Source organism: Narcine bancroftii, chromosome 1 (assembly GCF_036971445.1).
Source record: "Narcine bancroftii isolate sNarBan1 chromosome 1, sNarBan1.hap1, whole genome shotgun sequence".
Classification (NCBI taxonomy): domain Eukaryota; kingdom Metazoa; phylum Chordata; class Chondrichthyes; order Torpediniformes; family Narcinidae; genus Narcine; species Narcine bancroftii.
Window position 1 is genome coordinate 275,942,018 of NC_091469.1, and position 59,705 is coordinate 276,001,722.

General features: G+C 37.9%; 1 protein-coding gene across 6 annotated transcripts; it reads right to left on the reverse strand.

Moving 5' to 3' along the window:
- Positions 1 to 2,988: 2,988 nt before the first annotated feature.
- chka (choline kinase alpha) lies at positions 2,989 to 56,454 on the reverse strand. Of its 6 annotated transcripts, none has more exons than XM_069899704.1 (13): positions 56,179 to 56,454; positions 55,831 to 56,026; positions 50,112 to 50,220; positions 35,500 to 35,556; positions 22,323 to 22,436; positions 20,915 to 21,048; positions 18,200 to 18,304; positions 15,797 to 15,855; positions 15,497 to 15,581; positions 9,014 to 9,122; positions 7,448 to 7,554; positions 5,588 to 5,669; positions 2,989 to 5,442 (listed from the first exon to the last, which is right to left on the reverse strand). In XM_069899704.1, exons 2-13 carry the CDS (start codon positions 56,013 to 56,015, stop codon positions 5,383 to 5,385), a joined length of 1,206 nt encoding a protein of 401 aa, XP_069755805.1. In that variant the 5' UTR covers positions 56,016 to 56,026; positions 56,179 to 56,454; the 3' UTR covers positions 2,989 to 5,382. The 6 variants fall into 6 exon arrangements, with proteins under 6 accessions (XP_069755805.1, XP_069755796.1, XP_069755840.1 ...); XM_069899695.1 differs by having other exon boundaries at positions 55,831 to 56,029; XM_069899739.1 differs by lacking the exons at positions 50,112 to 50,220; positions 55,831 to 56,026; positions 56,179 to 56,454 and adding exons at positions 43,762 to 43,899; positions 49,457 to 49,565; positions 49,659 to 49,741.
- Between the last annotated feature and the right edge of the window lie 3,251 nt (positions 56,455 to 59,705).

Here is a 59,705-nt window from a genome sequence, read left to right on the forward strand (position 1 = left end):
TCTGACTAGGTTGGGGGCAGTGCTCTCATATGATGGCCACAACCCTTCCCAATATAGGCACCAAATGAAGATTATACACAAAGATGGGGATTTTTAGAATATTCTTAGAAGATACAGTGGGATGTAGGGAGGAAATACAGAGCTTGGGCTTTTGGCAGCAGCAGGCGTGGCTAATAATATTAAAATGATAAAATTAGAGCCCAGGAAACCAAGTTAGAAGGGTGGGGAAATGAATGAGTCGCTGATAGAGGACAGAGGAGGGGGGATTGTGAGAGCTGAGAGTGAGAGATTAGAGAAAATGGGGAAGCAGGGAGAGAGGGAGAAACAGCGAGAATGGGAAACCAGAGAGGGGGTGCGGGGGAAAGAGTGGGAGAATAAACCAAGAGTGGGAAAAAGAACAAGAACAGGTGAAGGAGGGTGGGACCGGGAGACCAGCATGGGGAGTGGGAAAAAGGGGGTGAGAAAGAGGCCAAGAGTAAGGGTGGGAATAGGAACTGAAAAAGGGAGTGGGAGAGGCATGAGTAGAGATCAATGGAAGGGCTTAAGGGCTGGGGGGGTGGGGAGTTGGGGGTAAGGGATGCAGGTGAGGCTGGGGTGCTGGAGGAGTTTCTAATTTCTCTGTGTGTTCAGTGACCTTGTATAGACCCATCCTGGGTATTCCCTCACAATGAACCTTAGACTGCCTCATGGTCCCATAAACTGATTTGCATTGGAATAATTGCATTATTCCTACAATATCTTATGTTTCTCAATATTATTTATATTATGGAGAAACACAAGAGCTGCAGATGTTGGAATCTTGAGCAAATAAAGAATTGCTGGAGGAACTCGGCAGATCAGACATCACCTACAGGTGGAAATAGTCAATGTTTCAGGTCTAACTCCTTTATCAACACTGAGTTAAGCTTGATAAAGGGTTCGCAATTGTCTTATCATTGATGTTTCTTATTCTAATTTTCCAATTCCATGAGAACATGCCTGGAAATCACAATCTTCCTCTTTTTAATTAACAAATAGAAAAAAAATGTTTGACAAGGCAGTGGTTGAACAATAATTTGATATCTACTCCATCCAGATAAACTTTAAACCTGTATGGTTTATTTGCCAACTCATTTGACTTTGACCTGAAATTTAGAAGGATTTCGTAAGTGATCACATTTCCTTAAGGAAAGGTCAGCACAAGAAATACATTGTGATTGCAAAACATGGCTTAATCCATTTTGATTGATTAATTCTTATGCTGCTCTCTTGCAATCAATTTTTCAGACACTATTAAGTTATAAAGTTAAGTTGTTGTCATACGTTTGCATTTTACAAGTTGTAACCACCAAAACAGAAAAGGAAATGGCTGTCCAATAATTTTTTTTTAATCTTAAAAAGTTGGATTGATAAGAGAACTGTTGGAACATTTTGCAAAAAAGTTAAAATGGCAATATTCAATAGTTAGTAAAACTATAATTTGTGTTTATTGTTGATTGACAGTCTTTCACTTGATTTAACAGAAGTTTCAAAGCTGAAAGAAGCTTTTGTTAACACAAGCACATTTTCTGTGAGCATCTTATTTATGTTCTGTATTTTCTGACTATTTTAAATCCAGGAACTTGCCAACCACTCTTCATCCCAAAAAAGAATAAAGATTTATCAGTTTGTGCCTCCTACAGGCCAATTTCTCTTCTCAATGTTGATGTAAGAATTTTATCTAAAATCTTGGCCAGTAGATTGGAAGATATATTATTTCAGAGGACAAGATAGGTTTTATTAAAAACTTATCCATATTTTAATATATGCCAGTTATTGAATATTTTATATACCCCATCCATCTCTTCCTCTGAATGCATCATCTCTTTAGATGCTGAAAAGGCTTTTGATAGAGTTGAATGGGAATATTTATTTGCAATATTAGAAAGATTTAATTTTGGTCCCACATTTATTTCATGGATTAAGTTACTATACTTACTTCCTGTTACTTCTATTCTTACTAACTCTTTGCAATCTAAACCTTTTAAACTCAATTGAGGGACCAGACAGGGTTGCCCTCTTAGCCTTTTATTGTTTAACTTAATTTTAGAACCCTTGGCCATTGCTTTTAGAGAATCGCAGGATATTTCTGGAATTGTTAGGGGAGGATTGATCCTCTAAGTTTCTCTTTACTCTGATGACCTTTTGCTTTTTGTATCTGATCCTAATTCTTCAATCCCTTCTATATTAACATTATTCCATCAATTTTGTCAGTTTTCTGGATACAAATTAAATTTATAAGACCCTTTACACACTGCCTCAAAAGATGAAGAAAAAACATGTTGTACACCCTCTTTACCACTCTATCCACTGGTCTGACCATTTTCAGAGCATTATGGACTTGCATCCCCAGATCATGTATATCAATGCTTCCAAGGGTATTCATTTACTGTATACTTTCCTGTCATTTGATTAACCAAAATGCAACAACTCAAATTTGTCAAAATATTTCTATTCCTTTGGTCAACCTTCCTCTTTCCACAACACCAATTTCATCAAATAATCTGCAAACTTAATCAGACCATGCGTGCATGTGAATACAGTCTAATTAGATGGCTCTCGCGGAGCTAGCAGAGGTATAATTGTGAATAAATTATTGTGTGTTGTTTGAAGTCCAAATATCTGGTGATTCTATACAAACCCAGATGGAAGATTCATCAGATTTACAAGATTTATAGTCTGATATATAATAAAACCCATCTTTCATGGAAACAATGTGGATTGACATAGCAGATGCATGCAAAATGTTCAATTGCTCAAAGTTGAAAATGCAACAGTGCCCTCTTTTTGAAAGGCTGTACAATTTTAAAGTGGACCTGAAGTCAAAGTTGTGCTGAGTTTGTTAATGCATTATTGGTCTTTTTAAAAAAAAAACACAGAACCCAACGAGTCTGGTTCTGCATTTTCCTCCCTCCACAATGTTTGCTATAACTTTAAATAGAAAAGGAAGGAAAGTACCATCCGGTTGCATCCACTTTAAATTTTATTTTAAGCATTCATTGTTAGCACTGCACCAAATTTAACTAATTGTATTAATAATTTTTCACCACCTTAAAAGATCTTTGGCCATGTTGAGATAGTAAAGTGCATACTCTTCAATTCGTATTTTCTCATGCCATTAAGAAAGGTTTTTTATTAAAAGATTGGACATACATAAACTGCATACAATGACGTTTTACAAAAATACAACTGATTTGGCATTAACACAAACATTACACCACATCACTGCTTTATAAAATTAAAAGCATTCCCATTTTTTTTACAATGATAATAAACAAAATCAATACCCCAATATACACGTTAATTTTTTTATTGCTTCTACTGCAATTCCACCAGTGCAATTACGCTATCTTACTGAAAGGCAGGACCTGGCTAGTAAAGCAGAAGTAACATTGTTGGCTCATCAGAAACAGTATCTCTATGAACTAAGATTTATTCAACACTACCATGTGAAATACTGAAAGAAAGATTTACAGTTCCATTTTAGTTTAAGATGTTTATAGCATTTCAAACATTATTTTAAGAAAAATGCTTGTACAAAACTCAAAATAGGATTTAGAGCTTTACTGAACTGGCTTACATCTGCATCCTGGTAAGATATTCAATTGGTATGAAGAGTTCAAACCCAATTGGTGACCACCGGCTAGTTCAAATACATGTACACATTAGCTTTATTTTAGTATCAACTTGATTTATAACAATTTGCTCTGGATAATTTAAAGAGTAGCTTCAGTGTTTACATACAAGATTAACTTGTAAACCATCCCATTCTTGAAATGTTTACCTTTAGCATTAATTTCAGAGCACATTATACCATGGCCTACAAGAAAGAAAATGGCTCAAGTGTGAGCTTATTTGCTTTCACGTGACCATGTCAACTGAGTATAGATAATAAGTAATAAAGTACTAAAATCATCAAATATTAGTCACTGTTATTTGACCTCATGCATAACAAACTGACAACAGTCGTACTAAAAATTCACAATCTCAGAGTTGGAAACTGAAAAAAAGTGTTCGCACTAATGCAGAATAAATCATCTCGAATGCTAAAATTTGACCTCATGGTTGGAAATTCAACTCAAGAGTATTGAAAAGCTATCATTATAAAATCCTATCTCTTCACCCTTCATGGATTCTTGCCAATCTTAAACTTTGAAAATTGTCAAAGTAATTTAATGTTACAATTAACACAAATTCCATACATTTAGCCCTATTACAAAAATGTCAAAAAATGTGATGTAATTATTGAATATAAAAAAACAGCATCAAGGCATTTTAATCAAAAACCATCATAATATAATATTAGTTTTTTTTAAAAATCAAAGCTGCAACAACTTGAAATCCTAACCATTTTTTTAAAAAAACACATCACCTACATATCTGAAATGAATGTTCCATTACAGAGGTCGAATATAATCCACTACTACTTTTCGTTTGGTACCTTTGAGAGTCCATGATCTCCCTCTCTCAACCCCTGAAACTGGAGTTGAAAACAAATACAGGTAGACTTGCACCAGCTAAAAACTAAAGTTTATCAAACTTGGTTTAGCAGAATTGAAATAACCAAACAACATGAATACTAGCAAACACTGAAAGGCATCCTGGTTCATTAGCAGGCTCAGATCATCTTAGTGAAAGATTATTTTAGAGACTACTGGGAAAACGACAGGTCTATTCCACCAGGTTTTTAAGTTATCCTAGTTGATTATTAATCGGGCCACATGCTCAGGCATCAAGTCAGATGTACTCAAAGTGTTTAGCTCTAATTCTTCCTTCAATACTTGTGTTATCATTTAAAAAAACAAATTTACACCATCTTCTATACAGCAGCTTTGTAGTCCAAATTAGCATCAGATACAATGATTAAACTCTTAATCTATATTGATAAGTACTTCAGCAAATCAACCATTGCTCATTTCTGTGACTTCACCAAAAAAATGATTTACCAAAACAAAAATGTAAAAAAGCTTAAAAATTCGTCTAAAATTTTTCAGTTGGAAGAACATTTTTATGTACATTATACAATATTTAGTTCACTGAATATCTAACAAATAAAGCTACTCCAGTTAAAGGATTAGTTAGTCATTTTGTATTGATTAAACATTACATTATTGTGCTTTCTAAAATTGCTTTCTTAGAAATGCATTATAAATGGAAACTTTTTTGCATTCCATATTATTTTTTAAACTCTGCATATCCATGTTCTAAATTTCCACAACATGAATCCAATCACGTCATCAGATCTGTTGGACATTGTTGTGGTTCCCCCTTCACCACCCCCCCCCCCAATAATCAGCCCAAAAGGGTTAATTACTTCTGCTTTTTTCTTTATTTCACGCATCACCAATTCACTTCATTTTGCAATCAAACACCCAGCTGCCTTTTCTGTTCAAAGTAAGTTTCAAATCTTGCAATAGCATATTCCTGTGGAAGAAAATAACCAATTAAAATCTAATTGCAGAACTTTTGTTGATTTCACTTATCTTGAAGAATATGAATTTTGCAGCATCGCTTATGTAATAAGTGCAAAGTGAATGAAAGCCACAATTCTCAACAATAATATACTCACCAAATATCCAAATTCAATTGTTGAAATCCGAGCTTGAATAATGGACCACAGGCCCCAAAAGAAATGTGATGCAAGTGCATATCTGCAAATGTTAGATAAATGATTCAATTTGTGCTGTATTTCACATAATATAGAAGTACAAAGGTGCAGGAAGAACCATGGCATGCCATTTCATGGTCTCAGATTTAACACGATTACCCTCACGTATCATTTCTTATCACCAAAAAACTACCCACATTAATGATTTCACAAATTTCAACAACATTGTCATATTTAAATATTACATTTATAAAACACGAGGTGAATTACACATATAGCTGACTACAAGCCTATTGTAGACATTGCATTTGTTATGTTTTACTGCATGTTATTGTTGCTTAAAAAAACAGGTCCTGTCCCCTAAAATTCATTGCCCAAGTAATTTATTGATTTCAATACTGAAATAAATATATTTTAGCTACTGGAAAATTTTTTTGATAAGGTGGCAAAACCAGTGGTTGACATAGTAACTAAGGGATCAGAAATCAGCATCTGTGGGAGAGCAAATTACTACAACAATTCCTGTCCCCAAGAGAGCTGGCAATGAGATGTGATAGTAGCACAGAAGACAGTCTGATTTGCACCCCTTGAACAGCAAACTGATTCATAATTAAAAAGAAACAGAAGGCCTGTTGGGAAGAATGGTACTAATGCAACAGACAGGGTGCAATGCTGCCCAATGGCTATTACTAGATCATTAATTCTATATCTGCAGAGAACTGAATCAGTGGACAGTCCTAATTAACTACAAGACCATAACCACTTGCTTGTGTTTATAGAAAGCAATCAAGCATTCCTATTTTTGAGCCCAAAATAATATTACTGAAACATGAGATTTTAGTTTTTGACAAGGGTTACGTCACAGTAGCAAAGGTAGAGAGAGGAGGGTAGAGATGTAGAAGACAAAACCTGAGACAAACTACTGCCAAAGGCTCAATTGGGATTTATAGTTCTGGTCTCTGGCAAAGCAAATACAAGATTTCATTGTGAACCTCATCTAAACATGCTTGTATACCCAGCCTCGGAAGAAAATTGAAAGTGCAAAAATATATTTATGCCCTCATTAGCCTTTCATAGAATTTGAACTCTCCCACTGGAATTGCTGCCCTTTGGGTGGCACAGTTAACGTAACGGTTGGTACAATGCTGTTACAGTGCCAGCGATCAGGGGTAGGGTTCGAATCCTGCCCTGTGTCAGGAGTTTGTACATTCTCCCAATTTTAGTGTGGGTTTTCCCCAGGTCCCCCAGTTTCCTCCCACCATTTAAAAAACATACTGTAGGTTGTAGGTCAATTGGGTGTAAATGGGCTTGCAGGCTGACGAGGCCTATTACTGTGCTCGAGCTCTAAATTTAAAATTAAAACTGATGGAAACTTAAAACATTGGTTTTGAATCGGTTTCTTTTGAATTTTAACACATTTTTCTGACAAACTATCAACTCCGGGAACCACAAGAAACCATGACTCCATTATTTAAGGATTAATCCTAAATAAGTGCTGTAAATCTTAACATTACTTCCCATGCATAGCTTTGTCTGGATGACCAGTTTCCAAGCGATATGACTAAATGGTCTTAGAAAAAGAATAAATTAGGAGAACAGCTCGCTTTCAATATTTCTATATTCCATTCACTAATTTGGCACAACTTTTCAGAAAATGTATGATTTATTTTTTTCCTTCCAATATTGGTATGAAGCACTTGGATCACCACAAAAAAAATGTGGTTTCATCACTGAAGTTCTGTTTCACCATCACAATTCATAAAAAGCAGGTTATGGAGTCAGAGTACAGAATTGTAACCATGAAGAACTTTTCATCATTACCTATTTACTTCTTCCAGCATTTGTTCCTCCATTTTTGCAATCTGTTTTTCATCCAATAAATTGAAATCATTCTGAAACTCTGCATTGTAAATTCTAATGAAATGGAGCTGTCAGAAAATGCAACATTATCAATAACCTCAAAATGATCATAATTAAATCATAGGAAAGGCACTTTAACATGGATTTTTAATTGGGCCGGTACAGGCTTGTGGGCCAAAATGGCTTGTTTCTGTGCTGCGTGTCTATAAATAAATAAATTAATTAATAGAATTTAATTAACTATCATTATAAAACAAAAGAATGTGGGTACAAAATAATGAAGACAAGTTTGAGGCTGATGTGCATCTCAAGATAAATATTTAAGAAATAGCTGAATGTGTGGGATTAATATGGCAGATAGCCATACCATAAATCAGTTATGGTACACATTGGTGTCCTTGATTGATGTGTACAGATTTGACTGATTGTGGGTGGTAGTCATTTAACCTGAAAGCTATAAGGGCAGATGCCACTTAAGGAAAATGGTTTCACTGCTACTTCATAGTTACAGATGTCAAAGGTAAATGTTAGAAAATGGCATTTGTGCAACTCAGTTAACATTAATAGAAGCTGTAGCCTGTTCTGATGAACTCATTCACAGCATTTTAATCAGGTTGCTTTTTAAAAAAAATATAAACTGAAAAGCATTTTAAAAAATTGGAAACCCACTTAAACTTAAATTACCTAAAAGATTCAAGAGGGTGGATGCAAGGAAGGTGTTTCTCCAAGCTTAGAGGTCTAGAATCAGGTGTCAAAATCTAACAAGGGCAAGTGATTTCGGGCAGCTATGAAGAGTGTATTCACTCAGGGTCACGAACCTTGGCATCATCCACCGTGGAAGTTCAGTAATTAAGTTCATTCAAAGCAAATCAGATTTCTGGATGATAAAGGAATTAAAAGGTCATGGGACTAGTGCAAGAAGATGCCAAAGAGATGATGCTGATGAACTGAAGAACAGGCTCAGAAAGGACCAGTAGATCTATTCCTACTCCGATGCCCAATTTCATGAATAGGTTGATGTCTTTCTGTATTGCAGACCACAGGAACTATATGAATGGACCATTGACATGGGTACATAAACATTTGGTGCTCAGGCATCTCCTTCCTGTATTATCTAATACTTCAGGTAAAAAGTAGACACCTGGCAAGTCCTAGAAAATGCAGTGTAATCATTGGGGTGGGTAATCTTACCTATCATGCATGTTAAATATGATAGTCTAAAAATAATAAGCAAGGACTGAGGATTTATGATTATAAGGATTTCGGCCTTATTTTGACTTTCCTTGCGTTATTTTTATAAGGTGGTTTATATAAATGTTTGCATTATGATGCTGTCACAAAACAACAAATTTTGTGACTTGTTCGTGACAAACTGGGAGTCTGATAACACTATCAGTAAATGTAATTCATTATCTGCATTATAATGAATCATGGGAGATCGTAACAAGGAATGAAAGTGCACAATAATTTGAATACTTCTGCAAAGGTTACAAATGAATGCTTGAAATTACAATGCTAAAAACATACCTGCTGCATTTTGGTAGGATATTTTTTGATGTCAGCTTTAAAAAATGGATATTCATCGCTATTATAATCATACATCCATTCACAGAAGTGATTCCCAAAATCAAACCCTCTAAAAATTAAAAAGAAATCTGGTAAATAGAAGGCATTATGCATTCATCATTGAAATCTTAATTAGAAGGACTCCTGTAGTTTAGATTTCTATTTAAACAATAATATTTTGCATTTATATAGCCTCTGTAAAGAAGCTGTCCAAATATACTTCAGTGGCAAGTTTAACAAAAATAAGTCACATGAAAAGATGAAAGAGAGAGAGAAAAAACATGGAGCATTCTCGCCCTATAGTCGACCAATGCAACTGGAAACTGAGGATTGGAGTTACTGATTGAATCTTGGACTGGCTTGGATTGTATTTGCATTAAGAGGCAAGAAAAAGCTGACTAGGAAAATGCAACCTCAGAGACTGGTTTTCAACAGCAATTTAGCAGAAGTGGGGCACAGATGAACAAAATTACAGATGGAAGTACAAAGACCAAATAGGAGAGGAGAGTCAAATCTTAGGTCTGAATCAATTACTGGATCAGCCTTACACGGTAGCCTGGGAGAACAAGGACTAGACAAGGATTATGGCAAGACAAAAAGCAATATCGCTTTTCAGGTTTTCTGAATCAATTAGTAGAAGAACCGACTCGGGACAGTGTAATACTGGATCTCTTGTAAGAGAACGAGCTAGGTCAGGTATCAGACATTAATGTTGGAGATCCAATTGGGTCTAGTGATCATAATTCTGTTAGTTTTAAGGTAGCTTTAGGGAAGAGCAAGGAGGGGCCTAAAGTTGAGGTTCTGGATTGGAGAAGAGCAAATTTCGAAGGAATAAGAAGGGATTTGGGGAGTATTGAGTGGGACAGGATATTTTCAGGCGAGGGTGTAAATGATAAATGGAGGATATTCAAAAAAGAGATTTTGAAGGTACAGAGTAGTTATGTCCCAGTGAGGATCAAAGGAAAGGCTGGAAGTCATAGGGAGGCTTGGTTTTCGAGGAATATTGGAAATTTGGTTAGGAGAAAAAGGGAGGTGTACAAGAGATATAAAGAACAGGGAGCTGACAATTTGAAGGAGGACTACAAGGAGTGTAGAAGGAATCTTAAGAAAGAAATTAGAAAGGCCAAAAAAAGGCACGAAGAGGCTTTGGCAGACAGAGTAAAAATAAATCCAAAGGGTTTCTATAAGTACATTAAAAGTAAAAGATTAGTGAGGGATAAAATTGGACCCCTTGTAGATAGTATGGGCAGGCTGAGTGAGAAGTCAGAGGAAATGGGGAAAATTTTGAATGATTTCTTTGCCTCGGTATTCACTAGAGAAAAAAATATTGAACCAGTTGAGGTAAAAAAAAAATAGTGGGGAGGTAATGAAGCATATAAGGATAACCGAGGAGGTAGTGATGGCTGTGTTGAAAAAGATAAAGGTGGATAAATCTCCAGGACCGGACAAAATATTCCCAAGGACACTCAGGGAGGCTAGTGGACAGATAGTGGGGCCATTAACAGAGATATTGAGGATGTCACTGGTCACGGGGGTAGTGCCAAAGGATTGGAGGGTGGCGCATGTGGTTCCGCTGTTTAAGAAAAAGTCTAAATGTAAACCTGGGAATTATAGGCCCGTGAGTCTGACATCTGTGGTGGGCAAGTTGATGGAAAGTGTTCTGAGGGATGGTGTTTACAAATATTTGGAGGTACAGGGATTGCTAGGGAGTAATCAACATGGTTCTGTCAGGGGTAGATCATGCTTGACAAACCTGATTGAGTTTTTCAAGGGGGTTACAAAAAAGGTTGATGAAGGGAAAGCTGTGGATGTTGTCTATTTAGACTTTAGTAAAGCTTTTGACAAAGTTCCCCACAGGAGGTTAGGAAAAAAGGTGGAGGCATTAGGTATTAATGAGGAGGTAGTGAAATGGATTCAGCAATGGTTGGATGGGAGGTGTCAGAGAGTTGTGGTAGAAAATTGTTTGTCCAATTGGAGGCCGGTGACTAGTGGAGTTCCTCAGGGATCGGTCCTGGGTCCACTATTGTTTGTTATATATAAACGATCTGGAAGTAGGGGTGGAGAATTGGATAAGCAAGTTTGCAGATGATACAAAGATTGGTAGTGTTGTGGACAGTGAGGAAGATTACCGTAGATTAAAAGGTGATTTAGGAAGGCTGGAGGTGTGGGCTGAGAAATGGCTGATGGAATTTAATACAGATAAGTGTGAGGTGTTACATTTTGGAAAGGCAAATCTAAATAGATCATATGCATTAAATGGTAGGCTATTGAGATGTGCAGAGCAACAAAGGGATTTAGGAGTTGTGGTAAATAGTACCCTCAAGGCTGATACTCAGGTAGATGGTGTGGTGAAGAAGGCATTTGGAGTGTTGGCCTTCATAAATCGGAGTATTGAATTCAAGAGTAGGGAGGTTATGATGAAATTGTACAAGGCATTGGTGAGGCCAAATTTGGAGTACTGTGTACAGTTTTGGTCACCAAATTATAGGAAAGATATAAACAAAATAGAGAGAGTGCAGAGAAGGTTCATGAGAATGTTGACAGGATTTCAAGGTTTGAGTTACAGGGAAAGGTTGTGCAGACTGGGGCTTTTTTCTCTGGAGCGTAGAAGATTGAGAGGGGACTTGATAGAGGTGTTTAAGATTTTAAAAGGGACAGACAGAGTAAACATGGATACACTTTTTCAATTAAGAGTGGGGGAGATTCAAACTAGAGGGCATGGTTTAATATTGAAGGGGGAAAATTATAAGGAGAACTTGAGGGGAAATTTCTTTACGCAAAGGGTGGTAGGGATGTGGAATGAGCTTCCGACAGACGTGGTCGAGGCGGGATCATTGGTTACATTTAAGGAAAGACTGGATAGTTACATGGATAGGAGGGGACTGGAGGGGTATGGTCCGGATGCTGGTCAGTGGGACTAGGAGGGTGGGGATTTGTTACGGCATGGACTAGTAGGGCCGAACTGGCCTGTTCTGTGCTGTAAGTGGTTATATGGTTCAATCAATCATCAACTAGGATGAAACAACAGAAAGGTTTCTATCACAGTAATTAGAATCTAAAATTCTCCATCATAAGAACAAAAGGAAATTAGTTTACAGTCTGAGGGCTGCACAGTTGGTGTAGCAGTTAGCACAACGCCTTTACAACACCAGTGATCAAAACCAGGGTTTGAATCCTGCACTGTCTCTAAGGAGCATGTCTACGTGGGTTTTCCCTGAGGACTTCAGTTTCCTCCCACCATTTGAAATGTACCGAGGGTGAAGGTTAATTGGGCAGCCTGGACTCAGGGCCATAAACGACCCACCAACATGCTGGCTATTTGTCCAAACTAGTAAAGGACCCTTCATTTTGCTTAACCACACAAATCTTGATGGTGCATGGGGTGGGGTGGGGTGGCACAGACTAGAGCAGCCATTCTAAATTTAAATGTAAGTATATTTATCTCTAAAGGGGAAGCATGCAGGAAAAGAAGGTTGCTTATATAATGAAAAATGGACTTGTGCTAAATTTTTGTTATCTGGTCATCAAATGTCAGGATTTGATGAAGGATTGTTGATGTGTGATTAAGGACATACAACTGCACAAATGTCCAATAGGTCATGAACCCATACATATCCAAATGCAGATAATACAAAGGTCTAAACTGCTTTGCTTTGTCCAGCAAGGTCTCTGAAGGTTGACTGCTTGGAAAGTCTCTGTCCTCTTTCCTTATTGATAAACCCTGAATAAGGATATTATCATTGGTAAGTTGAGAGGTGTTCAATTCAACAGGAAGGTGGATGTCGACCATTGGAGCACGCTTGTATCCCAAAACAACTTGCAAAACAATTTCATGCTCCACATTTACGCACAAAACGTTTCATTTAAGGTTCTTGAATTGACATCTTCCTTGGAATTAAAAAATGGTTCAATACGTAAAGTTATTTTCTTTCTTAAGTTGAAATTGTACTGCTAAGCTGAGACGCTCTTAATCAACTGCAAAATATGACTGTTTTTGTTTCCATAAGTCATAGTGGAAAATACTGCAAGTGCACAACTAAAAGCTCGCGGCACTTAATTTCAAGACCAAAAGTATAGGATTAGCATCCATTAACACATGATGTATTAACAGCTTCCCACTTATTTGATTCATTGAAAAAAATTAGCTATTTTTTTGTGTGATCTGTCCAAATTGAATCATCTTGAAAAATAGCTGTGGGCATTTCCACAATTTAAATATTATTTTCCCATTTTTGAACCAAATTGCCTGTAATTTTAATAAAAATTGGGTTGGCAATAAAACAATTAGGAAAGGACATTGCCAAGGTGTCTACTTATTAACAGCTTTTATTCAGCATGGTTATATATATAGTATATGCATTAATTTGAAGTGCATTTCCCCACAATATGTTTTCTTCATCACAACTCTCTTGCTTTACACATTTAACATGTTTTTATTTCAAATTTTGAACCAACCCTTTCAGATTACTTCCAGCCACCTATTGCTGTTATTAAATTTGGCTGCTAGAATAAAGATGGATGTTCGGGTGAGTCATGCAAAACTGCTAAGTTAATTAGAGAAAATGAGCATTGAGATCATGATGTATGATTAATTCATCCAGTCACTGAAAAACAATTTGGTGCTTCTTTGCTTGCCTCTCCACCATCAGACCCAAATACTCTTTTGCCATTCAGTTACACCATATAACATCCTGCCTCGGCAGAGCAACATGACAATAAAGAAAGTGGACCGTCATGATGGTTCACACTGTCAGCCACCAGCTCAGACAATGGCAGAATCTGCAAATGGTGTGACAAACTCTGTCTGGAGAAATTAGATGGAGGCTAATGATGTTTGCTCCTGGCATTTCTTGACATCAGAAAATGTGACATCAAGAATAAATTTTCTGGCAAAGAGCTCACCTACAGCAATGGGATTTGTGCAGAAGCCTATTATAAAGAAGTGTAAGTGAATTCACTGGTATTGTAAGGTAAAACATCATGAGATGGGAATGTGTAGGGAGTTACCCTGTACAGGGCAGTAACAAGAAGGGGAGGTGTCCTTGTACTCCTGTTAGGTAAAACATCATGAGATGGGACCGGAGAAGGAGTCACCCAGTACTAAGGAGTAACAGAATGCATCCTTGTACTTACAAGATAAGAGAGACATTGATGGATTGAGAGGCAGGAAGCTAGCAGGGAAAGGATAGCAACAGTTTTAGTCATTGGACAAGTAATGATATGATGATGTTCTAAGCATGTATCCAAGGGTATAAAAAATCACCATTTTGCTGATAACGGCAGAATGCATTCTCCGACTAACTTTGTTGGTCGCAAGTGTTACAATCCGGTAATAAAGAACAAAGAACCCTGATTTCGACTCAGCCTGGTGTTTGTCTCACTCATTCATGAACAAAGCAGACCTAACAGTATACATGCCCAATGCCTCAGCTTCAATTGCAACAAGAGGAGCATATCCACTCAACATTTTGACCACTGAATTTCAAGTTCTCCCACAGTATATCACAGTTTGCCACTAGAGAAGCTTACACCATGATAATGTTGTCTCTAGATAACACTCCAGATTCGCTGCAAGGACAAATCAGATTTCGAGAGGTTTATTCTTTACATTTCCTCCAAGGCAATCTTTTAAGATGTCTTCCAGCTGCTCCCATTCTTTTCTAACTCCACTCTAGCAGATCTGTTCTATATAACTTCAGCTCTTTCTCCCAGTGTGTTCAAAGTATAAGGATTACTGACACTGCTTTCTGCACAAGCCCTTGTGTCAAAGGCAGATTTCCATCAGCTTCCAGATCATACCCTATAATTTTAGAACATCAAACCAAGTCTTCATTAAATTAGGGAACATTTTAAAATAAACTACCCACCAACATGCTGGCTATTTGTCAAAACGAGTAAAGGACCCTTCATTTTGTTTAACCGGGGGTGGCACAGACTAGAGCAGCCATTCTCAACTGGGAATTTAAGCACATTTAAGTGGGTGGTCACAGAGTGATACAAAATATTTTTTATGTAGTTGGTGAGAGAGAAGTATGGAAGAAACCAACTAAACCCAACTGCTTCACAGGGAAGGGGGCCCATAAATTTAGAGCAGAATTTTAAGAGTGCCATAGCCTAAAAAAAACCAATTGGGAATGGCTAGACTACAACACACTGGCAGAAAATAAGTGCGGCCTATCCATTTTTTTAATCATGATCTGCCTGTTCTCTATGTTTCCCATAGGAAAACACTAAGGTGTTAGCTCACATGCTACATGTGGATGCAGAACTCAGACTTCATGATGCCAAGTTTCATGAGATAAGTGAAAATGTTTGACCAAATGTTTCAAAGTCATGCATTCATATAAAATAAATTTGGGTTCTGGTCATCTGAATGGTTATTAACACAAGAATATCATATCTAGAATTACAATGTTCAATTAACTACAGCTGCTTTTAAATTACCTGAAGTTGTAGCTACTGTATTCAAAGTCTATCAACATCAGTTTCTGATCAGAGTTCTCAGCATTATCCAACAGCAGAATATTCCCTGGGATGAAAAGTCCAAATCATATTAGAAAACAGCATGGTTATTCCAACAATTTGTCACAACTCTGATGCCATCTCCATTTTCCACAGTCGTTACCCATTAATTTTAATACATTTCAATTTCATCCTACATGGACGTCACAAAGTGAACAAGAGTAAACATCTTATTTTGACAAATGAAACCATTCCAACTTAATGAGAAAGATAAATCCTGACCTTCTTGACAGTCATTGTGACAGAAAACAATTGGCGAAGGAGTCGCTTGAAGCAAAGACCTAAAGAGGAGGAAGGAAAAATGACAGTAAGTGACATGGCAAAGATTGCACTTCTGCTTCTAGAATTCTCAATGATTCCACTTCCCGGGAAGATCCTTTCCCCTCTGGAAGCATGTCCCACTTTAACCGGCAAGCAGAATGTACTGGATATTCATTGAGATATGGGTTGTAAACTTCTATTTCTTCATACATAGAAGTGTGCTCTCACTCGCAAACATCAGACTCATCTTAAAAAAAAATTCTACATTTTGTGAAACTGATATATTTTGCCACTCCATAACATCGTTTCTTTCTAAAAATGCTGCCTCACCAGCTAATTGTTTCCAGTACTTCATCACTGATACAAATCAAAATACTGCTGATCTTCCCTTTTTTATCTGATATCAGAGTTTCTACCCAACACCCTGCCACCTCCCACCCCCCTCCCCCAAAAATATTTAAAGAACTTTTGGAACTTTACTCAAGCATTCTTGTTTTATTGATTTCACTCTTCAGGTATGCTCTAATTTCACAAGTTTACAATGTCTCAATCATCAGGGTGAAGATCAGGAAATTAATGAAATAACCATGCCTGCTAAACATTTATGGGTATCTATCCTCAAAGAAATAGTCCGAAATTAATCTCAAGCAGCAAATCTATTTACCACCTGCATGCATTGGCATAATTTTCCTTGTTATCAAACGTCAATAGGAATTTTAAGTGTGATGGATGATGTTATATTTTATATTGTATATAGATATGTTTTAAAGGAGATAAATTGTGAGGTTTGTTTTAAGTGAAAGTCACAAACATTTCACAAAACAGGTCTCATTTAAAATGCCAGAGCACTGATCAAGCCCTACAGTCCTTTATAAAGACAATGGAAACTGCTTTGCTGAAGGAATCTACAAGTAGGGGTAACGGATTATTGTTTTGGAAAGCAACAGAATAACGGACTTAGGTCAGGTGCCGGAGTCTGTCTGAATGCTGTTTGCTGTTCTAAGAGGGTCATGTGGTTTTCTTGGGGGTGGGGGGAGGGGGGGGGAGAGAAGAAAGAGAGAGAGAGAGAGAGAGAGAGAGAGAGAGAGAGAGAGAGAGAGAGAGAGAGAGAGAGATCAGCAGCTGGGACTAGAACATGACAAGCTGGCAAGCTTGTGCAAAAACCCCATTTTGGAAGATGGGTTGTGAGTTCTGACTTCAGCCCTTGTGGTCCATACAAGAGGAGATGGCTGGCTGTGTGGTGTTTCATTTGAAATAAGGGAAACAAAAAGGAACTCTGTGGTGACCTGAAAGAAAGAGGTTAACATCTGGAAAACCCTGATGGGGCAAGTTTCTTCGGCAAGACACTGAAGTGGCTGATCGGAAAGAATCAGTTTGTGTCCAATGAACAACACATCTCTCTCTGAAAACCGACAAGAACCTTCCTGAGCAGTAACCATTTACCTTTCAAGCATCAATGCCTGGTGAAGATTTATAAATGTTAAATTCTGTCCACAGTTTGAATTTCCTGATACCAGTGAACTTGGAGGAGTGAGAAGTGAGATTGAACTATGAATCAAATAACTTTTCTGAAATTACACACACATTACATACACATGCGCTTAGAATTAGAAGGGGGTTAAGTTAGGTTCCCTTAGAATTAGAAGGGGGTTACATTAGGTTAAGTTAAAAGCAATAAGTTAAAGTTTGATCCTGTTTTCATGTTTAAAGATAATTGAAAGCATCTTTTGTTTAAGTAACCATTTGTCTTGGTGAATTTCTATTGCTGCTGGGTTTTTGGGTCCTCTGGGCTCGCAACAAATGTCAATCTGCCTAGGTAAGACGGACAACATACTGACAGACTCACCCCACCCCAGATGTTCATTCTTCTCATCAGGGATAAAGTTCAAATGTGAAATCACCAACAAAAGGCTTAAATACTTTTTCTTCTCTGCAGCATCAGGTGACTGAATAAATCCCTCCATGTCCTCATGTTGTCCTTATGTACCAAATAATCTCTCTGATTGTAATCCTACACTCTGCAACTGTGTTCTTGACCTACTACTTAATGCAGCTGCATGAATGCTAGAGCTGACTTCCATTTGGTAGAAAACTCATCTCATTGTTCCAGGGGTAATGTGACAGTTTCAAGTTTATTCTCACAATTGGAGTTGAATAGATTTCACTCAAGCAACTGGAAGAAACAAGTGATCATACAGATATCAGAAGGCACCATTAATAAATACAAAGCATGCAATTCAAAGTGGCATCATAGCAGACCCATTTAATCTGCAAAAGGAAGTTGAATCAACTTATAAAGAAAAGGTTTCTTTCAAGAAAGCAATTTACAACTGAAGTTTCATTTATTGTAATGCAAAGCCCTACCTTAGCTTCTCAATTTCCTGAGGCAGGTTGTAACTAAGAAGCTTATGGAATGCTTCAACATGCGAATCTCTTGTGAATTTAATTCGCATAACTTGGTGCAAATATCTGTTGATGAATATTATTGATAACGTTGTTACTAATGACTGACAATAAGGCTGAGATAAAAGCTTTAGACTTTTTTTGCTCAAAATACACATATCAATGAGCTTGAAAAGTAAAAACTGCAGATAGTACAAATTAACATTTTGCTTGAAAATGTAATAGGTAAAAATTTTGGTTCATGTTCAAATCGTGTTGTAATTTGTATTGAAAATTTCTAATACTATTTTCAAATCAAACAAAATGGTCAAGCAGCTGATATCCTCAGAGCCAAAAGTTCTTTAAAATTACCAATCAAAAACACAAACTTTTGTTAAATAGAATGGAATCAACTCAGTAAATTAAAGTGAGAAATTAAAGTATACACCAACTTTCTTTTCTGAAAGAGTAGCAACTAAAATAAATTAAATGGTAGTTAGAGGAGAATGCTCTACAGTTGACCTGCACGCACGCTAGCAATTAGTAAGGCAAACATTCGTTTGCTTTTTGTTGCAAAAAGATTTGATTACATATGTAGAGATAGCTCAGTGCAATTATAAGGACCTGGTGAAAGAGTACTTGGAATAAGTTTACTGTTGCATTTCCCCAAATTGATGGAGATGGGAAGGCTCACTTCATGGATTACTGGAATGATGCAGGAAGTCAGCCTGTGAAATCAAGCAGATTGGGCCCATATTCTTACGAATTTCAAGGAATAATCATCTCATCAAGAAGAATTATGATTTAACTGAAGCATGCAAACTTTAAATTAAAAAAAACAGAATTTAGGGGTGATCCCCTCAGCAAGACTCTAGCTACTAGAGTACCATATACATTCACGTAATAGTTGAGCATTTTGGACCAATTTTTCAGGTCAAATTTGGGGAAGGGGGGTCAGCTTTTTTACAGGGGTCATACTTTTGACTCAATAAGTACCTGTGTCATTCAAGACATCAGGAGCTTGGATGGCTGGGTGGCAGAGACCTAAGAGAGGCATCAAGACCTCTAGTGAGCAGGGACCGGGGAGAGGGTCTGCAGTTTAGGCATCAGGAGCTCTTGTGGGAGGGCAGCCAGAGACTAGGAGAGTTTGTGGCTCAACCATTGGGAGCTCTGGTGTGCTGGTGGCCGGAGCAAGGGCCTGTGGTCAGGGAGTCGGGAGTTCCAGCGAGGGTCCGCAGTCAGCACATCAGGAGCATGGATGGGCGAGCAGTCGGGGCCAAAAATAAGGGGGTGGGGGAGGGGTCAACTTTTCCGCAGGTCATAGAAAACATGCAATTTTGGGGACAAAATGGGGTGGGGGATGGTGCCTACTATTCGTATCAATTTGTTTGTGTAATAAAATAAGCAGTTGACCATCAAAATAGAGATATATTTTCACTCAAAGTGAATGAATCTTTGAACTTCTCTTTAAGAGTAATGGAAATTCAAAAATGATACTCGTACACATTAACCACATCAAAAATCTACTTCATCTTTGAGTAAAATAGTCATAGTGGATCCAAAAATGGATCATAAAAGCAACAGAGAGGATTATTGGGGTTTCCTTCCCCTCCACCCATTGATTTGATTTACTGGGATTGATTTTTTTTTAAAAAGATGGCTCACAAAATCAGGGTGGTTCCCTTCCACCCTGCACACAGCATCATCTAGCTACACCCGTAAGAAAAAAAGTGAGAAGTATCAGAGCCAGATCCACCAGGTTGAGGTACAGATCCTTCCCCCCCCCCCCCCCCACCCAAAGGCAGTGGGACTGCTGACTGCTGAATGATTGCTAAATCAACTCTCCTTGACTCGGTTTATTAATAATATTAAATTATGTACATACAGAGCCCTCCATAAAGTTTGGGACAAAGACTTTTTTTCCTTTATGTGCTTCATGGTTTTAAATTTGTAGTCAAACAATTCACATATAATTAAAGTGCACATTCCAGATTTTATTCAAGGTTATTTCTATATGTTTGGTTTGACCATGAAGAAATGACAACTCTTTTTATACATAGTCCCCTCATTTCAGGGCACCAGAACGTTTGGGATATTTGGCTACACAGGTGGTGTTCAATTGCTTCTTTGGCGCAGATATAAGAGAGCTAGGCTCACTTCTAAGCTTTTGACCACCTTTGGGTCTGTAGTTACCAATTTTCAACGCGAGGATCAGAGTCGTGTCAACGTAAGTCAAAGCAGCCATTGTGAGGGTGAAAAATGAGAATAAAACAGTAAGAGACATTACCTGAACCTTAGGATTACCAAAATCATCAGTTTGAAACATCAGTAAGAAAGAGTGTACTGATGAGCTCAGTAATTGCAAAGGGACTGGTATTCCAGGGAAGACTTCCACTGCTGAGGGGATGATGTATAAAAAAAGTGCTGTAATTTGTACACGGTCAAACCAAAACATATACAAATAAGCATGAATAAAATCTGGAATGTGCACTTTCTACAAATCTACAAAAAAATTATGGAGGGCACTGTATTATTGTGTATATATATTGTTTTTCTATTGTGTGTATATGCAGGATTGCACTGTTCTGCAGCATGACAGGAGAACGCTGTACTGGTATAATCGGATGACAAATTAACTTGAACTTGTATAATAGTATGCATTTTTCCAGTAGTTTTATATGCCTGCTAAATACTCACTTCTCCATCGTACAAAACAACCATTTGGGTTCTTTGTTAAACGGCATTGTCATTCTATGAAACGTGGCCATCTTTTTTGCTATTTCTGTTGAAATACTTGGAATAGCCAATTCTCTGGTCTCCAATTTCCGACTCTACAATAAAGTAATACAAAATTCACGCCTGGTGTTAGTTTCCAGGTTTCTCTTTACAATAAAATGGAATATTTATACCATACAAATGTCTGCATTCAAATGGATAATTACCATCACACTTCAGCCAAATTTAGCCTTCCTTAAACATTTTCAAAAGTACTCTCTTTAACTTGGCACAAATCAAAACTTCTGTTTCCACAGGGTTGTCTCATACTACTGGCCCTGCACTTTAGAAATGTTGTTAGATATGAAGTTTGTAATTGTGTACCAAACAGTAACAAGGGTCACAGAAAAGCAGTAGACTTGGCAACACAATCAGTTTCAGACAAAATAACTCAACAATTTTTCAGGTTTGGTGTCACTTGCAGGACACAACTAACAGTTAAATTCTATTACAGGTGCGTAACCTTTTATCCGGTATTGTCGGGACTGGACACCTGCCATTGTTCATAATCTTCCGGATTTTGGAATCATTTTAAAATAGCAGTCCCTTTATGCAAATGCGATGTTTCAAAAGTGCGCCAAAAAAACGTACAAAACAGGGTGTACAATGAATTTAGATAAATAAAGACCATAATATAACTGGCATGTTTTTATCCCTAGCGTGTTTTTTTTATTTTAAGGTAAAACTCTAAAATAAAACTGGCTCAGACCCCTGTCCCCCATGGGTTCCATGGAAGGGCAATTCTCAGCCCCAAGCACTCAGTGGGAGAGAAGCAGGCAGCAGCTGGCTCAATGGCTGTCTTCCTTACAGAGCAATTCCAGCTGCGCGGGGGACAACGAAGACAGCCATCGCTCCCACATTGAATCATCATCACAAGCCAATGCGGCACTCAGGTGAACTCCAGGCTCAGCAGCACGCTACCTCCGCTGCTGTGTCGGGAGTTAGATGAGGGGAGGGGGAGGGCCCGATCAGTGGTGCAGTGTAGCACGTGCAGAAGAAACCACAACCCCTCTGATGATGTCAGCTGGTGCGGTCTGCACCCACTTAGTGATGCCAGTGATCTTAGGGAGCAATAATTTTCATTTTGCAGCATTTGAGGATTAGGAACCATCAGAACACGACTTCTTCCTTCATGCAGACTGGAGTAGTGTAACCACACCATCTTTTTATGCTGTGTGCTCAGTTCTTTTCACTTGGGAGCATTTAATAATAGTCACAATTAATAAAATACAAATAGCATTTTGCTAACAAGAATTTTCCCCCCATCAGGTCTTTCATTTTCCATGATCACTGCAGAGCACAATTGATCCATTAAAAAAATTAGGCTTACTGCAATGAATTGTTCCAAACGACCCTGAGGAAAGATTCCATACAGCTTTGGACCAAGGGATCGTTCAGCCAAGATGGCAAACATAACACTTTCCAAAACCATGGCTTCAGTTCCCTGAGAAAGAAAGCACATTATTTTTCAGTAATTAAAATTAAATACATCTAGCATACAATAACTCTTTTGGCCAAACAGAGTTCGAACTGGAAAAAAAAACTAATGGTCAGGAAGTTTTTAAATGAAGAGAAACCAAGAAAAGAGCAAAGGGAATGTCTAACCCCAATACTAATGCAAGAGGATGAAATGCTGGAGGGATGAATAACAAGAGGGAAATCAGTGCAAGGCTGTTGTTATTGATTGAGAACAAGATGGGTGCAAAAGACGCAGCAAATGGAAATGGATTACTCAAAGGTTTAGATCTCAATCTTAAGAACAGCCTATCCTCTTGGATCAGTGTAACAGTTCCAAAGATCAACATTTCTTGTATGATGTCAATCCTGCAAAAGGGAGACCAGAGTCCAGGGTGAAATGAAATGTCACACTTGGTAATCCAAGATTAGAGATTTTGAAAACTGACTAGTTAATGTGCCACTGATAAGATGTGGTATTTACTCTTAAAATGACGCACTGACATTTTTTTTGTTACTTCAGGTGATTCTAAACAACCAACGAATAATTACATGCAGTCTAGAATGCACACTCCAGTGGTGTCCAAATACACATATGGCAATTCTTAAACTTTAACCTCTTTAAAGTGTCAGGAGAATAAAGTAAACATTATCCAAGATTTCTCAATAGTTTGGTTTGAAATCTCAAACATTAAACACATGAATGACCACCTCTCCCTTTTTGCACACAAGGATCCTCCTGGTCACACACTCAATAGAATTATTTGCAAACAATGCAAGCCTATAAACGTCCAGAAAAAGATAAAGAATCCATGATACAACTATTTATCCAAAGGATCCTCAACAAAAGAAATGAGCCAAAATTTCGCAATCAAGCTATAAAAATAGCAAAACTGATAAGATGGGATGGAAAGCAACGATGTGAATAAAGATAGCTGACATTGGCACGTTGCAAAAAGCAGACTCCTGTAGAGACTGGTACCATGATGAGTTTTCTAATTTAAAAAAAATTTAGTCAGACAGTAACTTCAGCCAGTCTTAAATAATATGCAAAATTGGAAACAATAACACAAAAATTTTCAACAGTCTCCCTGCTGAGGTAAAAACATACGATTAATGGTTCCAAGGAAAGTCAATACATGAATGTCAAGTATTCAATGAGGTAGGCAAAACATGGAATTAAAGATGTTGAGTCAAAACAGCACCAAAAATTTATGAAGGGAAATCGTCATGCACATGCAAGTACAAAAATATGTGAATTTTCAAGTCAGTGAAATGATTCCTCAATGTGTTCATTTCGTAATAACAGAGGCAGCAAACCTGTATAAATGTTATGGGCCACAACTCAAAAGGAATGTCCTGGAATCTCAATTAGTGCTCAGAATGCCACCTCAGGAATTGAAAAAGTGGTAATTTTACCATTACAAGGGGACAGGCATTACTAACAATGCTCTACAGGAACCTGGCACAAATCCAATGAATTAGATGCGCCTGAAGGCTGGGAAGGGGGTGGGGGAGAAGATAGAGTTTCTCTCCTTTCTGTGAAGACCTTCACTATTCTCTTACAAGTTGATGGCACCCCATGGAGGCTAAGTATAATTCCAGTACCAAGCAGCCAGGTCAAATCCAGTGTTTAGTTAAGAAGCAGCCACAATGTCAATATGAGAAATCTGTACAAACACAGCTTTGTGCTGAAAAGATTAAGCAGCAAAAAGCTGAAATGCCTGGTGAAAGCAATAATGAAGAGAAAATGGAGCACAGGCATCCAATAGTGCAATGTAATATTTCTCATACCAGATGAGATATACACGCACACAAACAAGGATCTGTTCTCTAAAGGGCTATTTTGCAGGATGTGCTGCACTATACAGTTTTGACCTGAAAATGTGCTTGCCTTGTTTCCTGTAAGACATCGTGCTGCTAAACAAATTTACATCAATGAAAGCTGAAGGTCACGAGTACTCTAAGTAGATGCTGCAAGTTATCATAAGTGCAAAAACCCCTTTCGGCCACTCATATAAAAATTCCCTATTTGCACCAGATCTTTCATCAGTTGCCACTTTACTGCACTAACTCTGTATCCCTCCATTAACCAATTCAGAGAATTCAGAAGGTAGAGGTCCAAAGGGACTGTGGAGTCCCAGTGTAGGAGAATAACTTTCAGGTTGAGTCAGTACTAAAGAAAGCAGAGAAAGCCTTTGACAGGGTAGAATGGAATTATTTATTCAAAGTACTACAAAGGTTCAATCTACCAGAGAAATATATTCATTAGGTTAAAGCATTATATATGGGACCAATGGCGAAGGTGACAGTAAATGGATATGTATCGAACCAATTTAAATTAAGCAGGTCAACTAGGCAGGGATGTCCACTATCTCCCTCACTGTTCACTTTAGCCATAGAAACCTTGGCAGAACTGAGAAGAACAGAAAATAAAATAAAAGGGATAAAAATAAAAGGAATATAAAATCAGTCTATTTGCAGATGACATCATAGTATTCTTAACAGAACCAGAATTATCAATAAAAGAACTACATAAGAAATTGAAGGAATATGGAGAAGTATCAGGGTACAAGATCAATGCAAATAAAAGTGAAGCGATGCCAATGAATAATGCGGATTACACAGAGTTTAAGAAAGAATCACCATTTAAATGGCAAACACAAGCAATCCGATACCTAGGTATTAGACTAGATAATAATCTAGGCCATCTATAAAAATTAAATTATCAGCTGTTAATGAAGAAATTACAAGATGAATTAGAACATTGGAAATATTTACCACTAACACTGATAGGAAGGGTAAATTGCATTAAAATGAATATCTTCCCAAGGATACAATAACTATTTCAATTGTTACCAATTCCCTTAACAGAGAAATTCTTCAATGAGCTAAAGAAAATAATAAGGAAATTCTTATGGAAAGGGGGACCGAGGATAGCGCTAGATAAATTAACAGAATGGTATGAACATGGGGGCTTGCAGCTACCAAACTTTAATAAATTATTATAGAGCACCACAATTAAGATATCTATCAGATTTTTATCAAACAAGGGAAAAACCAGATTGGACTAGGTTAGAGCTAGGTAAAATGGGGGAGAAGGTACGAGAACATATACTTTATAAGTGGGATGAAAAACTGGTGCAACATAGAAGTTCACCAGTACTGCACCATCTGCTCAACATTTGGAAGAAGATTCACGTAAAAAGGAAAAAAAACAAATTACCAACTACCAAAATTATTATTGACACAAAATCAACCAATCCCTTTCACAATAGATAACCTTCCCTTTAGAGAATGGGAGAGAAAAGGGATCAAAAGAATAGAAAACCGTTTTTTGGGAAATAATTTATTATCTTTTGAACAAATGAAGTACAAATATGGTATAACTCACGGTACAATGTTTGCATACCACCGACTGAAAATCTACTTGAAGGACAAATAGGGAAGCAGGCTGAGGTTACCAGAAGGAAGCAGTTTTGAATATGTGATTACAGACACAATAATAATTAAAAGATTTATAACAAACATGTACATCAAACTGCAAGAGAAAGAGAACGATGAAATAAGCTGTAAACCCAAACAAAAGTGGGAACAAGATCTAAACATAAAGATAAAAAATGAAAGATGGGAAAAGCTATGCTCCGGAACTATGAGAAATGCAATAAACACGACGTTACGCATGATACAATATAATTGGTTACACATGGAAAACAATAGAGAGGGCCTACCGCGGACCTCCACCCCCTAAAATGATAGAATGAGAAGAAGACGAAATGAACTGACCCAGTGTGTAAACCCAGTGTGATGACATTGTTTAATGGGTTTATTGTATTGTATATGTTGAACGTTTCGTGGGTCGGGAGGGGGGTGGGAAGGAGGGAGGGAAGGGAGGGGGGGAAAAGGGGAGAAAATGACACAGTGTGTATTCATGTTTGTGTGTATTTTTGTTAATATGGTTCATAGCGTGAAAAATTTTAAAAAAATTTTAAAAAGCGAATACCATGTTAGAACTCGAAGGACAAGAAAAAAAGACCTAATGCATTGGTCCAACGATCTTTGGAGCATTATGTGCAGTTTAGGCCTCACACCCAAGAAATTATGTGCTGTTGTTAGAGAGGAGGAGAGGGTAATATATGAGAAGAGTTTGATGGTTCAACGCCTGGAATTTCAGTGAGTTGGAGGGGGAAAATCTCATTGAAACCTACCAAATAATTTTTGGGCAGGATAGAGTGGACATAGAAGAGGTTTTCAGTCAGGGGGGAATGTAGGACCAGAGAAAACAGCCTCAGGATAAAAGGACTCCCCTGAGAGAACAGAAATGAGGATAAACTTCTTCAGCCACAGGGTGATGAACCTGCAGAATTTATTGCTACAGACAGCAGTGGAGGCCAAGTACTTGCGTATACTTTAAAACCGAAGGCTGATAGATTTTTGAGCAGTACAAGTGTCAAAGGTTATGGGAAGAAGACAGAAGAGGAAAAATACATAAGTCATGATTCAAATGGCCCAATTCTGCTTCTTCATCATATGGTCTTAATTATTTTGCATTGACTGTTTACTTTCTGCTTTTTCTTTTCTTTTCAATTTTTTTAAATTTTCCTTTGCCAAATGTTGATATTTTTTTCCCCAATCCTGAGGCCCAATACTTTTTTTAACAACCACAATCATTTTAGTTTACTCTTGCACCTTCTTCTTATCATTACAGGTAGGTGATTTTTCTTAATTTTTTTGTGAATATAAAGGTGTGGATGCTTGTTGCAAACTGTCTGAATTCTTCAAATGTTATCTTTACCTTTGTTGGTACCTTTTAGAATCATGACCCTAGTTTTACAGCAGCTGTTTTCAACAGAGCTCTACAGACTGCCAACCATACCCCATTATTTATTTTCACCTCACAACAAATGTTGTTATGCAGAAGAAACAAAAATTTGACTGCTTCACAGTGAAGGGGGCCCAAAAACCTGGGGGGGGGGGGGGGGGGGGGGAACATAACCAAAAAATGGTTGAGAATAGCCATTTTAGAGTGAAATCACAATCAACCTTCATTCAATGTTATAACAATACTTCCCTGATTACAAAATTATTAATCATTTCTCATTCTTGATCTAAATATGGCTCATTCCCTTATTGGTTTGGTGGATCAATAATGTAGAGGAACTATCTCAAGCAGTTCACAAATTCATCCTCCACCTTTGCTGCTTATCCAACGTACTCACTCTATACTCACTCCTACGATTGTTGTAATACCCTTCTTACATACACCTCTCATTTCCAGATGTAATTGGCTCTGTAGAACACTCCATTCTTTACTTTGCCTTGAATCCATTCCGTCATGCTAATTTTCACTGCAATGGGGCTCTGATTGTCCAGGTGTGGCCAGAAATTCTCTTGCTATTGTTGCAACGCCCTGGACGGCGGATAAAACATTCCATTGTGGAGTTGCTATAGCAAAGCTGCAATGGACTGAATTAAGGCCAGGGGACTCCAGAACAGAACATTGCCCTAGTTAATTGGCACTTGTAGCCTACGTGCACTACTACAGTGCTCCCAAGACAGAAATAAAATAATTTCCACATGGTATGCACATTAATGGCAGTCCTAATCATCTTTACCTGATTGCTTTCTTGCCATTTTAAAATCTCCCTCTAAGCGCAATAGTCTGATGCGTCTCTATCTATACTTGTTCTTCATGTATTTGCATTATGCGTTAGTTGGCTGATATTCCATTTGTTCTTTTCACAAAACAGCACAAGTAAGCTTTTTGTGGCCCTGTCCTGCCAAGATAGTCCTGAGTATTGTCTGTCTGCTGATTGAACAACTATTGAGTCAGATTCCAGTAATAAGCAAAATTACAAGGGCTCAGGGTATGATTGTATTTTATACCCGTCTAAAAAAACGACGTCTCTTCTGATCAGTCTTGATCCAAAGGACAAAAACACCCACAAAAAGTCATTTAAAATGGAACAATCTCTTAGGGAACTGAACATAAATTACCAACTGACCCCTTTAGCCTCTCTTGAATTATAGTTGAACAAATCTTCCTGCTTCTACACACAAAAGCACTGAATTACTCGAATAAAATGACTAAACTGGGTAGCAAGGTGCAGAGGTGTTTTAATTCGCAAAAAGAAAGGGCAGGAAATTTGGTCTTTCATTTTAAAATTTCAACAGTGATACTGGTATTTTGATTATATTCCAACCGCATCAAATTCTGTCCAGTGCTTATAGTTTTCATGTTGTCAAGTAAAACCCTGCAGACAATAGGAAAGACCAAAACAGCATACCAACTTGCCATTCTCATTAAAATCTCATTCAACGAGTGAGAAAGCAACTCAAGAGCTCAAAAATAAAAACAATGCAACGGGAAAGAAAGCACTGAGCAATAGGAATATGGCACAATGCCACTTTCTGAAAGCTCAAATCAGTTTAATCTTGCATTATTAATAGTGCATATTGGCACTGAAACAAAACAATTCAAAAAGGTTTAAATCTGGAACATAAATTCATGGCAAAGAGATTAAAATGGGAAAAACAATTTGGTGTCAACAATGTTATGTTTGCCATCCTTTACCTGTTCTTCAACCTTGATCTGCTTAACAGTGCATACTATTCACGTCTATTTGCATCATGCTTTTCCACTGTGGTTTATTGAAGCAGACTAAATAAGTTTTTGTGCAAACATTATTCATTACCCATGGTTTCACAGCCTCTTGACACAAATGATGCACAAAGTGCTCCACAGAAAGTGCAAGCCTGAAGCAATTAATACTTATTTGGAATTTTAATAATTCAAGGTTTTACCCTAGCCATAACAGACAATAGTCTCAAAAAGAGCATATATACCAGATAGTTTCCAGATCTACTGGAGCAGTGAATTCCAAGGATAGAATATATCCTTGTAAAGCCACAATGAGAATGCTATTGATATGCAGAGGCTGAATAGCTTAATAATATGATGATAGCTTTCATGGAGATCAAAAATAACCCTGTTTTCCAAATCCTGGGCATAAATTAGTAAGATTATTTATTTTCATTTCTACCTTATTTCATATGCAAATTATTTAAACAAGATGTTAATTATAACATTAGAAATATTGCAGATATTTCCTGATCTTTCTTTTCGTGAATATCAATTTCTGTGGATGCTTGTTGTGGCAGGAACCATATGGTTGAGTAAAATGTCTATCTTTTACATTTCAGGTATTGTAAAACAAAAAGCAGCTACACAAATTTTCCATCTCAACAAACTGCAGAAAAAGATTTTAAAATTTGACTGCAAGCTTAAAATTGAGGACAAGAATTTAAATCTTCATATTGAAATGTTTATTTCAAGAGGCAGGAAGAGTCTGAACTTCAGTGCAGTTGAAAATGTAGCAGGTTTAAAAGTCCCAATGTTCAAATTATGCAATTAACTTTCAGTGAAGAGATCACACAAATTGCATACTGTGGTTATGACAGGTGCTTATCCCTTTATCTGTGATTCTGAAAACCAAACTTTTTTTGTACTGCATGTACAGTATGTTTTCAGGTGTTCTAGAGCCAGTTTTACTGTATGTTTCTAAGGAAAATACAGGGATTGTTCTCCAGTATAATTTCAGCAACCCCGCTGTAAGGTTATTTCATAGAGGGAGTGGCTCAGGGGAGGGGAGTGGGGTGAGCAGCAGCGCAACTCGGGCAGGCAAGCGGGGAGAGTGAGGAGAGAATGTGGCTTGGGGGAGCAGGGAGAGAGCATGACTCGGGGGGGGGGGAAGCAGGGAGGGAGCAGCAGCACCATTGCAAACCCCCCTCGCGCCCCCCCCCCCATCCAACCCCCCCCACCCCCCGTCCAGCACCATGTGTCTTTCTTTTGCAGAAATCTGTACCACTGCCATTTTAATTCCATAATCTGAATTACGAGAAGTGTCCGGTACAAAGGATATTGGATAAAAGGATAGACATTTGTACTTACAAAATGATAGTTTAAAAATAAATGCAAAGCAAAGACACTTTTTAAAATTTACTAATCTGCCTTCTAAGTATTTTCCTCAACACCAAAGAGACCATAAATCAAGACCAAGTAACTACTGTTTACAAAATTGATTAACATTCCGGTTTGCAGGCAAATCACGTACACACATTGAGCTTCAAAGGAGGACTATTCAGAACAGTTCTGTTGGCCATCTAGAAATCACACAAGACACATACATTAGGAATAGGGGGAATGCCAAAATTTCCAGTAACAAGGTGAGTAGAACCATAGAACATTAAAGCACAGAAACAGAATGTTCAGCCCTTCTAGTCTGTGACAAAGTAGTTTTCTACCTAGTCCCACTGATCTGCCCCAAGCCCATATCCCTCCAAAGCCTTCCCATCCAAGTACCTGACCAAATTTTTCTCAAATGTTAAAATTGAGCCTGCATTCACCACTTCAGATGGCAGTTCATTTCACACTCCCATCACTCTCTACATGAAGTTCCCCCTAAACATCTCCCCTTTCACCCTTAACCCATGTCCTCTGGTTTTATCTCACCTAACCTCTGTGGAAAAAGCCTACTTGCATTTGCTCTATCTACACCCCTCATAATTTTGTATATCTATCAAATCTCCCCTCATTCTGCTGCACTCTAGGGAATAAAGTCCAAACCTGTTTAACTTTTCCCTATAACTCAGTTTCTCAAGTCCCAACAACATTTCCCCTGCCCCCCCAATCTCATTGACATCTTTCCTATAGTTAAGTGACCCCTCCAAACTAACCCCCATGCCACCACTTGTTAGGTACCATTCTATGCCTTGATGATTCAAGTGCTCTTCTGGGTACATTTTCAAAGATGGTAGAGTCCCTGATTTCCCCCCATCTCTCAAACAGGAGTACCAGATTTCAAACACCCTCTGTGTGAAAAAAAATCTCTCATATCCCCTCTGAACCTCTTAATTCCTTATCTTGTACCCAAACCCTCTGGTTTTAGACAAATCTGCCATAGGAATAGGTTTATCACCATCTACCTTTCCAACATCTCTCATAATTCTATATAACTTGATCAGATCCCACCTCAGCCTCCTCTAACCCAAGGAAAACAAGCCCAGTCTACCTTATAAATGAAGCATTCCATTCAAGACAATATCCTGGTAACTTTCTGATGACCACTGCCCAGCATTTTTCTCTACTACCTTCCCACCTGTATCCACCTATCACCTGTTAGCCTGTTCTTCTCCCCCTGTCCCTTCCTCTTTCCTCTTTCCCCATCTCCCCACCTTTTATTCAGGCACCTGTCTCATACCTGCCAAAGGGCCCAGGTTGCTTCCTATAAATGCTACATGACCTGCTGAGTTTCTTCAGCACATTTATGTATGGCGATCGATCCCAGCATCTGCAGCATACCTTAATGAAGCCTGGACCATTAGTAATGTATCAATTATCAAAAAAAAACTGAGATTGTGAAACTGATAGGCTAGTCATGGCAGAAAGAGTGGGGAGCATGCAAAGTGGTCGTGGGTAGGATTGGTCTCAGGAGGCGTGTCTAGCTAGCAGTAGCCAATCATAGTATAATAGAGGTTTACCACATGTATCTTTATCTTTGCTATATAAAGGACACTGTTTAACCAGCTGAGTTTCTCCAGCATTGTGTTTTTACTTTATCTGTAGACATTCTTGTTTGTCAAGTGAGATCAGGTCCTTTGTGTCTTTACTTGTCATATTTTCTGCATTATTTCCATGGATGCAAGTTAAAGAATTAGATTCCTTTTACTTCCTTTGTCAAACACAGTCTAGCTTCCTTTATCCAATACCATTTGAATACCATGGCAGTCTCCCTTTCTCAATACTGGCAAATCCAATCAAAATTCAACTGATCCACAGCTGCTTTTTGTTTAATTGTGAATATTTTAGAATATTCTTTCTAAAATTAACTTAATATCCCTGTGAAATTCACACTTTGCTTCTGATCATTAAATCAACTCAAAATAGGTGCTTTAATTTAACATGTTGGCACTAGTGTCCAAAAAAAAAAGTGGTGGTCTGACAAAATGGTTTATTTATGGAATAACCTGTGGTTTTAAATTGATGAAACATTCTTGTATTCAGGCCAATCCAAGTCACAGTAACCACCCAAGGACACCAATACTCTAATCTACAATCCAGTCAGAATTGTACAAATATGCCAATATCGCAAATTATTCAACTACAAGACCATTGTGATCAAGATAGTCTTTCCACACATTTCAGTTATGTAATTGTCTCTATTCAGCCATCATTCATTTTACTTCCATTTCTGAACATTTAGAGTTCTTCCAGGCATTTTATTCGGTCTTGCTCCCACACTTCACATATCTGAAATGTCGAATTGTTTTTGCGCCAAGTTATTTTGCTAATAATCTTTGTGTTTCTAACAATTCTGCCAAAAAATGCCAGCTGTGGAATTTAACCTTGAAAGCAATACAGTTCTTAGTCTGTATTGCTTCTCTGATAAAAATGAGAAATTCGGAGAATTCCAAAATCTGGTGTGGACTATGCACAAATTTATATTAATTCCATTCCTCATTCTCCCCGCATATCATCCTGTTCCTTATACCATCTGATCATTTACCCAGGCATACTATATTACAAAGGAAATGCTTGCTTTTGCATTTCAGTGTAGCTTGCAATAGTTTTTGCAGAAGATTCAAAATGAAAAACCCTCATTCATGGTTTTTAAGACTGCAGGCAAGTTACAGCACAATCAACAAGATTTGCCGTTATATGGCAGTCAAAAGAGGAAAGCGCAGGAATTTTTAGTCAATTCCTGCACCATGATTTATCCTGTAGGACCCCTGCTACTTTTCGGAGGAAACCTGCCGTCTAAATCACGCCACAAAAATCACCTCACGAATTCAACGTCCAGCTGATGCCGCAGGCCACGTTGTTCCATGTAAAAGCACCGGGACAAACGCAAGGCGCGCAGTGTAAACGACAAGGTGAATAATTATGTTATATTTTTCCAACATTACTGTCTATCATCACTAATAATTTGCATTCAACTTCTTGTAGATTTTTGCAACAGCAAAACCGTAATCAGTGAATCAAAACGACAGCCACTCATATCGAGGTCCCATCACTGAGACCCTCCATTCAAAAGACCCAACTACATTTAATCCCTCTTGCAAAGCAGCAGCAGAAAGGAATCACAGAGTTTGCAATGAGCGGATGCCTCAATGGTGCAGTGGTCAGAGACTGGGGGCACACATCAATTCTGCTCCACACTGTACAGCCAGAGAAGATAGCGCAGTGATGTGTTGCCTGCAGTGGAATCAACCCCTTTGGGCTCTTTCCCCAAACCTTAACTAAACTAATGAATTCCTTGGAGAAAATGCTCTTTATTTTCTCCAAATAAGAGGATAGACTGTTTAAGTCATTACAGTTTGTCCTATTGATCTGATGTGCTACTGACCTAAAACCTATTATAATTACTGTTTTAGCAGCAGATGAGCTGAAGGGCAGAGAAAGCCAATACTACAGAAATGCAATGAGGTAATCTGGACAATGTAGTGGGTGAAATATGAAGCCAAGTCTGAAAACTTGCTTCAGTCATGTAGGGGTTAATCTAGTTAGAGTATTTTATGGAATATTGAGTAGGGCAAGACCTCAGCAAGAACCGGACACAAATGCTCATTTCCAAAAATCACTAATGCTTAATTTATGCATTAAATTCAGAAAATTTGACCTGATCCAACTTCCAGCTTTCCAAGTCCTCCTTACTTTACCACCTTACTTTAGATGTGTGCAAACCTGTATACATTATACCGTCTTTCTTCCAAGTGATAGGACAAAACCACAATGACCCCTTTACATTTCGCACTGTCTTTTGAATTGTGTATTCTTAATTCAGGTTTATTAGGTATTTTAAGAGTATGTCTCAGTTAACCAGAAAATTCACATCTCCAGCATCTGTTAATCCCTGTAGGTGCTGGGATACCAGGGGTTTTACTGTATTAATACCAGCCAGATTGCATATTAAAATTGATGATTTTTCATACTAAGATCATACTCTTCAATTGCAACCTGTACTGTTGGGTTTCCACAAAGTGCTCCGAAGGATCAATTGTTCACCATAGGTGCCAGATATCAGGGATTTTATTGTATTCCACTTCACATGTCCCATGGCAGCCAACGTGTGGCTTCAGAGTGAAACCAAATTTGCAAAGGTTTGTCTTAAGTTTAACACTGTGAGCCAATGCTCACAAGAGGAAAGTCTATCAAATTTCTAAAATTCCCCCAAGACTTCCCAGTTTTAATACTTTTAAGCTACATCACATCAAATGGTTGAGTTAGGAGACGTGTGTGTGGCAAACTAAAATAGCCCATGAAAAAGTATACAAATTTTAACTCAGCACATTATTGAATGACATCACCCAGCATAGGCAAATAGGAGTTGACATAAATCAGCATATGAGCTGTAAAGATTTGCCTGGCATAAATTTGTTTCAAAGTTAAGTTGGCAGAGGTACCAGAGGTGGAAAAAGACAACTTGTCAATGGTGCAAATACTTGTGGTGGGTCATTCATGGTCAGATATAACAATAGCCCTTTTTATAAGAGATCCCGCAATACTACTGTAAAGATGACCCAGCATCAAGCCAGCTTTGCTTTTTTTCAAAATATATATTGAACCAAACAACTTTGGCTAATAATGCCCCAGTATGTCATTACACAAAGCATGCAGAAACAAAAGAGGTATGACTTATAACACAATTTCGGTGTCTAGTGTGACAGCTTGCCTTTTTAAAGAAAAATACAGTCATCGATTCGGTGCTATGACCATCTCCGCTGCCAGCTTAAAGGTGGGACAATGACCCCCCCACCACGTTCTGGCTTTATATCTTTTACACAGAATAGCGAGGGGCAATATTCCTGCCTTGAAGAGGCTGTGTAAAAAGGGCTACTGTTGCAGGGACTCTAGTTCAATCTCAGATCTTTGCCAAGAAGAGAGAAGGAAATCTTCCAGTTTTCCTAAAATTCAGCTGGGAAGAAAATTCCAAATCCCTTACAAGTATGAATAGATTTACCTCAAGACAATTTTGAAATAGTAGCAAACTTACCCGGATATTATATCCATCCTGGTCATTCTGTTTGGTCTCCCCTGTATTACAGGTCATCTATCAACAAGACAGAAGGCAAAACATTTTTTTTACAAAAAGTACACAGCAGCACAAATTCCATTATGATCAGATCCTCCAACCCAAAGAAAATTACTGATACCTTGATTAAAACCAATTGCAGATCCAAAAATCTATGTCTAATGCTAGGGTACAAACAATGTTATGCCTTCAGACAGGTGGTACAGTTGGCGTAGCTCAGCACCAGCCATCGGGATCGGACCTTGTTTCAAATCCCGCACTGTAAGGAATTTGTGGGATTTCTCCAGGGGCTCTGGTTTCCGCCCACCCTTCAAAAACATACCAGGGTGTAGGTTAATGGGGCATAATTTGGATGGCATGGACTTGTAGGATTAAATTGGCCTGTTACAATGCTGTATGTCTACTTTAAAAAAAAATTAAACTGGAATTTAGTTATCATGAATTTGTAAAAAGCAATGCCATCTGAGTCAGAGCCAGGACCATTGCAAGCGAAAATGTTTTAAACTTCCCTTCAACATTAAAGCATGCAAAGAGAGCAGAAGAGAGTGAGAGCACTTGCAGTCAAGGTGGTGGGGGGGAGGGGGGGGGGGGGAGAGCGCACACTCAGAGAGCAACGCCAAGAGCAGAGAGCGCAAAATTCAGTTTTGATAGGTTAGAAGATTTAAGGTGTTCTTAAATGACTACATTAAAGTTAAAACCATATATTTATGGTGAGAGCAAGATAAGATTAAAAGACAGACATGCATGAAGTTCCCAAAATGGAGACAAACACAAAGACAACAACCTATATAATTTATTTTTATATTTGTCAACATTTATTTAAAAAATTAAGATTTTAACTATGGGGCACAGAATGACAAGACTAATATCTTAAGGTAAGAAAATGAATTGATGAAAATGTCATGATCAGATTAGCAGGTTTAGACGACGTGAAAATAACACTTATGAATATTGAGCAATGTTATTGAAGGATATAGATCAATTAGAAATTTGAAGGGTGAAATGGTAGATGGATTTTAATCCACACATGTGCAAGGTGATGCATTTTGGAAGGTCAAATGAAAAAGTAAAGAATAAATGGCATAAAGCAATAACATAGAAAGATCTTGTGTTGCAAGTCAAAATTTCCCAGAAAATGGCAACCCAAGTGGGTAAAATGAGAAAAGCTGCAGACTGCCTGCTTTGGCTTCATCAGTCAAGGCAGAGTACAAAAGTTGGCAAGTTGTGTGCAGCTAAAACATTGGTCAGGCTACATCTGGTGTGTGCAGTCTGGTTGCCATACTAAAAGTATGTGGGGACTTTGGAGAGAGTGCAGAAAAGGTTCATCAGGATGTTGCCTGGATTGAAGTATGTCAGTAACTTGATTCATTTTTTAAAATAAAATATATATTGGGACTGAGGGATAATACAAGAAGCACAAATTCATGGGACATAGTCTGTAACCACTCCACCCCCCCCCACCCCCCCACCCATATCTTCACACTGGCCCACAAGAGTGGAATCAAGAGGGCATAGGTTCAACGCAAGAGAAAGTGTTTGAGGATATGCAAGGCATCTTTTTTTTAAAAAACAACTTGGAGTAAGATCTGGAAAATGCTGCCATGAAAGTTCCTGCACTATGTATAAAGCAATATTTAAGAGACATTGAGACAAACACACAAATAGGGCAAGACGACAGGGATACTGACCACATATAGGCAAATAGGATGAGTTAGATTAGCATCATAATCAGTACAGATCCTGTTCTTGTGCTATACTGTTGTACATTCTTGGTTACTCAAATCTAAGAACTGGAGATTTCAGACTCTCAATAAACACAGAGAGAAGAATGTTTTGATGAAAGATGAGCAGTTTTAAGTAGGTATTTGAGATTTAATCAAAGCCAGTAACTGGACTGCCACATAAAAATAATTTTGTTTCACAAGGGAACTCAGTTTTGGGTAACAAAATAGAAAGTCAAATTAGCCTAGACACAACAGTAGACAGAAAACAGTGTTCCTTTGCTGCATGGGAATGCCAGAATATGAAATAAATTTCCACAATTTGTAAACAGCAGTTACCAATGGACCAATTTAAATTCTCTGGTAAAATAGGTTCAATAGAGAGGTATTTTGTGCAAGATTTACTGGAGCATATTTAATGTTTTGCCCATCTTTCATTGGGATCTTTTCCATGCTTTGCAAGATAAATTTTGGAATTTAATATGTTTAACAATTCCCTTGGTGGCACATAGCTTTTTAAACAAAACAGAAAATTATTTTCCTTTGAAATGTTCATAATCTCCTCTCTGTTCGTTGGATTATATTCAGAGACCACTCAAGCACCCAGTTCCCAAGGCTCAAGTGATGCCACCTAAGATCACCCAAAAAGGACCCATAAAGCAGTCCAAGATCTACAATGTAATTTTATTTTTGAGTGAAGGAAATTGTTCTCTTTCTCTTAAGTGGCCCTCTCTACATTGAGGAGTCAACCCAAGGAATCACAGGCCTATTGGCACTGCATCCAACCACACTGATGCACCCTTTTACTGGTCAATGCTTTGCACTGCACACCCAGTTATTTTTGAAAATTTCGAGTGAAATGCTACCTTCTGTGCTAAGCCATACTGTATTGTTAATGAGAACATTATAAAACTAATATAAATTGACTCAATAAAAGCCCACGTAGAATTCAAAAAAAGATAACTAATAGATTAGCAATGTTTTTACCATAAACTTAAAGATCCAATTTAAATGGAGAAAAATTAACAATAGCATTTGTTTACAACTGCAGAAGATGCTGCGACATCAGATCAGATACTGTACCGTGAATCGTGTCAGTCACCTGGAAACCAGAGTGCTCAAGGCACGATCGCAAAGGCACGATCGCACGGGCAAGCCTGCAGCAGAGAACATATGCAAGTACAGCCAAGGTGGTACAGAACCCCCATATCACACTCAACTCCACACAGACATTCCTGGAAAGACTCACCATAATTTGTGGCCTGAGATCTGGTTTATAATTATATTTTATAAAAGAAAAGAATCGTATTTCAAAATGTGTTTAAAAATTGTTACCATATATTAGCAAACTAATTTTGTCCAGTCAAATTTAGCTGGGCACCTTTAAATTCTTGCAGAATAGCCCAGCACATTTGATAACATTACGTCAATTGAGTGCACAAAGCAAGAGATTTCCATACACAAAGTAAAGTCATATTACACAACTTCTGTTTAAAAATGCATTGCTCATAGAACAAATAGAACAATTTGAAGCGGTGACTTTTTTGTGTCCAAATTGTAACAATTTCCATACTTAGCATACAGGATTGCAGCCTTGTCCATCAGACATCATACAATTTGAACTCAGAAGAGCAAAAAGGCTACTAGCTTGGATAATTTCTAAGTACTTTCAAGATTTAAAATGAAAGTGAGAAGTGCACACTATGACACTGTTTGTGTGAATGATGGAACACAATGTTCAATGCTGTAATTGAATGGCATGGTTAGGTAGCAGTTGGCACAACGCTGTTAAAGCGCCAAAGTTCGGGACCAGTGTTTGAATCCCACTCTGTCTGTAAGGAGTTTGTATGTTCTCCCCGTGTCCACGTGGAGCTTCCCACCCTTCAAAATGTTCCATGGGTGTAGGACAATTGGGTGGCACAGGCTCGTAGGCCAAAAGGGCCTGTTACCATGTATGTCTAAATTTAATAACAAAGGAAGGTAACAGCAGAATTAATCGTTCAACCTTCACCACTGCACACCAGCCCTTAAAATCACTACAGAAATAGGAATTTGTATGGAAATCTTTCAATTTGCTTTTCAGTAATTTTGGTATAGATTTTAATCATGGCCAATAACACTTTACCCAAGTTATTCAACCTGCCTGTCAGTTCCAGTAAAATCAACGTTAATTATCAGTCAGAGGCAACTGGCACCCAATCAGCCTTGCCCATTCCACTTGATTATGCTGTTCAGTGCCAATCCAATTTTATTTTAGGGAGGCGGGGTGGGGGAAATTAACCTTCTACAACTCCCATGCTTATTGAATGATATGCAGCAAAATGGAGGGAAGGACAATTGATGCATTCCGGCAATATTTCTATTAGTTTAAAAGATTAAATTGGCTATTTTTTAATCCCGACCTTCAGAAAGCAATATTTACATCCCAATGCTTTTACAGTTACACTGAACCTTGGTATTTCAATGTTTTTGACTGCAGGTCTCCAATTAATTCCAACGAATTATTTTTATCCTGTACAGCTGAAGTTTAATTGTTAACCTTGAGCTGAAATCTCTTCATTTCCAAACACATCATAATATTTGCTTCAATTATGCAACCCAGGAGGAAAAGATGGAGAGTCTTAATTTCTTGATTTAGATTTTACACAACAATTAATTGTTCTCTCTAAACGTTTCCACCAACCCCATAATCCTCCTGATAATGGCCACTAAACACATGGTGACCTTGGTGTGGGTGAAACTCCACCATTAATCAATTCCAAAAAAAAAAATCAGCTAATGTCAAATTCACATTCCAACAGGAAAGGCTTGGCAGGGATCCATAAAATAGAAAGTGCTGAAGTCCCTACATGGAATGAACTAATACCTTCACAGATTTGACATTGATTCTGTGATTTGTGTTTTGCACAGACTGTTCATTTGATAAACTGTACAGCAAAACAATGCCTATCCTTTATTATATTATTCCACAATTGAGAATAATTACATAATTAACATACAATTACCAACTCAGATGAAGATATTTGAAAGGAAATGCTACCCAGGACCTCAGTGTAACATAACTCACTCACCCTTCAGGATTGTGGATCAAATCTCATCACACCGCTTCCCCAATCAGTAATCCTCTGCAAGTGCTCAACAAAAACAAAACTTTTTCATCCTGAACAAAGTCTGTGGCACTCCTATCCTATTCCATATTTCAACAGTTAATGACACAAACAATGACATTGTGTTCTACAAGCCATAGAATATATATTTTCATAGTTGAAGTTTCCTCACCTTGAATGTTACAAATATTTATATAGTTTCTCCATGTCTGTCTGCAAGTATCCTAGTTTAAAAGTTAACACTTACCCAAGGCCACTGGAAATAAATCACATGTATTAAATTCATGAGGAGAATAGATGCTGGAAGTGAATTGATCCAAACTTTGATAAATCACAAATATAATGAGTGAGATTATGAACTTTTCCACTTCTCTTTGCAGTTTTTGGTTATCATGCAGCCTGGAAAGAGACTGCATACAGGTACACGATCCTTTATCCGGAACCTTTGGGGGACAGTGTGTTCCGAATTACTGATCTTTCCGATTTCAGAACAAAAGCCAGCTGCCCCAGATTTAAGCCCACCCAAATTGTGCTGCCGTATCCACCACTTCCAGTTGTGCTGCCGTCCCTCTCTCTCTCCCTCCCCCCCCCCCCCCACCACCTGCCCAAGTTGCACTGCCGTCTCTCTCTCTCTCTATCCCTCCCTCCGCTGTACCAGCCCCAGGAAAAAAATGCCAGTTTTTGGAGCTTTCTGGATTTTAGATGTCTGGATAAAGGATTGTGTACCTGTATACAGAACAATTCTTAATGCAAATTACAAAGTAATGCTTTAAATTCGATTATACCATGATTGCACCCAATAGAATCATAACATGGAATACTCCATGCAAAATTCTGTTTTCCAATTGCCCTGAGCCAGCATTAATAAAAGTAGACTTGATGACAAACAATGAGAAGCTACATGAATGCAACATTTTTGAGTATAAAACAACTCATTTATCTATTGGAAGTACAGTAAAACCCCTGTTATCTAGAATTCATGCAACCAGCAAAAAGGGAAATAAATAGAATAAAATAAATAAGAATTTTAATAAAACTTTAAAATTGTAAAATTAATGCTCACTGAATTAACCCATAAACCTTGGGTTAAGATGGGAGCAAATATTCAGCCAGCGGAGGGTCTTGGTCATGCCTTGCTCTTAGCAGCTGTTTGAATAAAGTTGTGTTTGGAAAAGAAAATAGCATCGCCCACGATAAGGAGCTGGTTGATGCCACTTGCTGTTTAGATAACTCTCTTGAAGTGTCACCTTATCCCTGCTTAGCAAGATTCTTTATCTTTCTTAGTATATTATTAAGTTTATTAGAAAGGCATTATCTTGGGGAGGGGGGATTAATTATGATGGCAGCACTGTTAGCCTAGCAGTTAGTACAATGTTGTCACAGCACCAACGACCAGGCTTCAAATTTAAATTTTTTTAAGGTATGGGAATTACCTAACTAAAGTGAACTTTACATAATTAAGGACTACAATACTGATTTTATTTTTTTGTCCAAATTACTTTACATTTTGCAGTCATTTGTCTTTTATCCTTGGTAAGGCATTGTAAGAGTGAGTCTCAAGCAACCGTAAAATTCGCATAGCTGGCCCCTACCAATCCCTGTAGGTGCCGGATACCAGGGGTTTTACTGTATTAACAATACCAGCCAGATCACTTACTAAAACTGATATCTTTCATACTCAAGATCATGTTCTTTAATTACAATTTGTACTATGGGATATCCACAACATGCTCCTAAACATCAATTGTTCAATAAAAATACTGGATACTTTTGTTATTAGTCAAAACCAGGATATAATTGCATTAAAACTTCATGTTACAATGCATTTTGAAGTTTACTTTTAAAACCATTACCATTGATGGTAATTACGTCAAAAATTCTGCAAGTATTAAGAAGAATGCACACAGTAATTCAGTGACAAAATGGATTTTTATAAAATGGAGCTAAAATTCTACATTGAATGTTCTTTTATAACTTTTTAAATCCTTTTCTAGCTTTACATTATTTTTTGAGACTTAATGTCCATTAAATAATAAACCTGGCACATTCCATTTTAAACTCTATAAGTACATGCAATATCAAGTGATGTACAAGCCAAATATACATGGATGATTCCTAGTTAAATCTCACACTCTGCTGAGACTTCAAACATTGAATTGAGCAGTGTCTCAGATTACCTTTTAAGTGATGGAAGGAATGGTTCAATTTGGAAGTGTAGATGATCGGAGGTGGAAATTAACTAGCTCATCCAGAAGTGGTTTTGAAGATACTGTATGTAAGCAATGGTAAGCCTCAGAATCAGACTTCACCACAAAAAGCATCTACCATTCTTCAGGACACACAGCCTTCATTTGCTACAAAGGCACATATGATAAACTGCTGGAGGAACTCAGCTGTTCTAACAGTATGTGGGTGGGAGTTGGCTGGAGAGATTGAGATGGAATTGTCAATGTTCAGGATGAGGCCTTGCATTGGGACTGAATAGAGAGGGAAGATAGCCAGTCTAAAGAGGAGGGGAGAGACAGGTGCCACAATTGTGCGACTCATCGCAAACTGCAGTAACAGCACCTCATTCTGCTAAGGCAGTCCACAACCCAATGGTTATAAACACTGAATTTTCCTTTTCTGGTAACCTCCTCTATCCCTACCTTTCTCTCCCCATCCAATTTTGCTCCAGATTCCAGTATCTGCAGCTTCTCGTGTCTACATAAATAATGGAGTCATGGAACCCCACCCATGTTAGCAGGTAAGGGAATTGGAGAAAAAGTCATTTTCTACAGGGTGAACTTCTGAATGTTTGTTTAACAAAACCATATTGGCAACAAGTTAAAGAAAATTATCTTAGTTATTTTCTAATCAAATTTGGGTTGAATTGCAAACCAAAAATTCTAAAACTCTTTTTAAGTGTTCCATTACTGAAGGGCAAGAGGGAAAACTACAAATATGAGACTTTGCCACCTTATCCGCAATTCAAGAAATTCAATGCTGTTGACGAACAGACAGCGAGAGCAAAACATTTATTAAACCTTAAAAGTCAAAAGTTTTTGGATGATTTCTATCATTATTCTAAATATGCTCAAAATATTATATATCCATTATGATTTTACACATTGATTTTTAAAAAAATTTTCTGAGGGGTATTTTTACACAAGAAAGCTTTTTCCTTTTTCCATATCCATCCACACCAATGTAATGAGTAGCAGGGCAGCAACCACTTCGTTCCATACCTCATTCACACTTTATGAAAGGAAACACTATAGAACTGGATTAAACATGAAGTTCTTTGTTTATAAATGTTTAAATTGTGTCCTCCACTGAACAATTTTGTTTCCCATTTATACCTGTAACCCCAATAACTAAGAAGAGATATTCACTGAAAGGAAATGAGAACACACCTCATAGAATTCAAAGCATACAGCAAACTTCAGGTAAATTGAAAAATATAAATGTGCTCTCATACAATTAGAACCGCAATCATACATGCCACGTCATGTCAGTGTTGGCACATTAAGTTCTGTTACCATCCAGATTTTCTGCAGAGACAAAACAGAAAAACTTGTAGAATACTCACTACATGATTCCATTGAGAATGCAATCACAAGTATTGACATGAAATTGAATATGGAGCTGCAATTATGAAGTTTTGGTGCAGTGACTTATTATTAAAAACCTAAGACTAAATAAAGGTTTTAAGATACATAACTTTACAAACCTGTTACAAGACTCAATTGAAATTTACAGAATTAATTCACTCCATGAAACCAGTTTCAATAGCCAATTATCAGTACCGGTAATCAAATTATCAGTACTGGTAATCAGTTAAATTTAAAATCGTCATTACTTTCCAAAAAAAATTCCACCATCATTAAACCCAAAATATGCCCGAAGTCCTCAACAAATCAGGCAGCATCTGTGGAAAATTTCTGGTCTGGGATAGAGAAAATTTTTTTATAATTATTTATTTATTTTTTAAAAACGGTGTCTTCAGAACACTCGAAATAATGGGGGATTAGCCCTACCTTATTTCTGTTTTTACTACTAGGAAACATAAGAAATGTGTTACTTTTGTTGCAATGTGAAAAGACAGATGAATATCCTAATTGGATTGAGATGGAGTTGAAATCTCTCAGGAATATCTCCCCATGTATTAGGGTCATCTTTATCCATCTCTCTTCAAAAATTAACAAAGAACTTAACAATTGCACATAGATTGAAGATCTGGAATCAATTCCGATAATTTTTTGACTTACGGGATTTATAGTTAGAAGTCCTACAATATCTAATATTTATTTCAACCAGCTATTTTAGATGCCAGTTTTTAAGAATGGAATTTTTTTTGGTATTAATAGCTTTAAAGATTTTTTATGCAACAACATTTTATATCTCTTCAACAATTGGAGATGATATTTAACCTATCAATAGGCATTATTTCAGATACTATCAAATTCGACATTTTGTTCGTTCTAAGCTTTTTAACATTTCCTTTGCTGCCTGACCCAAATTTTAAATTGATGAACTCTGTGCTATAATTTACTCATAAAGCCATGATATCTGCTTTATGAAAGCAATTTCTTTCAATGAAATTAAAACTGAATTGGAGATTGATCTGAATATCTTTCTCAGAAGAATGGACTTGAGTTTTAGGCCTGATTGAACACTGGGCATAGTTTTATTCAAGTGCTACATTTCTCCAAAGTCAAACTTGCTCAAATTCATTCTGATATTAGTTTACTTTGTGACAAATGTAAACTATTTGATGCCTCTTTGTTACAGACATTTTGGACTTGCCCTAATTTGCAAAAATATTGGACTGACATTTTTAGAACTTTTTCAACCATATTTAGGATCACTTCAGATCCATGTCCGGTAATTGCACTATTTGGTTTTTCTAAAGATATAAATATTATTTTATATTCAAAGGCAAGTTCTAGCATTCTCCACTATTAGCAAGAAGAGCAATTCTATTAAAATGCAAAGATGAGTTCCCACCTACACATAATCAACAGTTATTAGATACTATGTCCTTTCTCAATCTGGAGAAAATTAGGCATAATGTCACAAAAAAACAAGATTTTTTTTGATATGACAGGCCAATTTATAGCTCACTTCCATAATTTGACTAATTAGGTGCCATGATGAATGTCACTGGGTGTACTTGTTTGGATCCCCTGAGACCACTTGTTCAGAATTAACAGGACTTATAATATGAATTTTAACCTTGATTGTTGTAGGTTTGAATTTTTTTCTTTTCATTTTTTCTTATTTACCTCTTACAATATTGTATGTATTATCATTGATTAGATTTAGAATTAAGTAGTATTGCTACTGTACCACGTTATTATTTGTAAATCTGCAAAGGTAACATTGCAATTGATTTACTGCTTTTTGTTTTTCTGACAAATCTCAATAAAAATAATTTTAAAAGAAAAAAAGGGACTATTTTATAAATGCCATTGAAGAGCCTCAGACCCAAACATTTAGTCACTTTCTACAGATGCTACTTGAACTGCTGAGTGTTTCCAGCTTTTAAATTTCTTTTATATTTCAAGCACCTGAAATTTTTGATTTTTATTAAAGCCAGGCTTCTTCCCGGTTATTCTTATATACATTCAGCTGGGCTAAGGTACAAATATTCCATTGACAGGCTTGGACATGGGTTTGAGAACAGTGTGTTTCATAATGTGAACTTGCGTTATTTCAACTTGTGTAGAATTCGAGGATTAAGAGTTTTCCATAAATATTCATGTACTACAAATGAAGACCAAAAAAAAGTATTTATTCACTTGGGCACATACTAGACCTTGAAATTGTAATTTCCTTGGTATAATTTTTTGCAGCAATCTGGAGTAAAATTAACATTCTTGCAAGCATGATGGAAATGTTTTTTTATTAATACTGGCATGCATGTACAACTTTTTCCTCACAAAGCTTTCCTGTCCTATTACACTTGCTGGGTGATTCCTTCTATCTTATTTCTACAATACATGGATATTTTTGTCAACATGGTCCATTCCAAATGATTGGAAGTTGGTGTTCATAAGATCTATGCTTCATCTAAAACAAAACATTTTCTTTCAACTGATATGTTGAGCAAGGTTTCTAATGAACAATCAGTTCAAATAACATTGATATACCTTGTGCTAAACGTTTTTGAAAGTTTCACATGGCAATTTCTACCACGTAAAAAAATAGGCACACAATTCTGGTGCTTTGAATTGAAATTATATTTTTGAAGCTATCAATTAAGAAGCAACACCAGCCAAATCATAAGTTGAAATATTATCAGGAATTGTATGATAAAAGCTCAATTTGGAGCAATTTTTTTTAAAAGTTGCCAGAGCACAGCAAAAAGCGCTGTAGATTTTTATTTTTAAGTACTGATCAATATTGCACTCAAAAAGAATAAAGTGTAATGATTACACTTGCACATGCCCTCCGGGCTAATTATCAAGATCTTTTTCTTGTATATGAAATAGGTAAAATTGCAAGATACAAATATCGACATTTTGAATTGTAACTTAAGTAACTTTTCTATTATTAGCTTTTTTTGATGTCTATATCTTAAAGTCCCAAATAAATCACAAATTAGAATCAAGAAAAATAGTTCTCTCAATTCTGTTCTCCCCCACCCCGAGAAAATATCAACTATTTTCAACATCATAATCGTCACAATACCCAAGATATCAATAAATATCAACTGTTCCACATCACAGTAGATTTTCAAGCTCTTAAATAAAGTCCGCAATTTGATTAAAAAGTCTGCTTAATGAAAATGCCAAATGTCAGCAAATTAGTATTTTCTTTGATATTTTCTGACCTGGCTGCTCTGTAAAATCATATATGATTGCAGTCTAAACAGTGCAGTCTCATTTCTTCTCTTGGGCTTTTGTTAAGGGGTGGGGTTTGGAGTTTTTACTACGATCATGTATAATTGATACTAATATCTGTTTACTGTATTTTGCATCTGGCTATGATAACATGTGTGAAAAAAAATACAATTTACAAAAAAAAATGCAGTCCATGATTGAAATCAAAGCCAAAACATTACAGATTCATAGCATCAATTTAAGGCCTGCAATATTTAACAGCCTTCATCAATTCAAATTATTTACGTTAATAGGTCATCTCAATAAAACCACCCTTTGCAGGAACTTGCACATTTTCTTACTAATAACCCTTGTTCCTTTGAGTACCTCAGGTACATGGCAATGGTCTTGAAACGTGATACAATGAACATTCACCTCGGGTTAATATACAAGAATAGATTGATGGTAGATGCTAGCAGAGCAGATCAAGATCACAAATTGAGCAAGTTTGGGTCATTAAAATTTCTTAAGGGGTACCTTTTTGTCTGACGGAGGAATCAAGAACAATGAAGTACATTCAAACTTGGAAATGGGTCACCCAGGGATCAATTTAAGACTAGTTCTCACAAAGTTCACTGGAACTCTCTTCTCAGAAATGGATGTTGAGGGTGCATCAATTCAATCCCCGCATGAAAACAGTATTTTGGAACTGGTAAATTCAGAATTAATTAACAGAAAATGAATCAATGTTCCAAGCTAGAACATGCACAGAATTGACAAATAATTCAATTTCTTCAACAGCCTATTTCAAGTGAAGAGGTTGGTTTCTACCATTTAAGACTTGTGCTACTAGTCTGAAAGGGCTTGCATATTATCTCAGTGAATTAAATGTCACACATAAATTTACTAGTCTACTCACAAATCAAGGAAGGGGCATCATTATCAAATTTCTTCAACTGTAGTAAAGGATCAATTATTATCATCATAATACCTTTGAACCTTGTGCAGACTTAAATGTTTTTGTCATACAGCATGAGATAAAACATAACAATGTTACTAATTTAGATGACAGATTTGTTTAAAAACAAATCACTTGAAGAAACTAAAAATGTTCTATTTTAAAAAGACAGCTTGTTCAAAACAATGTACAAAGAATAAATGCTCAAAAGTTTATTTTCTAAAAAAAACAAAATCCATTGACTGAAGCCTGAGCAGAGCATTACTTCTTCTAAGTGGGAAAAGAAAAAGTTGAATAATATACCAGAGGTAGTTTTAATTAATTTTTATCTTATCAATACTAAAAAAAATTAATTTCAGTGTATCATTGCATTTCAAAATTAACTAGATCACAAATTTGGGATACATTAGGTTTACAGAAGCCCAAATACAATAATCCCCCCCTTATCCTCAGGGGATATGTTGCAAGATCCCCAGCAGATGCCTGAAACTGCGGATAGTACCGAACCCTATATAGGGTATCTGCCGCTTAACATCCACGATACATTCTGTGAAATTGGGCGCTATGTGGATGTTGTGCGAACACTATATTATGTGCTTAGCAAAGCTATATGGGATACTGTAATCTTTTTATTTGTAAGGAGGGATCAGTGTGGGGACCGACACAGGGCTGTGGGGAGAGGGCAGGGCAGTGAGATTAGAGTGGGGAAAGAGCAGGACAGTGCGATCCGTGTGGGTACTGATACAGGGCTGTGGGGAGAGTGGGAGGCAGTCGGATCAGTTTTGGACCACAGGTAACTGAAACAATGGATAGGGGGGGTTACCACTGTAATGCAATTGTTCCATCAGTGTTTGAAATGGTCATTTATAGGGATCAAGGGTACCTCAAAATATTGTTTGGCTTAGAAGACTTGAATGTATAACAGACTATAGATCATTTTAACCTACAAGTTGAACATTCAAAATCATCTCAAATTGCATCTGTTTGTATTAGCTCTCAATTGCAAGGCAAACACTGAAAGTCAACAGCAATTGCACTTCCTGAAATTATTAACTACTGTAGCAAAATACAAAGGCCATAAGATAGTCAAATCATCTTCACTGATGACACATATTTATCCAAGGACAAGTGCATGGCCATTAGAAAAGTCTTAAATACTAGTGAGTTTAACAGAGAAGACTAAAATGTATAATCCTATCTTTTTACCATTTGTGAGAGGTGCCTCGTCTAAATTCTTGAAACATTTTGAAATGGGTGTTTGATTTAAAGAACATGAAATAAGCTAAACGACCTGAACTTTGAATAGCCAATAGGTGATATGCCTACCAGTTTCCAGTAATCAAAATAGTGATTTTACAGTACTTTATAAGTATTTCCATGATTAATGTTTCAGTTATCTGCAGAGTAAGTGGTCATTTTCATTTGTACACTTTTTCTGAAAATAAACAAAATTCTTATTAGCTATACTTTTTAATTCATATTAATTATTAAATGTTTAAAGCCTTTACATCAGTTCAGGTTACATTACCATTTAACACCTTCCTTCCAATCAATGGATAATGAAACATTGAATGTCACACAAATTTATTATTTTGTTATCTACGTTTCATGGCTAAAGGAGTAAAAAAAACACATCCAAGTTATTAGGCGTATTTTTTGATTAAGTTTTAACGGCACTTAGCTTGGCTCAATTAACAAAAGAACTACAATGGATATCACATAAAACATTCATTCCAATTTTATAGATGAAAGTTACTTGCTCTTTCTCAGAATCAAGCACAAGTTAGTTTGCACAAATTAACATGCTTAAAAGTTCCATTGTTTATACAGAATGGCTTGAATTCACATGCTATCACATGACCAAAATTAAAATTATTAAAAGTATTCAATCACCTACTCTATTATAATGTAAAACTACTTAAGCATTTTTTTTAAAAACTCTTAACAATTAAATATCCTCACTCAAGAAACCCAATCTCACCTGAAGAATCGCTCCATACAATCGAAGGAGAACACAGCGTGGTTCATCCTTGACACAGCTTTTAGTTTCAGGTAATGAGCACAGAAAAAGGAGATTACTAAGGCCACCCCTGAAAATCAATCAGAAAAATAAATACAAATAATGATTAGCACATTTATTAAAAATGAAACAGTAAATATTTTCATCAAATTAGTTTTAAAAATCTTAGTTATTTATATAGTCACTGCAAATTCAGAATGGGATAGTTATTCCAGAAAATGGCCTAGTTGCTTCACGTAGAATTTCAGGACACCGATGCTAATTCTTTTTTAGGCAAGAAGCAGATCTATCGTAATAAAAGGCCATCTTTAGGAATCTTTATGATTTCACATGACATCTGAGCCATTTGAGGTTTATTTTAATGAATCTGCACCAAGTAATTATTTGCTTCTTTGCTTCCAGTTTGTGAGAATTATTTAGAGTGTGATTGCATTTAATGGCATTTAGAAAATATCAATACAATTCAAGAGAGTCAACATCAAATTTTCCTTATTGTTAATTGCAGAGTACTAAGGATACCAACAGATGTATTATATTTGGACTTTTCAGAAGGCCATCAATAAAGTACTACACAAGAAGTTATAAAACATTAGATCACATGAAACTCATAAATCATTCAATTGTGTAGCAATTCACTGTTCAGGGACTTAGGTTTGCTTCTGACCTTGGGAGCTATCTGTGGGATACACTATCAAGAATTTAGAAGAACAGATGATAATCTCACTGAAATCTTTCAAAATTCTAACAGGGATAACATTTCCCTGGGGACAGTCACAAAATATGTGGTTGGTCATTAATGACTAATATCTGAAGAACTTTCTTCATCTAGATCTAAATCCATTTTGGAGTTCTTTGCCCGAGAGGGTCATGAGACAGGCACTATTAATAATCAAGGCAGATCAAAGGTATTTTTTGGTTAAAACAAATAAACAGGTTTATTGTTGGAAAGTACAGCCAAGAGAAAAGATGAGCAATGATCTTAGTGTCATCATACCAAGCACAAGGGGCCACTGGCTTAGCCCTGCTTCCATGTATCCATCAAGAAGACATACAGCATGGAAACAGGCACTTCAGCTTCAAGACCTATCTAAGTTATCCTATTCTATCCCCAACAACTCTTTCGAGATTCACCCCATCCACTTATACTCAACAATTTACAGTCGCCAATTAATTGGCACATCACTGAGATGTGGGAGGAACCCCATGCACTGATTGGGTATATTTTAAATTTAATTTAGACATCGAGCATGGTATCAGGCCCTCTTGGCCCATGAGCCCATGCACCCAATTAACCACCGACCCAGATACATTTTGAACAGTGGGAGGAAACTGAAGCTCCTGGAGGAACCCCATGCAGACACGAGGAGAATATATAAACTCCTTACAAAAAGCGCCAGATTCAAACCCAGGTCACTGGTGCCAGAACAGTGTTGTGCTAACCGCTACACTAACAGTGGCACCCCCAAAATGTACTAACTACACACAGAGAGCACCCAAGGTCAGGATCTGATTCAGTTTCAGGAACTATGAACCCCTTTCAGAAGGACTGGAGTGAGACCTCCATTTCAGCCCAGCCACCCTTCCCCCCCCCCCACACCCCTTTCTCCCATCCTGCTGATACTCCTGTGGAGGGGTGTGGGGGGGGGGGGTGGCTGGGCTGAAATGGAGTCTCACTCCAGTCCTTCTGAAAGGTGATTCAGGCTGCTTTCAAGTGAGTCTGCATTTTGTCATGGAATCGAGGACTCATCCCCAGTACTGACTTGACATGGGCCTTTTAATTTTTTTTTAAAAAACATCACTGATATTCATACAAAATTTTAAATGATTAATTTAAATAACTCAAAATCAATTTAGTTGAAGATACAAACCCTTAATGAATAGACTTTAAAAAGCCTCATAGCTGCCATAATGAATACCTAAATTTTTATTGGACTGTAGCATAGCGGAAAGTTAATTTATACTCTATTTGTATCCAAATTGAAGTGTTTCCGACTAGATGGTAATAGTGGTCCTACAGTTAAATTCAGTAAAGTAGATCAATTTTTGTGATGCCAAATTTGCTATGTGAAAAATGTCAAACACATTGAAATGGACAAAATTCTTAGGTTAGGGTGATGTTTCTTCTTACTGCGACATCCACAGTAGTGACACTGTTGCAAAATAAGGCTTTGGCAATTCAAGATAAAGGAAGAGAGTCTAGATATTTCTACCAAAAAAGTTGGTGCAACCTCATTCATCAAATATATTCAAGCAGAGATCAATAGATTATTACATCAGGAGAATTCAGTGACACAATGTTAGTGCAAGGTGGCACGAATGTAAAAGATCAACAATTATCTGGCAGTGGCCAAAATGCCTACTTCGGCTTTTACTTTTTAATCTCCATGCCAGAATTAAGGGAAGGAAAATCAACAATTACTATTCTTTATCTGGCAACCCCTGTGGGAATTGAACAGTGTGCATGCTTAATGAGGTCAGAAGCCTCCTCAGCTGCAATCATCCTTAAAGTTAAAAAGCTTGCCAAATATGTATTTTAAACAAAGGCCAATTGGTTAGATGCCAGAAAGCTCTCTAAGCCAATTTAACTGCATCAGCAACAAAGGAAAAGCTTCAAGATCAAATAGAAGACTAAAAACTGTACAAGAAAAGAACTTTACAAAAATTGTCACAGTCACCCTTAACTGGATTTAAGATTGAACAATGTAAAATATTTTAGTTTTGTCTCAGACCAAAGTAATTGGTAGAGCTACATAAAATTTGAATTAATATTTTATATCTTGAATTCAGTGAAATACATGTCATTTGAAAATGTTGTTTTAGTTATGTCTTTTGAAATACAAAACACCAAATATGCATTCTGTATTCAAGCCAAGTCTCACTGAAGACAAACAACTTGCTTAAAAATACACCAGACGACATTTCTCCTCCCCTCCAAACAAATCCCAAGATTTTACCTGCACTATGTCAATTGGTTTTTCAACCTGTTACTGAAACGTCAAGCTCTTATCAATTTGTACATATTAATATTTAAAATGAGACAGCTCTTCGTTTGATAGAATTAAAATAATTTATTAAAAAAGAAAAACAAACAGTAGAGCTGCAGTTGTTTATTGTATAAAGGGTGCCAGTCAAATGGCACTTGTGCACATCCATTCAAGTTCCTCAAACATTTACCAAAAAGCATCTTATGGGGACAGATATCATGCTAAGGTATTGCATCAAAGGGCTTCTTCAACTGCAAGTAGATAACATCCATCAACCCCAATCTCTCTTCCCCATTTATTGAGTCTACTTGCTCAAATAGCTCCAATAAATAACCCAAAGCACAGAATCTGAATACCATGTTGCTTTTTATTAGCTCCTGCCCCTTCAAATAGGTAGCACTCTTTCCTCTTGTTCTTCTTCCTGCTCCCTTTTATTTGTGTTTCTGATTCCTTTCTTGTCACTCTAAATTAAGGCTTTTTGGCACAAAACATTTGACTGCCGATAATCTGCCTGACCTGCTGAGATTAAATGTTTTTTTTAAATTTAGACATACAGCACGGTTACATGCCATTTTAACCCACAAGTCCATGCCACCCAATTAACCTACACCTCCCAGTACATTTCAAACAGTGGGAGGAAACCTAAGCCCCTGTGTGGGGAAAACACACATAGACCCAGGGAGAACATAATAACTGCTTACAGGCAAGATGGGATTTAAACCCCAGTCCAGATTGCTGGTGCTGTAAAGGCACTGCACTAACCACTATACTAACCATGCCACCCCTATGCCAACTGTGCCACCCTCATTCTCCAGCACTTTGTGAATTGCCTCAGTTTTCCATCTGCAGTCATTCTGGTTTGCCTTATTCGCTTTGGTTTCTGTGGTCAACTTTATTTAAACTCTAATTTTGTGGTGCATCATTTAACGAAGAAGAGAACTCAACATATGCTTGTTTCACAAAATTAGAGGCAATTGCAGCTTTGCGGAAGAGCACAATAGAACAGTGAACTGTAATTCATTGGGCAATTGACTTTCCAATGGGAATAATTAATGTTGTAACTACAAGGCAAAAGAACTGAATGTTGACTCGAACTATAATATCAAAACAATTATTGATCTTCTCCCAAATAATGCATTTCTAATTTTATATAATTAAGTTTCATTGCGAGAAAAAGAATCTAGTTAATGTTGCATGTTAACAAAACCTTTATGACCTGTAAATCCAATGGTCTCAACACTGGTGCTCTAACAGATATAACTACCAAGGACAGAGGCATACAAATCCATTTTTATTCCCACTGCTGGATTTTGCTGCAATGTTTTAACCTTAGCGGTCAATATAAATTTTCCAGAATCAACGTTGAGCATTTTAAGTAAGTATTTTTTAAATTCCAATGATAAATTGAGTCTTAGAGTCAAATTACGAGTTTGAATTCAGCTTTCATCTATTGAATATCTGAGATTGAGAAATGAAGAGATTAAAGGGATGGAGACAGAGTTCAACTATTCAAGACCAAAATTAAGCAGTACATTTTCACGAGAAAGCTTGTTGCTATTTAGGCTTCTCAAAAGGTGATGGTTCGGCCCATTTTTAGTGATCAGACCATACACACACACAAAAAACCACATCGATTTTATTTTCCCCAAGGGCGATCATGGATAAGAGAGCACAGTAGAGCTGTTTTTCAATTAAGATCTCATTAAAAGTCCTGTACGATGTTCCTACCCACCAAGACCATACCGAAACATCCATGGCTTCCACTGCAAAAGAAGAGCTCGGTTGGCGAGGCAGTTCGCGGAACCAGGGTTCGAGCCCCGCGCTGCTGTCACCGAGGAGTGTGTCCTTCTCCCCATGTCTGCGTGGGGTTTCCTCCCATCGTTCAAAACGTAGCCGGGGGGGGGGTAAGTTAAAGTGCTGGAAATGGGACTGAAATGGTCCACATGAAACAAATGCTCGCATCTCAAATTTAGTGATCTTATTCCCCAATTCGTATTTTATATCCTCATTTGTTTCAATACCCTATGACCCCCCCCCCCATAAAACGGTTCCTTTCAAAGTGAAATGAACGATCTTAAATGCGGAAGTTCATGTGCAAACTACTTCAAATCTCGGAGCAATTCGGAACCAAAAAAAAGGTTGTTAATCAACAGAGGATTAAATACAACTCATTTGAAATCGCGCATTATAGTTCAGACCCTCTCGGTCAGATTTCATAGTTCCATTTTACTTTTCATGAACCCAGTTATCACACACCAGTCCCCACCCCCTACATGTCTGCGTGGGCAAAAAAAAACCCCGGAGTCTGGTCGATTGCCCCAGACCTTTTTGTACTTTTAATCTTTCTTTCCCGTCCTATTATCTTCTCCCCACCCACCCCCAACCCAGCTCCGCGCTGTTTATTGTTTGAAAGTCGCAACCAAGCTGTGCCTCTGGGTAGAGATCGTCCTCACTGCTTTCGGTCTGAAGACTCCATCTTTACTGAGCTCCATCACTCGTGGAGAGAAGCGGAGCTTCCATTTTTAATCAACCCGTCTGGAGAACAAATGTTTTTGTGCTTTTCACATCCTCGGTCAGGAATTCAGCTTCTTTCCGTCCCGGTAAAGTCCTTTTTTAGAAAAATAAGTTGCAAAATCCCCCCCCCCCCGTGTTTTTTTTAAACTTTGTCTTTCGATACACACACACACAACACAAACCTGATGACACTAATTTGGAATTCCTCCTCCGCCAAGGTTTTCCAAGCGCCTCGCAGAAATTCTTTGCACCACAGATAAGCTTTGTGGCTGGTCTGTTGGTCGGGGGCGCCCTGCTTTCCCGATTTGTAATCGGTGGCTTCTTCGTGCTGGACGGGGATCCTGGTCTGGGCGATGAAGAGCCCCATCCCTGTCGTACCTGCTGCGTGGGAGAAATAGGTTTTCATTTGCACCGACCAGAGCTCGGGGGAGGGGGACGGGGACAAAAGCTACAATTCTTAGACACCACCAGCAGCGTCAGGAAACTCAGTGGGAATGACAGAAGAAAAAAAAGAGAGGAAAATGGCAAACCTGATCGAAGCAACCCACGACTGACAGGAGGAGCTAGCACTCTGGGAGGGTACTCAAAATCCTTTCCCAGCTCAATCCAGAAAGATCAGTTTCAGGATCAAGCGTAAATGCCTATGGAATAAAAATATATTATCTGCCCCACTTTAAAGGATCGGTGCTTCTAATGACTGAGAACGATATTGCATCAACTCGCCGCTCTGAGCACGGACCCCGCTGTACACGATAATGGGACAAAGGTGCAAAGGAATAAATCCCCTCCGTGACGTGTTAGACTGAGTGTCCTGATTGGAATCGGAGTCTGGTCCCGCCCCGCCCCTGCCCGTCCAATCCTTCGCCCCGCTTCTGCCCGTCCAATCCCTCGCCCCGCCCCTGCCCGTCCAATCCTTCGCCCCGCCTCTGCCCGTCCAATCCTTCGCCCCGCCTCTGCCCGTCCAATCCTTCGCCCCGCCTCTGTCCGTCCAATCCTTCGCCCCGCCTCTGCCCGTCCAATCCTTCGCCCCGCCTCTGCCCGTCCAATCCTTCGCCCCGCCCCTGCCCGTCCAATCCCTCGCCCCGCCCCTGTCCGTCCAATCCTTCGCCCCTCCCCTGCCCGTCCACTCCCTCGCCCCGCCCCTGCTCGCCCAATCCTTCGCCCCGCCTCTGCCCGTCCAATCCTTCGCCCCGCGGAGAAATTTCCAATACTTGGCGTCCACGGGCGAACGACGGGTCTGCTCTGCATTTTTTATCACTTATTTTTTTTCTTTACCTATTAATCTTTGTTCGCTTCCTCCGCCAATCATTTCATGTACATATAAAGCGTAAATCAACCTATTTGAGTTTCCTTTAGAATTCAGTCCTTGGGGTTTTTCCAGACCCCCACCCCAAAAAAACTGCAGTTGGAAATTTGGGAAGAAAACAAATGGGTAAGCATTGATAGAGCACCTTCATCAAACACGCCAGAGTGGGATTTTGGCAAAATCAGAGTTAAAAATGCAGATGTGGAATATGCGGAATGCTGAGAAAAAACCCAACTGGTCAGGTGGATTTCAGATTTATTGTCAGTACAGATATGACATCACATACCACCCTGAGGTTCTTTTTTTTTGCAGGCAAAGCAGAATTAACCACTTATTCGCACTGCAAAAAAACTGCATAAAGCATACATGTAAACAAATAAAGAACTGTAAACAGACAACAAATGTAAACAAGCTGCAATACAGAATTTTAAAAATCAATAAAAGTGCACAATGTAAGAGTTAGTAATGAGTCTCTAATGGTGGAGGGGGAGCAGCTGTTCCTGAACTTGGCGGCATGAGTCTTGTGGCACCTTGACCTCTTTCCTGATGGCAGCAGCAAGAACAGAGCATGTGTACTGGGTGGTATGGATCCTTGATGATTGCTGTTGCTCTCCGATGTCAGTGTTCCCTGTTGATGTTCTCGATTGTGGGGAGGGTTTCGCCTGTGATGTCCTAGGCTGAGTCCACTACCTTTTGCAGAGCTTTTCGAACAGAGGTATTACTGTCCCCATACCAGACCATGATGCAGCCGGTCAGCACACTTGCCACTACACACCTGTAGAAATTTGCCAGGGTTTCATGTGTCATACCAACCCTTTGCAAACTCCTGCTGAAGTAGAGGCGCTGTGGTGCTTTCTTCATGATACCTTTAGTGTGTTCTGTCCAGGAAAGATCCCCTGAGATAGTGTCTCCCAAGACCACTGGATTCTAAACTTCTGGCTTTCCCATCCTGAGGTCAACAATCAGATCCTTAAGTTTGGTGACATTGAGTGGAAGTTTGCTGCTGGTGTACCTTTCCTGGAGGCTGACTCGCCACCTTCCTTTGTACAACCCACTGCAGTGGTATCATTAGCCAATTTATAGATGGTGTTATTGACTTGACTTGATTTTCGTACCAAGCCACACAGTGTAAAGTGAGCAAAGTAGGGAGCTAAAAACACAGCCCTGTGGTGCTCCTTTATTGATAGAACAATGAAAGTGAAACAAAGGTTTTTATGTTTTGGTTGACAGCTCTTTGACGGAAGTGGGAAAGTTAGAAAACAATAGAGTTTGATATTGCAGGAGACATAGGAAAGGCAAAATAAATATCTTTACTAGAGTGAAAGGTTAAGTGAGGTTACATTTTAGAGATTGTCTGATTGATGAGTAAATGGGACAGTTGGAGAGAGAGAAAGAGATGATGAACTAAAACCAAGAAATGAGGGCAGCCAGACTGAGAATATAAACAAATGAACAAAAAAAAAGTTACAAAACGCAGCACCGAAAGATATGGCCAGCAGTTTAACGTAATAAAGGGGAGTATAAAAAAAAAGAGTCACTATCTCAGATAGATGGTTTAGAGCAGAAATGATGCAGAGAGAGAGAGAAATAGCTGGAGCAAGACAAAAGATGAGGTCACACAGGAGACTCTAGATGCTCAAGTTTGGAGCAAGAAACAATTGCCAGAGGAATGTTGCAGGCTGAACTGTTGATCAAGTCTTGACCCAGAATTCCTCCAGAAGATTGTTTGTTGCTCCAGAAGATGAGGTGCCTTAAACTAATGCTGTGCCTCAATATAACAGTGCAGGTGGCCACAGACACCAGAGAAGGAGTTGGATGTGGAATTAAAGAGACAAACAATAGTAATCTCTGAATTGCCTTGACTGAAAATTGGTGCTGTGCAAACCAATCACCTAATCTGATCTGGTTTCTATTCTACATTTGTAACAAAGAAGGTTATGTGCATAATTACCATAGGATGTCCTTCAAAACTTTAACCTGCACAAGAAAATATCTGTGGGCAAAACTCTTGTAACTGACTGATGAAACAAACACATATTTAAAGTGGGTATCAAAGATGCAACTGTAGCGGCGGCTACACTGCTCCTGCAATAACACACGCAACCAGACAGTTTGAGCTCAGTGACCAGGCTAGTTTATTGCAGGCTGCTGGGCTGCACTTATACTCCCAGCCCGGAACTGGCTGAGAACCGCGCTGGAGGGCACTGACGTCACCCGGCTATCATTTGGTCCCCAAGCGCGGGTTTCTGAGCCCCGAGCTGGAAGGAAGGGAAATCCCGACGGCACCATTTTGGCCGGCTGCTCCGCTGTGTGGCTGGTTCGCCTGCCTTGTGGTGAGCCACCACACAACCATGATTGTGCATCCCTCCTTTGATGTCATCCCTGCAATACATGTTGCCACAACTGCATAAATGAGTTTGCTAACAGTCTCAGCTGTGAAGATATGAAGAAGGGATTCACTGCAGTTTTTTTTTCCATTTATGGAAACTTAGTTCAGCGGTCATAGACTTGCACAGCACAGAAAAAATGCCATTCAGCCCACCAAATACATTCCAACTATTGCAATCATCTATACTAATACCATTTACCTGCATCAGGTTGGTAATCTTCCATGTGTCAGTCCACATTTTATTGAATAGACTTTTGTAAAAGTTGCCCCTTAATAAGCTGTGTACATCTTGTCAAAGAATGGTGAACACACCAAGTAAGAAACAAGGAGGTGGTGCCTATTCAATAATATTCCTGATTTAT

Coding starts and splice junctions, on each gene's coding strand:
- chka (XM_069899704.1), bottom strand. CDS start 56,015: ATGGGGCTCTTCATCGCCCAGACCAGGATCCCCGTCCAGCACGAAGAA. Junction 15,582..15,796: donor TCACAATGACTGTCAAGAAG/GTCAGGATTTAT, acceptor TTTTCATCCCAG/GGAATATTCTGCTGTTGGAT. Junction 5,670..7,447: donor ATGCTGGAAGAAGTAAATAG/GTAATGATGAAA, acceptor TAACATTTGCAG/ATATGCACTTGCATCACATT.